Genomic DNA, 70,545 nt, shown 5'->3' on the forward strand with positions numbered 1-70,545 from the left:
GGTCACGAGTTCGAGGCCCGCTCGGAGCCTGTTTGTTTGTCTTTGTTCTATGTTAAAAGGCATTGAATGTTTGCCTATATGTGTCATGTGATCCGCCCTGAGTCCCCTTCGGGGTGAGAAGGAAGGGCGGAATATAAATGCTGTAAATGAATAATAAATATCAACAAATCACTCTGACCAGGAGGTCATGAGTTCAAGGCCAGCCCGGTAAAATGCTGTAAATAAATAAATAAATATTCGCTGGCCCATTTATGTTGGATGACTCTACTGTGTGTATATATATGTATATATATATAAAATTTAATATATAATTATAACATATTGCATATACATATAATGTTCATATTATATTGTAAAACGATATACTAATAATTAAATATAATATTAATTATGTATTACATTTTGCATGTAATACTACTAATAATATTACCATATATTCATATAGTACAATATAGTAATTTACTGCCGGTATTGTACTATGGTAATAATATAATATTGTATGTAAATTTAATTTGTAAGCCATTCACCTTGGGGGTGAGAAGGGCAGCATATACATCTAGCAAATAAATAAATAATGCAATATAATACTAACAATGATACAATATAATAATATGAATTACATATTATATATTAAATGTAATATTGCTAATAATATTTCTGTATAGTGGTATAATGCAATGTAGTATATAATGCTAATATTGTGCGATGCTAATGATACAGTGTATGTAATACACCTATCTGTATTTTATGATGTGTTTTATGAATACTGATGTAAGTTAATGATGATTTATATTGCACTGTATGGTTTTTATATATGCGTTTTATTGTTAAGCTGCCCTGAGTCCCCTTTAAGGGGAGAGAGGGCGGGATATAAATATTGTAATAAATAAATAAATATGTAAATATAACTTGTAAGCCGCTCTGAGTCCCCTTTAAGGGGAGAGACAGCGGGATATAAATATTGTAATAAATAAATAAATATGTAAATATAACTCGTAAGCCGCTCTGAGTCCCCTTTAAGGGGAGACAGCGGGATATAAATATTGTAATACATAAATAAATATGTAAATATAACTCGTAAGCCGCTCTGAGTCCCCTTTTAAGGGGAGAGAGGGCGGGATATAAATGTAATAAGTTAATAAATACAAAAATCTCCTTTTACCAGGCTTCAAATTCATCATATGGGGTCCCCCCATGCCTGGCTATGCAGAATAGGCTGTAGCCCATAGGCCTGCATTTAGGTTAAGATTCTGCCAGGCATCCTATTAAAAATAGAGGGTCCCTCACCTTGCGTGAACCAAAGGGGTTCCCACCTGCTAGGTTTGGCTTTAAACGCAGCGGGTCCCTCAGAAGCCTGGTTTTAAATTAATTGCAAACCTCCTTTAACGAGGGTTTGCCTTACAAATGGAGTTTTCCACGTGGAAAGGTTGGCATTAAAAGGGGGTCCACGTATACCTTGAATGGATTTGAACTGAACACACCTATCTGTATTTTATAATGTGTTTTATGAATACTGATGTAAGTTAATGATGATTTATATTGCACTGTATGGTTTTTTATATATGCGTCTTATTGTTAAGCCGCCCTGAGTCCCCTGTTGGGTGAGAAGGGCGGGATATAAATAGTGTAATAAATAAATATGTAAATATCTCATGTAAGCCGCTCTGAGTCCCCTTTTAAGGGGAGAGAGGGCCGGATATAAATATTGTAATAAATAAATATGCAAATATCTCTTGTAAGCCGCTCTGAGTCCCCTTTTAAGGGGAGAGAGGGCGGGATATAAATATTGTAATAAATAAATAAATAAATAAAAAATCTCCTTTTCCCAGGCTTCAAGTTAATAATCTGGGGTCCCCCCATGCCTGGCTATGCAGAATAGGCTGTAGCCCATAGGCCTGCATTTAGGTTAAGATTCTGCCAGGCATCTTATTAAATATGGAGGGTCCCTCGCCTTACGTTAACCAAAGGGGTTCCCACCTGCTAGGTTTGGCTTTAAACGCAGCGGGTCCCTCAGAAGCCTGGTTTTAAATTAATTGCAAACCTCCTTTAACAAGGGTTTGCCTTACAAATGGAGTTTTCCACGTGGAAAGGTTGGCATTAAAAGGGGGTCCACGTATACCTTGAATGGATTTGAACTGAACACACCTATCTGTATTTTATAATGTGTTTTATGAATACTGATGTAAGTTAATGATGATTTATATTGCACTGTATGGTTTTTTATACATGCGTCTTATTGTTAAGCCGCCCTGAGTCCCCTTTTAAAGGAGAGAGAGCGAGGGATATAAATATTGTAATAAATAAATAAATATGTAAATATCACTTGTAAGCCGCCCTGAGTCCCCTTTTAAGGGGAGAGAGGGCCGGATATAAATATTGTAATAAATAAATATGTAAATATCACTTGTAAACCGCTCTGAGTCCTCTTTTAAGGGGAGAGAGGGCGGGATATAAATATTGTAATAAATAAATATGTAAATATAACTTGTAAGCCACTCTGAGTCCCCTTTTAAGGGGAGAGGGCGGGATATAAATATTGTAATAAATAAATATGTAAATATAACTTGTAAGCCACTCTGAGTCCCCTTTAAGGGGAGACAGAGGGATATAAATATTGTAATAAATAAATATGTAAATATAACGTAAGCTGCTCTGAGTCCCCTTTTAAGGGGAGAGAGGGCGGGATATAAATATTGTAATAAATAAATACAAAAATCTCCTTTTCCCAGGCCTCAAGTTAATAATCTGGGGTCCCCCCATGCCTGGCTATGCAGAATAGGCTGTAGCCCATAGGCCTGCATTTAGGTTAAGATTCTGCCAGGCATCTTATTAAATATGGAGGGTCCCTCGCCTTACGTTAACCAAAGGGGTTCCCACCTGCTAGGTTGGCTTTAAACGCAGCGGGTACCTCAGAAGCCTGGTTTTAAATTAATTGCAAACCTCCTTTAACGAGGGTTTGCCTTACAAATGGAGTTTTCCACGTGCCAGGAATAAATACCACGTGCCAGGCCCTTTAAAAGGGGGTCCAACCTTGAATGGATTCTCTTTGCAAGCGCTTGGCCGGAAGCCCCAAACTGCAAGGCATTTACAATGGCCAATCGCCGGAGTGGGAGTCCCCGATCTATTGGGGAAGAGTCCCCGTGGGCACCAGCTGTACATGTGTATGTGTTTGTGTGTCATGTGTGTTTGTGTGTCTCATGTGTGTGTGTGTGTGTGTGTGTGTGTGTGCAAGGCAGCCGTGGAGGCTGGAAGGAGCGTCTCACCTGGCTTAAGGGCTCCGCTGTAGAATCTCCTTCCCGGAATCTTCTTTTTACCTGTGTTGCAGATCCTTCCCAGACAAGAAGGATCCCTCTCGGCCGATGGGAGACGGTGTCCGGCAGGAGCCCTCCGGGAGTCCAGGCACATGGAACGGGAGAGAAAACAGTGCGTCTATACCTGACTTTTCGTGAAAACAGCCTAAGATATCTCCCCATGGCTGGCCTTACGGGTTAAAAGAAACAAGGAAATCCCCACATCTGGCCTTAAAGATTAAAAAAACCTGGGATTTCCCCACGTTAGGGACTTAAAGGTTAAAAAAACCCAGGGATATCCCCACGTAAGGGATTTAACGGTTAAAAAAAACCAGGGATATCCCCACGTAAGGGATTTAACGGTTAAAAAAACCAGGGATCTCCATATTGCCTGGTATTACGTGAAATAGGAGATCTCTATAGGGCAGGCCGCCTTGGTTTAACAGATCTCTATAGGGCAGGCCGCGTTAGTTTCTGGATAGGCGATCTCTATACGCTTAACTTTAAGAATAGAGGATTCCCTTTAACCAGGCTTTAATTAGGAATAGTGGTCCCCTGGGTGTGTGGCCTTACATAAATAAAAGGGGGTCCTACATAATAACAACAATAACAATAATAATAATTTTATCTGCTTCCTGGTATTTCTTTTTCCTGGAATCAATAATAATCATAATCATAATAATAATAATTTTATCTGCTTCCTGGTATTTCTTTTTCCAGGTGCCTGTAATCAATAATAATAATAATAATTTTATCTGCTTCCTGGTATTTCTTTTTCCAGGTGCCTGTAATCAGTAATAATAATAATAATAATTTTATCTGCTTCCTGGTATTTCTTTTTCCAGGTGCCTGTAATCAATAATAATAATAATAATAATTTTATCTGCTTCCTGGTATTTCTTTTTCCAGGTGCCTCGAATCAATAATAATAATTTTATTTTTGTACCCTGCCACCGTCTCCCCAGAGGGACTCGGGGCGGCTCACTGATATAAAACCAGCCTACCATGCTATCAAATACAAACAATTAAATTTAAAAGGAATTAACAAAAATCACAATCATGATGCCTATGTTTGCAGTAAAAAAAAAGGTTCGCCACGTGCTAGGCGTTGGCATGAGGCACACGGCTCTGGTCTCCCCTTGAGTGTGGCCTCGAAGCTCCGCCCGGAGAGGGAGGGGGCGTCCGTTGGCCCTGGACGGATGATATACAAGCGGCAGGGTCCATGGGTTGGGGGAGAGCAAGGGGCCCAGACCTGGCTCCGTGGGGAACACACTAAGGACCAAGAGGCTGCTCTCAGGACACCTTAGGGGCCTTTTGCAATGTCCTTACATGGGGGCCCTTTTATGGGGGGCCAGGAGGCCCCCTCCCTTCCCAGTTTGGTTCTTGCCATCAGGCAGAACAGTCCTATTTAAAAGGCCAGGGTACCCTATTTAGAATGGTGTTAGTAGGATGTTAGTAAGTGAGTTAAGGTATTAATATTTTTATTTCTAAGTTGCAAGGACATCTTAAAATGCCCGTAACGTGTGCTGCCCCCCGCGATGCCAGGGCGGGCCCCCCCGCTGACCCCCAAGCTGTGACCCCTACGGCCCGTATAGGAAGACCCATCATCTGCCTAGAACAAAGGGAGGACCCGTCCGTTCCCGAGTGGGACTTCGATGCCACACGCGAGGGGAACCGTGTGCAAAGGTAACCCTTTTTTTAATGCAAAGATAGACATTAAATGCCTACCCTTACACCAATTACCCTGAAAACGACCTTTTTTGGGAGGCAGGCGGTGTCCTTGCGAGGGCGTCTTCAAGCATCTTCCGTCCTCTGTCTCTCAACCTTTTGTTTCTTTCTTCACGTTGACTTGAATTCAGCGCTGGGAGAAGAGTGAGTGGGAAGAAAGCATTCAGAAAAAAAACCAGGCATTATCTTCTATCTATTTTGCAAGGCCAGGAAGGCAGTTCCCATCTTGTCTCCTGTACCTGTAACATGCTATGCTAATAATATAATATGTATTATGTATATATAGTATAGCGTATATAATATACAATACAATAGACAATGATATATAATAATATATTGAATATACGTACAATATATTATATTATTATTATATTATATTATTATAATGATATTATATTATATTATTATTAATGTTATATTATATTATTATTAATATGTTATATTATTATATTATATTCAATATAATATATTGAATATACATACAATATAATACAATATATTTATTATGTATTACCTGTAATATTTCTAATAACATTACAGTATGATGGTATAGTACAATATAGTTATATATAATGCTATTATTGTGAATGCTAATACTTTCTATGTACATATAAAATTATATATAATATATAATCAATATTATGTGTTAGCATGTTATGGGTCTTAAGGCTGGAAATAAATCAGATTGGTAAAAAAATGCCATTATTATTCTACTCCTTTCCTCTAGAAAGCTGTCTGAATTTTCAAAAATGTTGCCATGTGTTGTCAAAGGCTTTCATGGGTTGTTGTGAGTTTCTGGGCTCAAAAAGCAGGGCCAGCTAACACCTCCAAACACAGGATTCCCCCAGGCAGGAAGCAGCCAGGCCTTGAAACTGCAGGCCATTCAATGCTAATCAAGGTGGCCAATAACAGCATTCACATTTGCCTGCAACAGACAAGGGTTCTTTCTCCCACCCTGGACATTTCGCAGATATATAAAAGCCTCATCACTCCCCTAGTTTCCTGCCATAGATGTGGGCGAAACGTCAGGAGAGAATGCTTCTGGGGCATAGCCATACCGCCCGTAAAACTCACAACCCAAAATTTTAGCCTTTTTCTTCTTCTCTGGAAAAGACCTTGTAATTATTTTTTTTTTTTTGGTTTGATATAATAAAATATTCACCTGGTCCCTTCAGAAAAAGCTGTGGAAATTTTCAAAAATTTTGCCTTTATTTCTTCCGTCCGTTTCACAAGGCTTTGCCATTTCTGAGGGAATAATAAGAAGAGATTAAGGAAAAGCCTATTAAACATTAAATTAGGTTATGATTTTACAAATTAAGCACCAAAACATCATGTTATACAACAAATTTGACAGAAAAAATAGTTCAATAGGCAGTAATACTATGTAGTAATTACTGTATTTAAGAATTTAGCACCAAAATATCACAATGCATTGAAAACATTGACTACAAAAATGCGTTGGATAATCCAGAACGTTGGATAAGCGAGTGTTGGATAAGTGAGACTCTACTGTATTTGTAAATATTTTTTCCGAATATTTTCCTTATTTTTGGCAAATATTTCCACAAATATTTGTATGATTTTTTGGGTGAATATTTTGAGAATATTTTATTTCAATGTTTGTGAATGTTTTCATGATTGTTTTTTTCTGAATGTATTTGTGAATATTTTTATGAATATTTTTTGTGAATATTTTTCCCCAAATACTTTGCTAATTTTTGGCAAATATTTCTGCAAATATTTTATTATTTCAATATTAATATTTTAATGATTTTGTAAATATTTCAGTGAACATTTTTTCCCCTGAATATTTTACGGTACAGTAGAGTCTCGCTTATCCAAGTTTCTGGATTATCCAACCCATTTTTGTTTTCAATATATCGTGATATTTTGGTGCTAAATTCGTAAATACAGTAATTACAACATAACATTACTGCATATTGAACTACTTTTTCTGTCAAATTTGTTGTAAAACATGATGTTTTGGTGCTTAATTGGTAAAATCATAACCTAATTTGATATTTAATAGGCTTTTCCTTAATCCCTCATTATCCAAGATATTCGCTTATCCAAGCTTTAGCTTGGAGAAATGAGACTCTACTGTATTTTCTATTTCAAGGCTTTGTGACTTGAGGCGATTTGAGGAAAAAAATAATGAAATATTAATAAATGAAATAGTTTTCTTTCTTTCTGTTTCACAAAGCCTTTATGCAACCTTATCTTGTGCTATTTGAGGCCATTTTTGATAAAATTAAGATAAGACTAATATATAAAATAGGCATTTTCCTCTTTGTATTTCAATTTTGAGGAGATTCCTGAGGTAAAGAATCCTCAAAATAACAAGGAAAGCAACATAAAATGAAGTGGGATTGGAAGAGAAGCCTTTCCTGAGGTAAAAGTGATTCCCAAAAGGAAAGGCGTCTCTTTAAACTCCAGATTAATTTCAAATGAACCAGGTGAGCCTGTAAAAAGGGGCCCTTATTCACCTGCTTCAGAAACGGAGCCTGTCTCTTCGGGCCTTCTAGCCGCGGCTGCCCTTTCTTTCTTTCTTCCGACCCAGGCCTTCAGAATGGCTCCCAGGCCAAGCTGCCTTCTCTCTCGGCGTCCCTAGATTGTCTGAGGCAAATTTTACAATTTACAGCCAAGAAGAAGCCCCGCCTCCAAAACGGCCGGTTTTTTTTTAGCCTTGGTCCCACCCCTTTGCCATCTGTCGCCGCCCGATTGGACGATTCTCCTGCTCGCCAATTTGGGCGCGAAAACAGGGCGCTGCTTGACGCATGCGCACTCCGTTGTCATTTAAAATATATGTTAGCCTCCCAATCCGGCCGCCTTTTTGGCCTTGGTCCCACCCCTTCGCCATATGTCGCCGCCCGATTGGACGATTCTCCTGCTCGCCAATTTGGGCGCGAAAACAGGGCGCTGCTTGACGCATGCGCACTCCGTTATGATTTAAAATATATGTTAGCCTCCCAATCCGGCCGCCTTTTTTGGCCTTGGTCCCACCCCTTCGCCATGTGTCGCCGCCCGATTGGACAATTCTCCCGCACGTCACAGGCTGAGACAGGTCAAATTGGGCGGGAAAGAAATAATAATTGGTTTTCCAGAAGCATTCTCTCCTGACGTTTCGCCCACATCTCTTATGCAACTTATCATTTAGCACTGGTATGTGACATAATACGAATAATATAACATGCTAGTGGTGTATTATAGATATTGTGGTATATGATTAACATAGTACAATGTAAGAAATAATAATTGGTTTCCAGAAGCATTCTCTCCTGACGTTTCGCCCACATCTCTTATGCAACTTATGATTTAGCACTGGTATGTGAGATAATACTAATAATATAACATACTAGGGGTGTATTATAGACATTGTGGTATATGATTAATATAGTACAATCTAAGAAATAATAATGGGTTTTCCAGAAGCATTCTCTCCTGACATTTCGCCCACATCTCTTATGCAACTTATCATTTAGCACTGGTATGTGACATAATACGAATAATATAACATGCTAGTGGTGTATTATAGATATTGTGGTATATGATTAATATAGTACAATCTAAGAAATAATAATTGGTTTTCCAGAAGCATTCTCTCCTGACATTTCGCCCACATCTCTGGCAGGCATCCTCAGAGGTTGTGAGGTCTGTTGGAAACTAGGCCAGTGGGGTTGATATAGCTGTGGAATAATGTCCAGAGTGTGAGAAAGAACTCTTCTCTGTTGGAGGCAGGTGTGAATTTTGCCATTGGTCACCTTGATTAGCATTGAATGGCCTCGCAGCTTCAAAGCCTGGCTGCTACCTGCCTGGGGGGGGGGGGAATCCTGTGTTGAGAGGTGTTCGCTGGAACTGATTGTTTCCAAGTAATTCCCTGTGTTCTGGGTGTCGCTCTTTATTTGCCGTCCTGATAGTAGAGATTGATTAGCACTGAATGGCCTTGCAGCTTCAAAGCCTGGCTGCTTCCTGCCTGGGGGGGGGGAATCCTGTGTTGAGAGGTGTTAGCTGGAACTGATTGTTTCCCAAGAAATTACCTGTGTTCTGGGTGTCGCTCTTTATTTGCCGTCCTGATAGTAGAGATTGATTAGCACTGAATGGCCTTGCAGTTTCAAAGCCTGGCTGCTTCCTGCCTGGGGGGGGGGGGAATCCTGTGTTGAGAGGCGTTAGCTGGAACTGATTGTTTCCCAAGAAATTACCTGTGTTCTGGGTGTCGCTCTTTATTTGCCGTCCTGATAGTAGAGATTGATTAGCACTGAATGGCCTTGCAGCTTCAAAGCCTGGCTGCTTCCTGCCTGGGGGGGGGGGAATCCTGTGTTGAGAGGCGTTAGCTGGAACTGATTGTTTCCCAAGAAATTACCTGTGTTCTGGGTGTCGCTCTTTATTTGCCGTCCTGATAGTAGAGATTGATTAGCACTGAATGGCCTTGCAGTTTCAAAGCCTGGCTGCTTCCTGCCTGGGGGGGGGGAATCCTGTGTTGAGAGGCGTTAGCTGGAACTGATTGTTTCCCAAGAAATTACCTGTGTTCTGGGTGTCGCTCTTTATTTGCCGTCCTGATAGTAGAGATTGATTAGCACTGAATGGCCTTGCAGCTTCAAAGCCTGGCTGCTTCCTGCCTGGGGGGGGGGGGGAATCCTGTGTTGAGAGGTGTTAGCTGGAACTGATTGTTTCCCAAGAAATTCCCTGTGTTCTGGGTGTCGCTCTTTATTTGCCGTCCTGATAGTAGAGATTGATTAGCACTGAATGGCCTTGCAGCTTCAAAGCCTGGCTACTTCCTGCCTGGGGGGGGGGGGGAATCCTGTGTTGAGAGGTGTTAGCTGGAACTGATTGTTTCCCAAGAAATTCCCTGTGTTCTGAGTGTCGCTCTTTATTTGCTGTCCTGAGATTAGAGATTGATTAGCATTGAATGGCCTTGCAGTTTCAAAGCCTGGCTGTTTCCTGCCTGGGGGGGGGGATCCTGTGTTGAGAGGTGTTAGCTGGAACGGATTGTTTCCCAAGAAATTCCCTGTGTTCTGGATGTCGCTCTTTATTTGCCGTCCTGATATTAGAGATTGATGAGAACTGAATGGCCTTGCAGCTTCAAAGCCTGGCTGCTTCCTGCCTGGGGGGGGGGGGAATCCTGTGTTGAGAGGTGTTCGCTGGAACTGATTGTTTCCAAGTAATTCCCTGTGTTCTGGGTGTCGCTCTTTATTTGCCGTCCTGATAGTAGAGATTGATTAGCACTGAATGGCCTTGCAGCTTCAAAGCCTGGCTGCTTCCTGCCTGGGGGGGGGGGGAATCCTGTGTTGAGAGGTGTTAGCTGGAACTGATTGTTTCCCAAGAAATTACCTGTGTTCTGGGTGTCGCTCTTTATTTGCCGTCCTGATAGTAGAGATTGATTAGCACTGAATGGCCTTGCAGTTTCAAAGCCTGGCTGCTTCCTCCCTGGGGGGGGGGAATCCTGTGTTGAGAGGCGTTAGCTGGAACTGATTGTTTCCCAAGAAATTACCTGTGTTCTGGGTGTCGCTCTTTATTTGCCGTCCTGATAGTAGAGATTGATTAGCACTGAATGGCCTTGCAGCTTCAAAGCCTGGCTGCTTCCTGCCTGGGGGGGGGGGGGGAATCCTGTGTTGAGAGGTGTTAGCTGGAACTGATTGTTTCCCAAGAAATTCCCTGTGTTCTGGGTGTCGCTCTTTATTTGCCGTCCTGATAGTAGAGATTGATTAGCACTGAATGGCCTTGCAGCTTCAAAGCCTGGCTGCTTCCTGCCTGGGGGGGGGGGGAATCCTGTGTTGAGAGGTGTTAGCTGGAACTGATTGTTTCCCAAGAAATTCCCTGTGTTCTGAGTGTCGCTCTTTATTTGCTGTCCTGAGATTAGAGATTGATTAGCATTGAATGGCCTTGCAGTTTCAAAGCCTGGCTGTTTCCTGCCTGGGGGGGGGGGATCCTGTGTTGAGAGGTGTTAGCTGGAACGGATTGTTTCCCAAGAAATTCCCTGTGTTCTGGATGTCGCTCTTTATTTGCCGTCCTGATATTAGAGATTGATTAGAACTGAATGGCCTTGCAGCTTCAAAGCCTGGCTGCTTCCTGCCTGGGGGGGGGGGGAATCCTGTGTTGAGAGGTGTTAGCTGGAACAGATTGTTTCCCAAGAAATTCCCTGTGTTCTGAGTGTCGCTCTTTATTTGCTGTCCTGAGATTAGAGATTGATTAGCATTGAATGGCTTTGCAGTTTCAAAGCCTGGCTGTTTCCTGCCTGGGGGGGGGGGATCCTGTGTTGAGAGGTGTTAGCTGGAACGGATTGTTTCCCAAGTCATTCCCTGTGTTCTGGGTGGCGCTCTTTATTTGCTGTCCTGAGATTAGAGATTGATTAGCATTGAATGGCCTTGCAGCTTCAAAGCCTGGCTGCTTCCTGCCCGGGGGGGGGGGGAATCCTGTGTTGAGAGGTGTTAGCTGGAACTGATTGTTTCCCAAGTAATTCCCTGTGTTCTGAGTGTCGCTCTTTATTTGCTGTCCTGAGATTAGAGATTGATTAGCATTGAATGGCCTTGCAGTTTCAAAGCCTGGCTGTTTCCTGCCTGGGGGGGGATCCTGTGTTGAGAGGTGTTAGCTGGAACGGATTGTTTCCCAAGTAATTCCCTGTGTTCTGGATGTCGCTCTTTATTTGCCGTCCTGATATTAGAGATTGATTAGAACTGAATGGCCTTGCAGCTTCAAAGCCTGGCTGCTTCCTGCCCGGGGGGGGGGAATCCTGTGTTGGGTGGGGTTTCTATACCTGTGGAATGATATCCAGGGTGGGAGAAAGGACTTTTGTCTGCTTGAGGCAAGTGTGAATGTTGGCAATTGGCTATCTTGATTAGCATTGAATGGCTTTGCAGCTTCACAGCCTGGCTGCTTCCTGCCGGGGGGATCAGGAAACATCAGGAGAGAATGCTTCTGGAACATGGCCATACAGCCTGGAAAACATACAACAGCCTTGTGATCCCGGCCATGAAAGCCTTCGAGAACACAATCTCATTAGAGATTGATTAGCATTGAGTAGCCTGGCAGCTTCAAGGCCTGGCTGCTTCCTGGCTGCAAAGTCAATCACTGAGGGTATCTGGAAATGTGACAAGTGGACTGTATACATGTCTCTGTCATGATGTCCAGGGAGGGAGAAAGGACTCTTGCCATTGGCCGCCTGGATTAGCATTGAATGGTCCTGCAGCTCCAAGGCCTGGCTGCTTCCTGCCTGGGTTGGGAATCCTTTATCAAGGACCACGAAAGGCCCTGCAGAGTAACTCAACTGGAGGAGTCGGCCATAGCAGATCATTGGATGAACTAGCCTGGACGCAGAACACAGGAGAGTCTCACTTATCCAACGTTCTGGATTATCCAACGCCGTCGGCCTTTTAGTAGTTGATGTTTCTGTAGTCAACGTTTTCCAGTACAATACAATATAAATATGATCAACTTTAGGCTCTAGCACAGTATACTATATAATACTAATAATCAAATATACTACGTAATAGCCATGTCCTAGTAGCACTCTCTCCTGACGTTTTGCCCACATCTGTGGCAGGCGAGCAGGGTGTGGAATAGGGTCCAGGGTGGGAGAAAGGACTCTCGCCTGTTGCGATTAGCATGGAGTGGCCTTGCAGCTTCAAAGACCGGTTGCTTCCTGCCTGGGGGAAATCCTTCGCTGGGGTGTGCTAGCTGGCCCTGATTGTTTCCTCTCTGGAATTCCCCTGTCTTCTGAGGAGCGTCTTATGTATTTATTTATTTACTTACTTACTGTCCTGATTTGAGAGTGGGGTGAGCTCCTGCTGTTAGCCCCAGCTTCTGCCAACCTAGCCGTTCTGAAACATGCCAATGCGAGTAGGTCAATAGGTACTGGAAATTAACGTGGATGTTCTGAGTTGGAGATCTTGCTTAATGGGCGTCGGAAAAAAACTTAGAAATACAATTCAGGACTAGTATAAAATATTAATATGAATAGAACAAGATTAAATATTGAAAAATATATTAAAATATTAAAATGACATGACAGGATTTAGAATAACATTGAAAAATATTACTTCAGTACTCTTATTTATGAAAACAATAACACGTAGTGTTGGAAATGACACTGAAAAAAAATCTAAAGATAATATGACGTACTTTGGGAAATGATTATTGAAATACTGTCATATTAAAAACAATGGAAATAATCTTATTAAAATAATACAGTAATGGAAATGATACTGAAAAATATCACTTAGGTAATATGAAAGAGTATTGAATATAAAATATGAAAATAATAAGTAAGTAATAAAATATTATAAAAAATATAAGCCATATTTAATTAATATTAATTAGTATTGAAAATAATATAAAAATATGACTGTATATACTCGAGTATAAGCCTAGTTTTTCAGCCCTTTTTTTAAGACTGAAAAATCCCCCCTCGGCTTATACTCAAGAATATATGGTACATTTATTATTTTTCTCTATTATTATTGGTATTATTACATTTGTTATTTTTCTCTCTTATTATTACATTTATTATTTTTCTCTATTATTGTTGCTACTATTATGTTTATTTTACTCTGTTTTATTATTATTATTATTATTATTATTATTATTAATACATTTATTATTTCACTCTGAACTTATTATTATTATTATTTTTATTACATTTATTATTCTACTCTGTTTATTATGACTTGTATTATTTTCCTGTAATTATTATTATTATTATTATTATATGTATTATTTTACTCTATTATTAATTAAAAGGATACATAAGCACATTGACATTGAAGAATATGAGAATAATGATTTAATCAGGGTTCGACAGTCTTATCTTAAATTACGGTTTTATGTACATATTCCAAAATATTTAACCTACGGATGCCTCAATTAATGTAATTTTTTGGTATCTATTTTTATTTCTGAAATTTCCCACCCTCGGCTTATACTGGAGTCAATGATTTCCCAGGTTTTTTTTGTGGTAAAATTAGGTGCCTCGGCTTATATTCGGGTCGGCTTATACTCGAGTATATACGGTAATGTAATTTTATTGGTATTTATTTTTATTTCTGAAATTTCCCACCCTCGGCTTATACTGAAGTCAATGATTTCCCAGTTTTTTTGTGGTAAAATTAGGTGCCTCGGCTTATATTCGGGTCGGCCTATACTCGAGTATATACGGTAATGTAATTTTATTGGTATCTATTTTTATTTCTGAAATTTCCCACCCTCGGCTTATACTGGAGTCAATGATTTCCCAGGTTTTTTTTGTGGTAAAATTAGGTGCCTCGGTTTATATTCGGGTCGGCTTATATTCGAGTATATAGGGTATCTGAAGAATATTCCATGGAGAGGCCTTCCTCCTCCTCATCCTCCGCTCGGACTCCTTCTCCCTCTCCATTGAGGGCAATGCGGGGAATTTTCCAGTCCGCCCGCAATGCGCACATTTCACCACTGGATGGAGACAAACACACACAGCGGCCTCTTCTCCATTCACTCTCTCTCCGCCCGCAATGCGCGCCCTTCGCCACCGGAGGGAGACAGAGAGCGGCGCCTCCTCCCTCCCCCTCCCTCTGAAAAGAAGGCGGGGCCACACACGGGAACCACAGACGTCTGAATGCTAGAACGTTTCCATAGGGCTGCTCTAGGAATATGTACCGGACCATAGATGCCGGAAACGAAAGACCGGAAGCTGAGCTTCCCCATGGCGCCTCTCTAGGAGTCTGTATAGATCATAGATGCCGGAAACGGAGGAGCGGAAGCTGAGCATCGCTATGCCCGCGCTCTATGATTATTCCGGACCATAGATGCCGGAAACGGAAGAGAGGAAGCTGAGCGTCCCCATGGCGCCGCTCTAGGAGTCTGTATGATCATAGATGCCGGAAACGGAGGAGCGGAGGCTGAGCATCCCTATGCCCGCGCTCTATGATTATTCCGGACCATAGATGACGGAAACGGAAGAGAGGAAGCTGAGCGTCCCCATGGTGCCGCTCTGGGAGTATGTACTGGCCATAGATGCCGTGCCGGTATTCCCAGTTGGCCGCGCGGGGGCAGTGCCGAGCCGAGCGTGGTCCAGGTCCGGCCTCAGCTCGGCTCGCTGCTCTCGGACGAGGGCGAACAGCTCCCGAAGCCAAGGCCAGTTCCCACAAACCTCAGTGGAAGGTTCAGGTGAGATATCTATCCCCATGAATGGCTAGTTTCCAACTGACCTCACCCCCTCTTTAGGTGCAGGCGAAACGTCAGGAGAGAGTGCTGCTCACCTCCCCCTCCCTCTAGTATCATATATTACTTACTACATTGTACCATATCACTACACTGCAGTATTATTACTCATATTGCATTTAATATATATAATTATTTTATTACTTTTGTGAATATTTTAGATTACTTTGATTATATATATTTTTGAATATATTTGCAAGTTTTAATTTTTGTGAATATTTCTGCTGATATTTTTTATATTCCCCCCCCCAAATATTTCTGAGAATATTTTTGATGATTTTTGTAATATATAATGATTATTTCCTATAAACATTTTAAGTTATAATTTTGGGAATATTTTAATATTATTTTGTGTATTTCTTAAAATATAATTTCATGAGTATTTTTTGCAAATATTTTCTGTGTGTGGTGTAAGGTGGCTTTGGGACACAGCTCGGTCTTTACACTGAAAATAGTGTTTGAATAGCAGGCTTTTCAGAGGTGGTTTCTAACCAATAACTGCTGCTTGAAAATAAACCTTACAAGATAACTGGACTCTGTTGGGTCATGAGGCTTTCCATCCGGCGGTCCAACAACGGACATTACACTGTGAATATTTTTGATTATTTTTGCAATTTTTCCGTGATTATTTTGATAATTTTCCACAAATATTTTCCTTATATTTTAATGAATATTTTGGGGGGGATATTTGTACGATTATTCTTGTGAATAGGACCCTGGACCCTGTTTGAATGGGACCCTGGAGGCCTTTGGGGAGTCTCCCCCTGCTCGCTTGTCTGCTTCTTTCTGCCAGCCAGGACAAGCACAATCCAAGCCCTCCGGACAGATGGCCACCCAGCCTCTGTTTATTGAACCATAGAATCCCAGCATTGGAAGGGACTCCCCCTTCAAAGACTATCCATTCCTTCCGCCAGGCAAGGAGAGACACCATCCGATCCCTCCCGACAGATGGCCGCCCAGCCTCAGTTTCAAATTCTCCCAGGCAGGCAGATGGTGGCGTCTTTATTATTTTATTGTACAGGCCTCGGAGATCTTTCACAACATACAGACGTCCTAAACTGACAGAACTGCACCTTGGGCCCCTGTCCTGGCTTGGGAGTAGGTGGGGCCTTGTTGCCTGCGTTGCTGCATGCGTGGTGTTTGCGTGTTGGTGCACAGACATGCTCAGGGCACCCCGGCCTTGCTAATTACACATACGGCGCTTTCAGTAAAGTCTGACTATCGGAAAACACCTCGTAGGCGCCTGGTCTGGGGCCGAGATGCAACAAAGCGAGGTTATCGGTCCTGTCTTGGACGCACGGAAGAGGCCGGCCCGGATGGAGCAACAGGCATGGTTGTGGTTATTGTTGTTAATATTATTATTATGACAGATTATTATGCCTGGGACAGGGATGCCCACGGAAACGCCGCCGTGCCCCCCGGAAGGTGCCTTAGCTCTCCCCTTTGTCCTCCTCCTCCTTCTCTTCGTCGTCGTCCTTCTCGCCCTTGAGCTTCTGCCGAGCGAATTCTTCGATCACAATGTCCTCCGCGCTGGAAAGGAAGAGGACACCAAACATTGCCTCTGAGAACGGGCAGAGTCCAGGGAGGAAAATGGGAGGGAGGAAGGAAGGAAGGAAAAGAGAGGAGGTGGAGAGAAGACACCAGGTAGAAGGGTTGTTGTGTGTTTTCCGGATTGTCTGGCCGTGTTCCGGAAGCATTCTCTCCTGACATTTCACCCACATTTATGGCAGGCATCCTCAGAGGTTGTGAGGTATACTTAGTAGAAGAATGCTGCATCCGGGCTGTGGCGCAGGCTGGAGAGCAGCTGCAATGAATCACTGCAATGAATCACTCTGACCAGGAGGTCATGAGTTCGAGGCCCGCTCGGAGCCTATGTTTGTCTTGTCTTTGTTCTGTTAAAAGACATTGAATGTTTGCCTATATGTGTAATGTGATCCGCCCTGAGTCCCCTTCGGGGTGAGAAAGAAGGGCGGAATATAAATGCTGTAAATAAATAAATAAATAAATAAATGCACTGCATGTGCCTCCCATGTGTCAACTTATGTCAACTTGATATAGACACAGCAGGGTCTATTCCCATCCCAATTTGCACTTCCAAGAATTTGCAGCACTTTATCAGTCACCTCGTGTTTACAATGGTGCACCTTACCCAATCTACTTTTACAACCAATCCATGTTTTTATTTCTTGTCATTTGTTTTTATTGGCTAATGTTTAAATTTTTATAATTGTGCATGTCTTTTGTCTTGGTCCCACCCCTTCGCTATGTGTCGCCGTCCGATTGGACGATTCTCCAGCTCGCCAATTTGGGCGCGAAAACAGGGCGCTGCTCGACGCATGCATACTCCGTTGTCATTTAAAATATATGTTAGCCTCCCAATCCGGCCGCCTTTTTGGCCTTGGTCCCACCCCTTTGCCATATGTCGCCGCCCGATTGGACGATTCTCCTGCTCGCCAATTTGGGCGGGAAAGAAATAATAATTGGTTTTCCAGAAGCATTCTCTCCTGACGTTTCGCCCACATCTCTTATGCAACTTATCATTTAGCACTGGTATGTGACATAATACGAATAATATAACATGCTAGTGGTGTATTATAGATATTGTGGTATATGATTAACATAGTACAATGTAAGAAATAATAATTGGTTTCCAGAAGCATTCTCTCCTGACGTTTCGCCCACATCTCTTATGCAACTTATGATTTAGCACTGGTATGTGAGATAATACTAATAATATAACATACTAGGGGTGTATTATAGACATTGTGGTATATGATTAATATAGTACAATCTAAGAAATAATAATGGGTTTTCCAGAAGCATTCTCTCCTGACATTTCGCCCACATCTCTTATGCAACTTATCATTTAGCACTGGTATGTGACATAATACGAATAATATAACATGCTAGTGGTGTATTATAGATATTGTGGTATATGATTAATATAGTACAATCTAATCTAATCTAATGTCTTTTGTCTATTGTTGTGTTTTATATTGCTATTGTTTTTATTCGGGCTTGGCCCCATGTAAGCCGCCCTGAGTCCCCTTTCGGGAGATAGAGGCGGGGTATAAAAATAAAGTTGTTGTTATTATTATTATTATTATTATTATTATTATTATTATTATTATTATTATGTGAAATACAGTTCTAATGCATGTGTGTTCACAGCACAGCCCACTGAAGGGTTAAGAAATGTAGAAATGTGATTCTAGAGAAATAGTGTTGTCATTTCCAATGTATAATAATGTATTATACATTTTATTATATATATATGTGTGTGTGTGTGTAATAAATGTATAAGTGTATTATTAATATTCTTATAAATAATAATAAATCTATAATAAAGTCATTTCCAATATAATAAATAATACCCATATTGTGCTATGCTTAATTTTATTTTGTGTCAAATAAAAATAAGTATAGCATAATATGGGTATTATTTATTATATTGGAAATGACTTTATTATACTAATAATATAATTATGTTGTATATACATATAATATTGATAGTAATATTATAATGTAATACAATAAAATAATACACTATTATAATTGCATATTTATATTATATGTAATATTACTAATAATATTGCAATATAGTGGTATAGTACAATTTCTATATATATAAATGAGTGATGGCATCACGGTGACCCACAAAACAACAAAACTACAGGCCCCCCAACCTCGAAATTTGACAACACAACCCATCATCCATGCCTCTAGGTTGATACAACAAAAAGAAAAGAAAAAAAAGTCCTACTTAGAGGGAGAGCAATTGGTTTTTATCCAATTGCTGCCACTTAGAAGGCTAAGCTCCGCCCACTTGGTCTCCTAACAACCCACTCAGCCCAGTGTTAATAAAAGAATAAAAAATAAAATAAATAGAAATAATACAATAAAAATAATTAAAAACACTAAAAAATTAATACAATAAAATACTATAACAAAATAACTAAAATAATACAACAAAATAATAAAATATAATAAATAAAAAGATAAGTTACAATAAAATTAATTAAAAAAAATACAAATAACGTCAAATAAAAATTCCACAACAACTTTTAACCAATACCACCACCACTTTGCCTCAGCAACGCGTGGCTGGGCACAGCTAGTAGCAATATATAATGCTTGTATTGTGCTATACTAATAATATTATATATTATATGTATATATAACTTGTAAGCCGCCCTGAGTCCCCTTCGGGGTGATAAGGGCGGGATATAAATGTCGCAAATAAATAAATACGTTTCCTTCCTGGAGGGCAGGTTGGGATAGCTTGTATGTTCACCTCCGCTTTGCCATCTTTGATACCTTGCCATGATCTCTCTGCATCTGTAATCCATCACCATCCTCATCGTGCAAGAGTCTTGCTATGGTTGTATCTTTGTATACTGATAGCAGACCTGTAAATAGTTGTATGCGGCAATGACGGAAGCATAACAAGCCTCCAGAGCTCAAGGGTGCATGCATATTCACGGTCAGAGGCTGTGCTGTTAAATCTCTGCAAACAGTGACCAAGACTCTGCAGTGTTTTGGGGATCGTAACAAATTTGGAGACATTGTGTGAGAGGAGGAATTCTCATGCCTGCCTCGCAGGGGTGTTGTGTGTGTGTTTAAAAAAGCAAAAGGGATAGAAGAACTGTGTGGTTACCTCCTGGACAGGAGAGCAAAGGCCAAGGACACAAAGGTGCAGGAAGGAAAGAGAGAGAGAGAAAGGGAGGGAGAGAACGGTGAGCCAAACAGTCCAGTACTCGGTGTGTAAACACAACCCACAACACAACAAGACACACCGCCCTGTTTACCTTGGTGTATCTGTGAGTCAGGAAGGCATCCCACGGAGCAGACGCAGGAAGGAAAGAAGGAAGGAAGGAAGGAAAAGACAGGCGCTGGTTAGGAAAAGGTTGCTGAATATTTTTCTGAATATTTCTGCCAATATTTTAATGATTATTTTTGGGAATATTTTTGTGAATGTTTTTACAATTATTTTTTTTTCTGTGACTATAATTATTTTTGGGAATATTTCTGCCAATATTTTTACAATTACTTTCCCCTGAATATTTTCCTGTCTATTTCTGCAAATATTATTATGATTATTTCTGCGAATATGTTTATTTTATATTATTTTCTGCAAAAAAAGTGTTAATGACTATTTTCTGCAAATATTTCTGTGATTATTTATCGCAAATATTTTTGCGATTTTTTTCCCCTGAATATTTTTCTGAAGATCTCTGCAATTATTATTATTATTATTATTATTGTGAATACAGTAGAGTCTCACTTATCCAACACTCACTTATCCAACGTTCCAATGCATTTTTGTAGTCAATGGTGTTTTCAATATATCATGTTATTTTGGTGATAAATTCGTAAATACAGTAATTACTACATAGCATTAATGTCTAATGAACTTGTTGTATAACATGATGTTTTGGTGCTTAATTTGTAAAATGATAACCTATTTTGCTGTTGAATAGGCTTTTTCTTAATCTCTTATTATCCAACATATTCGCTTATCCAACATTCTGCCGGCCCGTTTTTGTTGGATAAGTGAGACTCTGGGAGCCCCGGTGATGAAGTGTGTTAAATCACTGAGCTGCTGAACTTGTGGACCGAAAGGTCCCAGGTTCAAATCCCGGGAGCGGAATGAGCACCTGCTGTTAGCCCCAGCTCCTGCCAACCTAGCAATTCGAAAACATGCAAATGTGAGTAGATCAATAGGTACCGCTCCGGTGGGAAGATAACGGGCCCGGGCTGTGGCGCAGGCGGGAGAGCAAGCTAGTTGCAATTAACTGCAATGAATCAATCTGACCAGGAGGTCATGAGTTTGAGGCCCGCTCGGAGCCTATGTTTGTCTTGTCTTTGTTCTGTGTTAAAAGGCATTGAATGTTTGCCTATATGTGTAATGTGATCCGCCCTGAGTCCCCTTCGGGGTGAGAAAGAAGGGCGGAATATAAATGCTGTAAATAATAAATAAATAATAATGGTGCCCCATGCAGTCATGCCGGCCACATGACCTGGAGATGTCTATGGACAACGCCGGCTCTTTGGCTTAGAAATGGAGATGAGCACCAACCCCCAGAGTCAGTCACGACTGGACTTAACGTCAGGGGAAAACCTTTACCTTTACCTTTACGTTAAGTGAGACTCTACTGTATTTTTAGTGAACTTTGCATTCTTGTACCGGTTTGCACTTTTTACCTTTGTCAACTTGATATAGACACAGCAGGGTCTACTCCCATCCCAATTTGCACTTCCAAGAATTTGCAGCACTTTATCAGTCACCTCGTGTTTACAATATTTATAGGGTGCACCTTACACAGTCTACTTTTACAACCTCTTAGTTTTAATCCATGTTTTTATTAGTTCTTGTCATTTGTTTTTACTGGCTAATGTTTACATTTTAATAATTGTGCATGTCTTTTTTCTATGGTTGTGTTTTATATTGCTATTGTTTTTATTCGGGCTTGGCCCCATGTAAGCCGCCCTGAGTCCCCTTTGGGGAGATAGAGGCGGGGTATAAAAATAAAGTTGTTGTTATTATTATTATTATTATTATTATTATTAACTGTTTTGTTTCTAGACGCCCCCTAGTGCCTGTTTTTGGCATTGGCACGACTCTCTTGTTTATAACGGTTTCTAGACAAGATGCTTCATCGAAAGCAAAACCCTGACGGCTGGGTGAGCCTGGCTCCTCCTGACTTGTTCCTCTTGGCCAGAGTTTGATTTCTTCTCCCTCTTTTATGTGCCGATTACTCACTGTCGGTTGGCTTCGGGTGCATCAGGATGACGGGCACCTCCACTCCAACGTCACTGAAAGAGGAAACGGGCGGCAATGACGCGGGAAGGAGGGGAGCCCAGGAAGGCAGCCGGGAAGCCCCGAGTCGGGGGCCGCGAAAGGGATGGCACCCCCCCCCCCCGCCCCCCGATTCGGCACAAGTGGAAGGAAAGAGCAGAGCGGCAGGGATGGGTCCAGGCTCACCTGGATGTGAGATCTCCGAGGATGCTGCAGGGAAGAGAAGAGCACATTCAGACTGGGAAGCCACAACCAAGGAGCAACACAAATGCTCTCCCCGTTGGCGTCAAATAGGCCACCCAAGGACTGGACAGAGAGAGAGAGAGAGAGAGAGACATATAGAGATAGATAGAGAGATAGATAGATAGAGAGATAGAGAGAGATAGAGATAGATAGAGAGAAATATATATATATATATATATATATATAGAGAGAGAGAGAGAGAGAGAGAGAGAGAGAGAGAGGGAAATAGATAGAGAGAGAGAGAGAGAGAGAGAGAGAGATAGAGATAGATAGATAGACAGATATAGAGATAGAGAAATATATATATATATATAGAGAGAGAGAGAGAGAGAGGGGGGGGGGAGAGGCTGCCACTCACCCGCCTCTGGAGACCATCAGGTTGACCTTCACTTTGTAGGAAACCAGGATCCCCAGAACTTCTTTGTCCATCCCAGGTCTCAGGCTAAAGGCAAGAAGGGAGGATAAATTAGGTTTCAGATATACAATAGAGCAGGGGTCCCCAAAATAAGGCCCGGGGGCCGGATGCGGCCCATCGAAGCCATTTACCCGGCCCCAATGGCACAAGGGCAGAAGGGGGTCTCTTCTTCTCTTGCAACCCTTGTTGTTGTTGTTGTTGATGTTGTTGTTGTTGTTATTATTATTATTATTATTATTATTAACATTGAGGCTGGGTGGCCATCTGTCAGGGGTGCTTTGCTTGTGCTTTTGGTGCAGAGAGGCAGAAGGGGGTTGGACTCAATAGCCCAAGGGGTCTCTTCCAATCTTCTTTATTATTATTATTATTATTATTATTATTATTATTATTATTATTATTATTACAGTAGAGTCTCACTAATCCAACACTCACTTATCCAACGTTCTGGATTATCCAACGCATTTTTGTACTCAATGTTTTCAATATATCGTGATATTTTGGTGCTAAATTCGTAAATACAGTAATGACTACATAGCATTATTGTGAATTGAACTACTTTTTTTGTCAAATTTGTTGTATAACATGATGTTTGGGTGCTTAATTTGTAAAATCATAACCTAATTTGATGTGTGATAGGTTTTTCCTTAATGCCTCCTTATTATCCAAGATATTCGCTTATCCAACGTTCTCTCGGCCTGTTTATGTTGGATAAGTGAGACTCTACTGTAGTAATATTATATGTTGAATGTTGCATGTGGTGCTGCTGGTAGTGTTGCGGTGTGGTGATGTGGTGCGGTGTGGTGATGTGTAGTGCTGGTGTTTTGCTGTGCTGGTAATATGACTTAGTGTATGCACATGTTATTTGTAAGCCGCTCTGAGTCCCCTTTGGGGTGAGAAGGGCGGGACATCAATGTAGCAAATAAATATAATAATAATAATAATAATAATAATAATAATAATAATAATAATAATAACAACTTTATTTTTATACCCCGCCCCATCTCCCCAGTGGGGACTCGGAGCGGCTTACATGGGGACCAAGCCTGAAGCATACAACAATAATTTATTTATTTATTTATTTACAGTATTTATATTCCTCCCTTCTTTCTCACCCCGAAGGGGACTCAGGGCGGATCACATTACATATATAAGGCAAACATTCAATGCCTTAACAATAGAACAGAGACAGACAAACACAGGCTCCGAGCTGGCCTCGAACTCTTGACCTCTTGGTCAGAGTGGTTTGTTGCAGCTGGCTGCTCACCAGCCTGCGCCACAGCCTGGCCTGGATAAAACAATTATTCCAACAGTAAAACATCAATATCAATAAATAAATGGAACGCTGTTACCTTCCCACTGGAGCAGTGCCTATTGATCTACTCATATTTGCATGTTTTTGAACTGCTAGTTTGGCAGAAGCTGGGGCTAACTGCAGGAGCTCACCCCGCTCCCCGGATTCGAACCGCCAGCAACAAAAATATTGGCAGAAAATAATCATTAAAAAAATGGTGATGAATATTCTTTCCTTACACGGTGGTGGAGGCCAGGTTGGTGTCCTCATGCTTGAGCTTCCCGTCGAGGGCCAGGCCCCGCTTCTCGCGGTTGTTGCTCAGAAGGGGGGTGACGGTGTAGCTCTTGGAGAAGGTGGAGTTGGCCGCCACGTTCTCGCTGTGGGAAAGGCAAGGCGAGAGGGAGGAGGGGTCCCCAAAGGCCATCCAGACCGGCCCTCCTCACTGACCTCCTCCCGCCCGCCCTCCCGGCCTCTGTCCCCCACTTACAGGAACTCCTCCGAACACACCGACTTGGTGTACTTGTCCAGGGAATAGAGGACCACGTCGGTGATTTGCTCGACTGGAGAGAAAGACCGAGAGGAATCGTCAGGATACATACCCTGTTTCCCCGAAAATAAGACATCCCCAAAAAATAAGACCTAGCAGAGGTTTTGCTGAATTGCTAAATATAAGGCCTCCCCCGAAAGTAAGACCCAGCAAAGTTTTTGTTTGGAAGCATGCCCGGCACTCACCAAACAAAACACCAGAACTTGCAGGATCGGTAAATGTACACACCAGTTGTACATGGAAATAATGGTAATAATATATTAAAATGTTATATTATTTATATTTAGACAGTAGTAACAAGACATTCTTGACAGAAGTCATAGTTTGTCTGGTTTGGTTATGTTGGTTTGTGATGACAACTACTGTACAGTATATAATAAATGTTCATTTTTTTTTGTTCAACAATAAATGTGAATTCTTCTTCATGGAAAAATAAGACATCCCCTGAAAATAAGACCTAGCACATCTTTGGGAGCAAAAATTAATATAAGACACTGTCTTATATTCGGGGAAACATGGTATGTTACCTCATTTTGTATGGTCACTATGTGTTTTATCGTATGCTGTGTTTTAATTGTTTGTTTTATGTGATTGTTGTGATCATTGTTTCTTAGTTATTGATATTGGTTTTAATCTTGCTATACTTTGTTTCTGTTTTGGGCTTGTTCCCAAGTTATCCGCCCCGGGTCCCTTCGGGGAGATGGTGACGGGATAGAAAAATAAAGAAGTATTATTATTATTATTATTATTATTATTATTATTATTATTATTATTATTATTACTAGCTGTGCCCGGCCACGCGTTGCTGTGGTGAAGTCTGGTGGTATGGGAAATAAAGTATTGAGGAATTGGTGGTAGTTAAGGTAAAGGGTAAAGGTTTTCCCCTGACGTTAAGTCCAGTCATGTCTGAATCTGGGGGTTGGTGCTCATCTCCATTTCTAAGCCGAAGAGCCGGCGTTGTCCGTAGACACCTCCAAGGTCATGTGACCAGCATGACTGCATTATATGGCAGTATGGAGTCAAGATAATCCAGTTCAAAGCAGATAATATAAGATTCTAAATGGGTTATATAGATGTGGAAGGGCCTTGAGTCTACACTGCCATATAATCCAGTGCAAATTAGATAATCTGTGGAACAGGCCAAGGCCTAAGTCTGCCTGTCCCCTGGGCTGAGTCGGTTGCTAGGAGACCAAGTGGGCGGAGCTTAGCCTTCTAACTGGCAGCAATTGGATAAAAACAATTATTCCTCTCCCTCTAATTAGGACTTTATTTTTCTTTTCTTTTTTGTTGTATCAACCTAGAGCCGTGGATGATGGGTTGTGTTGTCAAATTTCGAGGTTGGGAGGCCTGTAGTTTTGTTGTTTTGTCCACTGCCCTGATGCCATCACTCTTTTGTATATATAGATTATTATATTGTTGAAGACAGGAAATGCAAAGCGGATTGCACAAGAAGGAAATTATGATGGTGGGTTGAGGAGAAGGGCAATGGATTTGGGTGAGAGGTAACGAGAGAGAGAGAGAGAGAGAGAGAGAGAGATCCAGTTGACTTCACTGAGATGGATGGAAGGAAGGAAGTTTGATTGTGTGCGTGCATACTTGTTTACGTCAAATCTGCATTAGTTTCGTGGTGTAGATGCCTCCTCAGGAGACACTTGGTTAAAATACATTGCTCATACTGTAGACTCTCGCTTATCCAACGTTCTGGATTATCCAACGCAGCCTGCTTCCCGCCTGGATCCACAGCTGTTTCTCTAGGCAGCAAGAACTGAACTTTTTATGGATTTAACTTCTGACAATGTTGCTACTGTAAGTTCATTTTATGCAGTTCTATCTTTATTGGTAGTCAATTTGTTAGTAGCCAGTGTTTTCAATATACTGCAATGTTTTGATGATAAATTCATAAATAGCGTAATTACTACACAACGTCACAGTCTTTTGGACTGCTTTTTCAGTCAATTTGTTGTAAAACATGATTCATTGGTGCTTGATTTGTAAAATCAAAACGTTATTTGACGTTTAATAGGCTTTTCCTTAATCTTTCCTTATTATCCAATATTTTAGCTTATCCAGTGTTCTGCTGGCCCGTTTATGTTGGATAAGTGAGACTCTACTGTATATCATAAGGCTCATGTATTAATTATATGGCTTTTTAAAAAATAGTCCCAGTTGGATATTCCGTTGTTGCAAACTTTGCACCTTATCCACGTTCTTCCCTTGTTGATTTTGATCTTTAAACGAGACCTTCCTCTCTTCCTTGATTGCCTATATTTTACCCCAAGGCTTTCCTGGAGTCTGTATAATTTTGCCTCTATATATTTCGCGCTATGCTCAGACTCAGATGACTGGATATGTTTATGTTTTATGCTGTTCATATGGTTTTATTGTTTATATTGGTTTTAATTTATGATTGTGTTGATGTATGTGGATCTCGGGCTTGTCCCCATGAGTCCCCCTGGGGGAGATGGGGGCGGGATATAAAAATATAATAATAATAGTAATAATAATAATAATAATAATAATAATAATTGGTTCTTTTGCAAGATGAAGGCCATTACCTGAGATTTTGATCTTCTTCACGATCTTGTTGGTGGTGTTGTTGATGCTGACGTTGACCCCGATGGGATCCCCGTGGTAATACACCTGGAACGACATGGGGTGTGTGTGTGAATCTGGCCCCTTCCAGGCCGTTTCCGGTCCGCCCTCTCTTCGTTCACCCCCTTTCTTATTGGAGTACTAATACAGGCAGGGGAAGGGGTCTTGCCCACCTCTTTGTCCAGAGAGGCCTCCAAGTGCAAGGGCTTGTCCGACATCATGAACTGCCGGGTCGTCTCCGCCTTCGGGGCCGGGCCGGTGCTGACCGGGGCAAACTGGATCTTCCGGATCACCAGCCGCACCGAATTCCTGGAGGAGGAGAAGAAGCGGGAGGCCTTGTGTACGGGGGGCGCCTGGAGGGGCTCACGTTTCCCCTTCGCGTGCCCTTCGGGCCCGGGCGCCCCGTTCCCTTCCAGACGGAAATGCCCACGGAAGCCCGTTTACCTCTTGTGAATCTTCTCCTCCAGGTTCTCGGCACAGAAGCCCTTGACCTCAAAGTCCACGCCGCAAGACTGCAGGGAAGGGGCAAAAGCGGGAGAGCTGTTTTCGGGAGGACACAACCCGACCCCTCCCAACGGATGGCCACCCAGCCTCTCCAATTGAGAGAAATTGAGCTATGGAATCACAGACTCCTAGGGTTGGAAAGTGGCCTTAAAATAAACCAAAAGAAATTGAATTGCATGGAGGACCAGGGCCCTAACTCCTCCTGGGGTCTGACTTACAAACGAATACTAAAGGAACTGATAGGAACGGAGAATGTAAATGATCTTCTCTGGAGATCTTCCTTCCGGCCTGTTTTGGTGTCCTTGCCTGGCTTTGCCTTCTGTTATCCTCTCGGTAAAGTCTTTTTTTAAATGCAGACTTGTCTCTTTAATACTTAATGCTTGTTTTTCCAAGCTCAGAGCTTCTTTCTAAGTCTTTGCTTTCCTACACATTGACTGAGTTTCCTGAACCATAGACTTGAACCTTTGACTGAGTTTCCTCAACTTTAGCCTTAGAGGTGGAAGGTGTTGCAGCCCGTGGGGCTCCTCGGCACCCTGGGACCGACTCACTGGCTGCAAAGGAGGAATTCATAGAATCATAGAATAGTCAAACATTAGCACAGTCGATTTCCGGTGGAGCATCGGGAGGAGCAGCGTCAGCCAAGCTCAAGGGCAAGTTCTGAAGCTGTTATCTTATTGCTTTTATATTATCTTAAACTCTCAATTTTAATTGAAGACTGTTGCCCTTGAACTCCTTACTTTTACTAAAGACTGTTTATATGAAGCTAATGCAGTTTTAAAGATTTTATTGGCAACTGTTTGGAAAACACCTAAGCCTAAGCCTCCCTGAAGGAGGGAAGGTAAGAAGAGGATCACATTGCTGAATCTCAGCTTGCCTCAAACTGTTTTCTTCCCGGTTGGCTGGAAGGCTTGCAGTGCTCCAGGTTTCCAAAGAATCATAGAATAGTAGAGTTGGAAGAGACCTCATGGGCCATCCAGTCCAACCCCCTGCTAAGAAGCAGGAAATCGTATTCAAAGCACCCCCGACAGATGGCCATCCAGCCTCTGCTTCAAAGCCTCCAAAGAAGTCCGGCGCAGAGAGTTCCACTGCTGAACAGCCCTCACAGTGAGGAAGTTCTTCCTGATGTTCAGGCGGAATCTCCTTCCTTTCCTGTAGTTTGAAGCCATTGTTCCGTGTCCTAGTCTTCAGGGCAGCAGAAAACAAGCTTCCTCCCTCCTCCCTATGACTTCCCTTCACGTATTTGTACATGGCTATCATGTCTCCTCTCAGCCTTCTCTTCTGCAGGCTAAACATGCCCAGCTCTTTAAGCCGCTCCTCATAGGGCTTGTTCTCCAGACCCTTAATCATTTTAGTCGCCCTCCTCTGGACGCTTTCCAGCTTGTCAACATCTCCCTTCAACTGCGGTGCCCAGAATTGGACACAGTGTGATTCCAGGAGTTGCTGAAGAGGTGGGGGTTTCTTAAAGGGTCAGGTTCCAATTAAGGTTCCCTCTCAATAATAACAATAACAATAATAATATAGGAAAAGGCACAGTTGAGGCTTAACAAAGAAAACAGCAAAGGCCCCACGGATGTCATGGTGAGGAACGGGTGCGGACGCACCTTCCCGACGTCGTCCGGTCCGGGCTGCAGGGTGACGGAACAGGGCAGGTTGGTGGCCATCTGCAGAAGGGGGGAAGGGGGCAAAGGTCAGGGGAGGCCTGCTTGGGAGGGGGGGGGGGAGGGGGGGGAGGGGGCCGCCTTGCTCCGCACCTCGAAGGTGAAGGCGTAGGCGTTCTCGCCCAGCTTCTTCAGCAGCTTATCCTGCAGCGGCGTCAGGGTCTTGGGGGTCTGGTCGGGCACCGGGGGGAAGATCTGGGTCACCAGGACGTAGAGGTCCTTCCGGAAGGTCAGGCCGATGACGTCCAGGTCGTCCCGGCCGTAGCGGAAGGCGCCCGTGAGGGTCACGTAGACTGTGCCCATCGGGAAGGGGGGGAAAGAGGGGCGCCGGCCGGTTAGTCATCCCTGGAAGGCGGCCAAGGGAGCCTGTGCACCTGACCCCCGAGCAGGGCCTCACCTTTCCTGTCCTTCAGGTACTCCGGGTCGATCAGGACCACGCCGTCTGCAAACCAAGGGGGAGAGAGGAGGGTCCGGACTCAGGAAGCCACCACGGAGAGGGTCCCGGGCGGGTCAGCGTTTGGGACCAACAAGGGGGCCCCCATTTGTCACCCCCCCCCCCAATTCACTCACCAACAGGATCCACGCAGTCCACATGATCCACGAAATCCCGCTTCCCCAGGTAGATGGATAACTGATGGGCAGGAGAGAAGCTCCTCAACTCAGGGCAAGGCCTCCGGGACCCATACCCTGCCCCCTCCCCCCCCCCCAAATGCATATCCATGAAGATGAATATTGCACTTTGTGGGAAGACCCTTCCCCACCGCTGTCCGCTTACCTTCCCGTTGGGGCTGGTCTTCTTGAACACCCTGCCAAGGAAACACAAGGAGCGGGATGGGGGGGAGCCTTGCTTTGAATGAATAGGCCCAAGAGAGCTGCCATCATAAAATCATAGAGTTGGAAGAGACCTCATGGGCCATCCAGTCCAACCCCATTCTGCCAAGAAGCAGGAAATCGCATTCAAAGCATCAGAATACTTCTTTATGTTTATAAAACCGTACGGCACTTCATCACTGTTACTCATTTCCATGACACAGCCCTTTACGAAACCTGTCCCCGCTGGTTTGCTTTTAATTACTCTAATTTTATCTGCTTGGATTTTAATGTATTGCCCATTATTTTATTTTGTGTATCGTTGGATTGTTTTAAGTTTTCGTCAAATATGTTGTGTCATTGTTTCGGGCTTGTCTCTGTTGTGAGCCGCCCCGAGTCCCTTTGGGGAGATGGGGCGGGATATAAAAATAAAGTTTATTATTATTATTTTATTATGACACAGCAAACAAGATAGACATGCTGGATTTCGTATCACAAAATCACAAGTCTAACACTTCCCAAGTGTCTAGGACTGTGTGATGTATTATTATTATTATTATTATTATTATTATTATTATTATTATTATTGTATGACACAGCAAACAAGTCAGATATGCTGGATTTCGTATCACAAAATCACAAATCAAACACTTCCCAAGTGTCTAGGACTGTGTAATTATTATTATTATTATTATTATTATTATTATTATTATTATTATTATTATATTTTATTATGACACAGCAAACAAGATAGATCTGCTGGATTTCGTATCACAAAATCACAAGTCGAACACTTCCCAAGTGTCTAGGACTGTGTAATTATTATTATTAATATTATTATTATTATTATTATTATTATTATTATTATTATATTATGACACAGTAAACAAGATAGATATGCTGGATTTCGTTTCACAAAATCACAAGTCGAACACTTCCCAAGTGTCTAGGACTGTGTGATGTATTTTCGGATGATGTGTGCAGATCCCAGTAGGGTGGCCTTTTGCAGTTGGCAGATCGTAATTTTGTCAATGTCTGTTGTTTCCAAATTCCGGCTGAGATCTTTTGGCACGGCACCCAATGTGCCCATCACCACCGGGACCACCTGCACTGGTTTCTGCCAGAGTCTATTATTATTATTATTATTATTATTATTATTATTATTATTATTGTATGGCACATCAAACAAGATAGATATGCTGGATTTTGTATCACAAAATTATTATTATTATTATTATTATTATTATTATTATTATTATTATTATTATTGTATGGCACATCAAACAAGATAGATATGCTGGATTTCGTATCACAAAATTATTATTATTATTATTATTATTATTATTATTATTATTATTATTATTATTGCTTAGAGGCCGCTCCTGGTCCTGGTCTCGTGTGCCTCCTTCAACGGGGCAGCCAGCCATGGGTCCCGGGGGCAAACAAGGCCACCACCCCGGGACCAGGAAGGCCACACTTGACCAGCCCAGGCGGCCGTCGCGCAGAATATATTTTCAGAAATATCCACCAAAAGTCTCGCAAAAATATTCATTAAAATATCTGCAGAAATATTTATTATAATATCCGCAGAATAATCACTAAAATATCCTCAAGAATAATCATTAAAATATTCCCAGGGATAGTCATTGATATATTTGCAGGGACTGAATATTTGCCTCATGGGGGAGATAAGGCGGGATATAAATAAAGATGATGATGTTGATTACTATATACATTAAAATATCTGATATCCTGAGGCAGAGGGGTGAGGAGAAGCCCACCCGGGAGGAAGGGCGGCCTGGGACCCCGAAATAAAGGGGGGCAAAAGGGGGGCAAGAACCTACTTGGATCCGTCGGCCATGGTCCCGGGTCACGAGGCAGAGGCGGAAGGTCCTGCAAGGAAGGAAGGAAGGAAGGAAAGAAGAAGGGTGAGAGGAGGAGGAAGAGGGGGACACAGACCCCACCCCAACATTAGGGAGAACTTATAGCTGTCTCTGGATGGCCATCTGTTGGGAGGGCTTGGGTTGGGCCTGACTGATAGAAAAGGGTGGGACTGGATGGCCTTTGCAGGTCCCTTCCAAATCTAGGATACTATATCTGCTGCAATAAATCACTCTGACCATGAGGTCATGAGTTCGAGGCCAGCCCGTGGAGGGGTAAGCACCCCTCAATTAAAAAATTAAAAAAATAGCCCCTGCTCGTTGCTGACCTAGCAACCCAAAAGATAGTTGCATCTATCAAGTAGGAAATAAGGTACCACTTATAAAGTGGGGAGGCAAATTTAACTAATTTACGATGTTGGAATGATGAAGTGCCGTCACAGTGGATGATGAAGCTGCTCCCCCCGTGGCCAGAATCAAGCATCCCCCTAGGAGAAGGTTAAATTGCCTCTGCGTCTGTCTGTCTCTGTCTCGGTTCTATGTGCATATGGGCCTTGAATGTTTGCCCTATACGTATACAGTAGAGTCTCACTTATCCAACGTAAACTGGCCGGAAGAATGTTGGATAAGCGAATATGTTGGATAATAAGGAGGCATTAAGGAAAAGCCTATTAAACATCAAATCAGGTTATGATTTTACAAATGAAGCACCAAAACATCATGTTAGACAACAAATTTGGCAGAAAAAGTAGTTCAATAGGCAGTAATGCTATGTAGTAATTACTGTATTTACGAATTCAGCACCAGAATATCACAATATATTGAAAACATTGACTACAAAAATGGCTTGGATAATCCAGAACGTTGGATAAGCGAGTGTTGGATAAGTGAGACTCTACTGTATAATGTGATCCGCCCTGAGTCCCCTTTGGGGTGAAAAGGGTGGAATATAAATACTGCAAATAAATAATACATATACATGTATATGTATGTGTATATCATATCTCTCCGTCTACCTCTCACAGCTATGGCTGGATGCTCATCTGTTGGGAGGGCTTGGATTGTGTCTTCCGGTCTGGCAAAAAGGAGTGGGTTTGGATGGCCTTTAGGGATCCCTTAAAATATAGGATACTATAAAAACACACATATATCTCATTCATACCTATGTATCACAGCTATGGCTGGATGGCCACCTGTTGGGATGGTTCGGGTTGTGTCGTCCTGCCTGGCGGAAATAAGGGGGTGGACCGGGTGACCTTTGGGGGTCCCTTACACATATTATCCATCTATTATAGCTAGGACTGGATGGCCTTTAGGGGTCCCTTCCAAATATAGAATATTACATTCACATACAGTACAGTCTCGCTTATCCAACCTTTGCTTATCCAACGTTCTGTATTATCCAACGCAGTCTGCCTCAGTGTTTTTGTAGTCAATGTTTTCAATACATGGTGATGTTTTGGTGCTAAATTTGTAAATACGGTAACTGCTACATAATGATACTTACTGTGTATGGCACTTCTTTTTCTGTCAATTTGTTGCAAAACATGATGTTGAGGTGCTTAATTTGTAAAATCATAACGTAGTTTAATAGGCTTCTCCTTAATTCCCTCCTTGTTATCCAACATTTTTGCTTACCCAACATTCTGCCGGCCCGTTTATGTTGGATAAGTGAGACTCTACTGCAGGGGTCCCCAAATTAAGGCCCGGGGGCCGGATGCGGCCCATCGAAGCCATTTATCCGGCCCCCACGGCACAAGGGCAGAAGGGGGTTGGGCTAAATGGCCCAAGGGGTCTCTTCTTCTCTTGCAACCCTTGTTGTTGTTGTTGTTGTTGTTGTTGTTAACATTGAGGCTGGGTGGCCACCTGTCAGGGGTGCTTTGCTTGTGCTTTTGGTGCAGAGAGGCAGAAGGGGGTTGGACTAAATGACCCAAAGGGTCTCTTCCAACCCTCTTTATTATTATTATTATTATTATTATTATTATTATTATTATTATTATTATTACAGTAGAGTCTCATTTATCCAACACTTGCTTATCCAATGTTCTGGATTATCCAAGGCATTTTTGTAGTCAATGTTTTCAATACATCATATTTTGGAGAGACAGCGATTGGATGACCAGCCTCATTATAGTTCTATTCTGAATGTTATTAGGTGCCTTTCATCGGAATGATTTTATCTTATATTGCTGCTATAATCCTCCCCACCTTTGAAGTTGATTGAATTGCAATGGTGGTTGTTTGATATTATTACTGTTGTATAAACCTTTGCTTTATCTTCTGTTTTATCATCTTCTTGTGTTTTAAACTGTGTATATTGTTAATGTATTTGCGCTGTTACTTTTGTAACATTGTGAGCCGCCCCGAGTCCCCACGGGGAGATGGTGGCGGGGTATAAATAAAGTATTATTATTATTATTATTATTGGTGCTAAATTCATAAATACAGTAATTACTACATAGCATTACTGTGTATTGAACTACAGTAGAGTCTCACTTATCCAAGCCTCGCTTAGCCAAGCTTCTGGATTATCTAAGCCATTTTTGTAGTCAATGTTTTCAATATATCGTGATATTTTGGTGCTAAATTCGTAAATACAGTAATTATTACATAGCATTACTGCGTATTGAACGACGTTTTCTGTCAAATTTGTTGTATAACATGATCTTTTGGTGCTTAATTTGTAAGATCATAACCTAATTTGATGTTTAATAGGCTTTTCCTTAATCCCTCCTTATTATCAAAGATATTCACTTATCCAAGGTTCTGCCGGCCCGTTTAGCTTGGATAAGTGACACTTTACTGTACTTTTTCTGTCAAATTTGTTGTATAACATGATATATATAGTTTTACCTTATAAGATAGTGTAAATAACATGATGTATAACATGATGTTTTGATGCTTAATTTGTAAAATCATAACCTAATTTAATATTGAATAGGCTTTTCCTTAATCTCTCCTTATTATCCAACATATTCGCTTATCCAACGTTCTGCTGGCCCGTTTACATTGGATAAGTGAGACTCTACTGTATTAACATTGAGGCTGGGTGGCCATCTGTCAGGGGTGCTTTGCTTGTGCTTTTCGGTGCACAAAGGCAGAAGGGGATTGGACTCAATGGCCCAAGGGGTCTCTTCCAACCCTCTTTTTTATTGTTGTTGTTGTTGTTGTTGTTGTTAGTATTAATTATTATTGCTCGGTGGCCAACTATAGTCCGGCCCTCCAGCGGTCCGAAGGATCGTCAACTGGCCCCCTGTTTAAAAAGTTTGGGGACCCCTGCTCTACGGTAGATGTGTGTCAATCATACCTCTATCGCAGCTCTCTAGATATCAATCTGCCTGGCAGAAAGAAGGGTGGGCTGGATGGCCTCTGGGGCCCCCGGGGCTCTGCAGCCCCCCTCCCTCCCTGGGGCTAATCGGGCGGCTTAGAAGGGATGAGAGCGGCTCAGCGGGCTCTTAAGCCAAGGCCGAGGCTCCTCCACCTCCGGCCTCACCTGGGGAGACCTCCCTCACCTGCCGCTAAGCCTGTCTATCAGGTATCAGTCAGATACACGTAGACATCAACAGGATACATCGTGGTGGCATCCGAGGGTTTGAAAGGACCCCAAAGGATATCCAGTCCAGCCCCTTCCACAGATAGATGGTGGCAGGTAATCCTGTCTATCAGGTATCAATCACATACATATACATACCGTATATACTCAAGTATAAGCCGACCTGAATATAAGCCCAGGCACCTAATTTTACCAGAAAAAAAACTGGCAAAACATTGACTCCAGTATAAGCGGAGGGTGGTCATTTTCAGAAATAAAAATAGATACCAATAAAATTACATTAATCGAGGCATCCGTAGGTTAAATGTTTTTGAATATTTACATCAAGCTCTAATTTAAGATAAGTCTGTCCAACTCTGATCAAATCATTATTCCCATCTTCTTCCATGTAAAAGTGCTTATGTATCCTTTTAATAATAATAGAGTAAAATAATACATGTAATAATAATAATAATGACAGGAAAATAATAAAAGTAATAATAAATAGAGTAAAATAATAAATGCAATAATAAGATCAGAGTGAAATAATAAATGTATTTTTAATAATAATAAAAATAGAGTAAAATAAATGTAATAGTAGCAACAATAATACAGAAAAATAATAAATGTACCATATATTCTCGAGTATAAGCTGACCCAAATATAAGCCAACCAGGACCCTCACCCGAGTATAATCTGAGGGGGGCTTTTTCAGTCTTAAAAAAAGGGCTGAAAAACTAGGCTTATACTCAAGTATATACAGTATTTATAAATAGATATCGATATATCATGGAACCCTAGAGTTCGAGGGCAGCCCCAAAGGAGATCCAGTCCAGCCCCTTTCAGCCAGGCAGGAGGACACAATCCAAGCCCTCCCAGCAGACAGCCTTGCCGTCACAGGTAATGGCAATAGATATGATGGAGAGAGAGATACAGATTCATAGATATTGTTACGATAGCCATATCATGGAATCCTAGAGTTGGAAGGGCCCCAAAGGATATCCAGTCCAACCCCCTCCTTACTGCCAGGCAGTAAAAGCACAATCCAAGCCCTCCTGACAGATGGTCATGCCGTCACAGATAAATGGCGATAGATGCGATTGATTGGGGGAGATATATATAGATACAGATATATCACAGAATGCCAGAGATGGAAGGGACCCGCAAAGGCCATCTAGTCCAACCCCTTTCTTTCTGTCTGGCAGCAAAAGCACAATCAAAGCCCCCCCGACAGATGGCCACCCCCCTCCACTGGACTCCAAGGCAAAAGAGTTTACCTGCAGAAGAGAGAGAGAGAGAGAGAGAGCGAGAGGACGAGAGGTGCGGACGGACGGCCTCTCCCTCACCTGGTTCTGTCCGCAGGTGCCCCGGACCCTGATCCGGCCCTCTTATACCCCCGCGGCCCCTCCCTGGTGGTTGTGTAAAGGGCCCCGGTGTGAGTGTGCGCGCGCGAGAGAGAGAGCGAGTGTGTGCTTGATCTCTGCTTATGGGAGATAGAGTTATATTTGAGGCGGAATCCTATTAGCCTCTTAGGTTGAGTAACGGGCCGCCCGCCCGGCCTTTCTGCGGGAGAAAGACGATTAGGCAGGCGGACAAAAGGGCTCAGCAATTAGCCGCTCTTTCTGGCGGGGTAGGGTGGCCACTGGGTTGGGGGTGGGTGGCCAAACGGGACCCAGCGTGGCTGCTGCATATAACCAATCACTTTTGTCAGTACAGGAATTAGGTTGCGTCTTGCCATGGAAGGCATGCGGCATTTATAAAAGGAGCACATAGACAGGTCTGTTCAACAGGGGAACTCTGTGCCTCAGAGTCCTGTAGAAACACCGAGGCAGAGAGTTGGATGGCCATCTGTCAGGGTGCTTTGATTATGCTTCTCCTGCATGGAAGGACTGGATGGCCCATGCCGTCACTTCCAACTCCAGGGCTCTATAATAATAATAATAATAATAATAATAATAATAATAATAATAATAATAATAATAATAATAATAATAACAACAACAACAACAACAACAACAACAACAACAACAACAACAGTAATCATAAGCAGACACTGGATGGTCATCTGTCAGGGTGCTTTGATTATGCTTTCCCTGCATGGAAGGATTGGATGGCCCATGCGGTCACTTCCAACTCTAGGGCTCTATAATAATAACCATAATAACAGTAACAATAAGTAGACACTGGATGGCCATCTGTCTGGGGTGCTTTGATTGTACTTTTACAGAACGAAGGCAGAAGGGCGCTGGACTAGATGGCCCTTGAGGTTGCTTCAAACTTTAGGGTTCTACAACAACAACAGTAATAATAATGATAATAATAATAATATTGTGAAGCAGAGGTTGGATTGCCACCTGTCGGGAAGGCTTTGATTGTGCTTTTCCTGCATAGAAGGACTAGATCACCCATGCGGTCTCCCAACTTGGTTTCTGTAATAATAATAATAATAATAATAATAATAAATAGTAATAATAACAATAATGACTATTATTGTGAAGCAGAGGTTGGATGGCCACCTGTCAGGAAGGCTTTGATTGTGCTTTTCCTGCATAGAAGGACTAGATGTTTGATGTTTTTATAGTTTTAATGGATTTAATCTACAGTTGTATGTATTTTATTTAAATATGTTATATATTTTTATGTATTTGTAAGGCATTGAATTTTGCCATTTATTATATTGTAAACCGCTTTGAGTCCCCCCAGGGGTGAGAAAAGCGGTATAGAAATGCAAATAATAATAATAATAATAATAATAATAATAATAATAATAATAGATCATCCATGCGGTCTCCCAACTTGGTTTCTGTAGTAATAATAATAATAATAATAATAATAATAATAATAATAATAATATCATCTCCTCAACTGCTGTAAGAAAATTGCACAGACAGACTACAAACAGAGGCACAACTATGTGGCCCAAATGATCCATTGGAACTTATGCCTCAAGTACCACCTCCCAGCAGCAAAGAACTGGTGGGATCACAAACCGGCAAAAGTATTGGAAAATGAGCACGCAAAGATACTGTGGGACTTCCGAATCCAGACTGACAAAGTTCTGGAACACAACACACCAGACATCACAGTTGTGGAAAAGAAAAAGGTTTGGATCATTGATGTTGCCATCCCAGGTGACAGTCGCATTGACGAAAAACAACAGGAAAAACTCAGCCGCGATCAGGACCCCAAGACTGAACTTCAAAGACTCTGGCAGAAACAAGTGCAGGTGGTCCCGGTGGTGATGGGCACACTGGGTGCCGTGCCAAAAGATCTCAGCCGGCATTTGGAAACAATAGACATTGACAAAATTACGATTTGCCAACTGCAAAAGGCCACCCTGCTGGGATCTGCAGCATCATCCCCAAATACATCACACAGTCCTAGACACTTGGGAAGTGTTTGAATTGTGATTTTGTGATATGAAATCCAGCATGTCTATCTTGTTTGCTGTGTCATAATAAAATAATAATAATAATAATAATAATAATAATAATAATAACAACTACTACTACTATTATGAAGCAGAAGTTGGATGGCCATCTGTCGGAGGTACTTAGATTGTGCTTTTGCTTCATGGCAGGAAGAAGAGTGTTGGATTAGATGGCCCATGCAGTCTCTTCCAGCTCCAGGATTCCGTAATAATCATAATAACAACAGCTATTATGATTAAACAGAGGCTGGATGACCATCTGTTGGGAGGGTTTGGATTGTGCTTTTCCTGCATGGAAGAAGGGGGTCTTTGTCCCATGCAGTTTTACAGGGAAGATCCGGTCGGTCACGAGTCATTGGCATGGGGAGTGCATAATGCACCCTGACCCGTGGAACATGTGGCGGCCGGGCACGGTGCTGCCGTCTCCGTTGGCATGATCCTTGCCGCTTGCTTGCCTGCCCGTTTGGCACAAGACAGGGAGGGGGGGGAGCACACGTTGCGGCCGGGGTGGGGGCCCGTGACCCCCTAATTGCCGATGCCAGAGCCGCTTAGCCGGCACCGCGAGATTAGCGGGCGGCTATTTCCATCAGGTCGAGGGAGCAATGACCTTTGCAGCGGGCGGGGGAGAAAGATCCAGCCAAAGGCTACGGCAGGGCTTGGCAGGGGGGCCGGCGGGCGGGCAGGCGGGTGGGCAACCAACGGACAGACGGACGGACGGACGAGCCAAAGGAAGACTCCGCCGCGTATATGCTGAGCAAGAGCGATTCGAATGCGCAAGGATGGACGCTTTGATTTTGCCATCCTACATACATACCCTGTTTCCCCTAAAATAAGACATCCCCAGAAAATAAGACCTAGCAGAGGTTTTGCTGAATTGCTAAATATAAGGCCTCCCCTGAAAGTAAGACCTAGCAAAGTTTTTGTTTGGAAGCATTTCCGCCGAACAGAACACTAGAGCATGCAGGATCGGTAAATGTACGTACCATAGAGTGTTGTACATGGAAATATTAGTAGTAACAGGATAGGATTCAGTTTGTCTGGCTATGCTGGTTTGTGATGTATATATAAAATGTCATTTTTTTGTTCAATAATAAATGTGAATTCTTCTTCATGGAAAAATAAGACATCCCCTGAAAATAAGACCTAGTTCATTTTTGGGAGCAAAAATTAATATAAGACACTGTCTTATTTTTGAGGAAACACGGTAATGCATACAGGGGTGGCATTTAATTCCATTTTACAACACACAATGACAATAATAATAATAATAATAATAATAATAATAATAATAATAATAATAATACCAAAAACTCAGCCGCGATCAGGACCTCAAGATTGAACTTCAAAGACTCTGGCAGAAACCAGTGCAGGTGGTCCCGGTGGTGATGGGCACATTGGGTGCCGTGCCAAAAGATCTCAGCCGGCATTTGGAAACAATAGACATTGACAAAATCACGATCTGCCAACTGCAAAAGGCCACCCTACTGGGATCTGCACGCATCATCCGAAAATACATCACACAGTCCTAGACATTTGGGAAGTGTTCAATTGTGATTTTGTGATATGAAATCCAGCATATCTATCTTGTTTGCTGTGTCATAATAAAATAAAATAAAATAAAAATAATAATCATCACACAGTCCTAGACACTTGGGAAGTGTTTGACTTGTGATTTTGTGATACGAAATCCAGCATGTCTATCTTGTTTGCTGAGTCAGACTAGGTTGTTGTGTCAATTAATAATAATACTTTATATTCTGCCATATTCTGTTATTCTATTCTCTCTCTCTACCTACCTGCCTATTTACCTCTCCATTTCTTTGTCTTCCTCTGTCATCTACTTATTGATCCACCCCTCCATTCATTAATCAATACGTTTCTTTTGCCATCTGTTCACCTGTATCTTTCTCTATCCATCCATCCATCCGACTGTCTATCTTTCTGTCCATTCATCAATATATTTCTCTATCTGTTCACCTGTTTCTTTCTCCCATCTCCCTCCCTCCCTATCTATCGATCCATCCATCCATCTATATTTCTGTCCATTCATCAATGTATTTCTCTTTGTTCACCTGTGTCTTTCTCTGTCCGTCCGTCTGTCCATCCACTAATACATTTCTCTTTATTCACCCATCCTCCTCTACCCACCACCTACCTACCAATCCATCCATCCGTTCATCAATACACTTCTCTCCTTCTCTATCTGTTCACCTGTGTCTTTCTCTATTTATTTATTGATTTATTTATTTATCTACTAGCTGTGCCCGGCCACACGTTGTTGTGGCAAAGTGGTGGTGGTATTGGTTAAAAATTGTTGTGTAATTTTTATTTGACGTTATTTGCATTTTTTAAATTAATTTTTTTGTAAGTTATATTATTATTTATTATATTTTATTATTTTCTTGTATTATTTTTAGTTATTTTCTGTTATTATAGTATTTTATTGTATTAATTTTTTAGTGTTTATTATTATTTTTTATTGGGTTGCTAGGAGACCAAGTTGGAGGAGCTTAGCCTTCTAACTGGCAGCAATTGGATAAAAGCAATTATTCCTCTCTCTCTAATTAGGACTTTATTTTTCTTTTCTTTGTGTTGTATCAACCTAGAGGCGTGGATGATGGGTTGTGTTGTCATATTTCGAGGTTGGGGGCCCTGTAGTTTTGTTGTTTTGTGGGTCGCCATGATGCCATCACTCTTTTATATATATAGATGCATCCATCCTCCAATACATTTCCCCCCTTTCTCTCTCTCTCTCTCTTCATCTGTGTCTTTCTCTACCCACCCACCCACCCACCCACCAATATCTCTCTCTGTTTATTCACCGGTGTTCATTCACAAATACATCGGAATTAATAGGGGATGTGCAATAGCGATTAGAACAGGGGTCCCCAAACTAAGGCCCGGGGGCCGGATACGGCCCATTGAAGCCATTTATCCGGCCCCCATGGCACAAGGGCAGAAGGGGGTTAGACTAAATGACCCAAGGGGTCTCTTCTTCTCTTACAACCATTATTGTAATTTATTATTATTATTATTATTATATTTTATGACACAGCAAACAAGATAGATATGCTGGATTTCGTATCACAAAATCACATAATAATAATAATAATAATAATTATTATTATTATTAATATTGAGGCTAGGTGATCATCTGTCAGGGGTGCTTTGCTAGTGCTTTTGATGCACAAAGGCATAAGGGGATTGGACTCAATGGCCCAAAAGGGTCTCTTCCAACCCTCTTTATTATTATTTTATTATTATTATTATTATTATTATTAATAAAAATTGAGGCTGGGTGGCCATCTGTCAGGGGTGCTTTGCTTGTGCTTTCGGTGCACAAAGACAGAAGGGGAATGGACTCAACAGCCCAAAGGGTCTCTTCCAACCCTCTTTTTATTGTTGTTGTTGTTATTATTTTATGGTCGTGTTACTGATATTGTTTTATCGGGCTAGGCCCCATGTAAGCTGCCCCGAGTCCCTTCGGGGAGATGGGGCGGGGTATAAAAATAAAGTTATTATTGTTATTATTATTATTATTTTATTGTATGACACAGCAAACAAGATAGATATGCTGGAATTATTATTATTATTGCTCGGTGGCCAACTATAGTCCGGCCCTCCAACGGTCCGAAGGATCATGAACTGGCCCCCTGTTTAAAAAGTTTGGGGACCCTTGGATTAGAATGTGATTAGAAGGACGGGTGCTTTGCTTTTGCATTCCTACACACATAATAATGTGTATTGGGGTGTCACTGAATTCCGTGGTCCGATGGCAATGAAGTTCTCCTCTCCCGCGGGGAGGCCTGTGGCGGCTGTGCCTCTGATGGGCCACTGGCTTCCTCCCTCCCGTCCGTCCGTCCTTCCTTCCGGCCGCCCCCCGCCCCCCAAATCCCCGGTGACAGATGGCACCGCTCATCTGTAATTAATTGAGCCCGTCACCTTAATACGCCCCTAATTGGCTTTCCCTGGGAACCCTGATTGCGGACCGTTGGCCGCGCTTAGCCTCTGTTTCCACGCACACGAGGAGCCCCGCTTTACGTAAGGAGGGAGCACGCGTGTGCGTACATACGCCTTTGCCGGCGGGAGGAAAACAACCCTCCCCGTGGCCTCTTACACCGTGGCCCTCGGCTTTTGACGGCGTCCGTCATTGATGAAAACGAATGACAGATGGATTCTTAGGCATGTCGCCTGGAGCTAGAAAATATAAAGAGGGAATTTTATTATCGATAGAATTATGCCCGCAGTACGATGAAAGCCAACAAGCGAGAGAGTGTATAGATTCTTATTTTAAATAGAAATACATAGGTATATTCCGAGAATCTTTACAATGTTTATGTGTTTTAATAATGCTGTCACCCGTCCCGAGACACAAGGAGAGGAGGTAGGTAAGAAATAACACTATTATTATTATTATTATTATTATTATTATTATTAGTCATGAGGAGTGGCAGGTAAGAAATATTATTATTATTATATGGATAGTATTATTATTATTAGCTATGAGGAGAGGCAGGTAAGAATTACTATTGTTGTTGTTGTTATTATTATTACCATTAGCCATGAGGACTGGCAGGTAAGAATAATAATAATAATTATTATTATTATTATTATATGGATAGTATTATTGTTATTAGCTATGAGGAGAGGCGGGTAAGAATTACTACTGTTGTTGTTGTTATTATTATTAGCCATGAGGACTGGCAAGTAATAATAAAATTATTATTATTATTATAACATGGATAGTATTACTATTATTAGCTATGAGGAGAGGCAGGTAAGAATTATTGTTGTTATTATTATTATATGGATAGTATTATTATTATTTGCTATGAGGAGAGGCAGGTAAGAGTTGTTATTCTTCTTATTATTATATGGATAGTATTATTATAATTATTTGCTATGAGGAGAGACGAGTAAGAGTTGTTGTTGTTATTATTATTAGCCATGAGGAGTGGCAGGTAAGAATTATTGTTGTTACTGTTGTTGTTCTCTTCTTATTATCATATGGATAGTATTATTATTATTAGACATGAGGAGAGGTGGGTAAGAATTATTTTTGTTCTTATTATTATTATATGGATAGTATTATTATTATTAGATACAAGGAGAGGTGGGTAAGAATTGTTGTTGTTCTTCTTATTATTATATGGATAGTATTATTATTATTAGATATGAGGAGAGAATTATTGGGGAGGAATCTCAGGGTGAGAGCAGTGCCTGGAGAATCCTGTGTGTCTCGATGCCTCTTTCAGGTGCGTTTCTTGCCCGAGGATGCAGATGCGGAGCCCTCCTTGCACTTCGGGACCCTGCCAGGCCCACTCACCGCCAGGGCTTCTGGGGAGGGGGCTGCCTCCCTGCACACAAGGCAGCAAGGAGCCCCCCTTCCTTCGGGCCCAGGGCCGCGGACCGGCTTCCATCTCTGCCTTTCACACCGGGAGGCCCTGCTGCCCGGGTCCTGGAGCTTTCTTCCCCACCTCAAGAATGAATCAATGCGCTGCTTAAGGTCTTGTTACACAAAAGTTTTAACAACAGTATGCAAAGCACTTGGTGAACGGGAGCAGTCCGAGGCACACACGCACGTGTCCGGAAAGCGCTCTGCTTGGACTCCTTCTGGCCGATGGACGGGTGTTCCCGAAAGGGTCCGGGGCCTCCTCTGAGCTTCCGGGGAGAGGAGTGGGGGCCCGGCGGGGTCAGAGGATGCGGAGGGCGTGCCCCGCGGGGAGGCCGAAGCGCCCCTTGTGCTCCTCGAAGAGCCCGCGCAGAGCCTCCACGTACAGGGCGTGGAAGCGGTCCACCGTCTCCCGCGGAGGCTGCGCCATCCTGGGCACCGGCAGGGGCTTCCCCACTGGAACGGCAACGCAGAGAGACTTCGGTGCCCACCCACATAATAATCATAACGTATTTCCTCACACCCCCCCCCCCCGCTCCCCAGAATGAGTCTTTAAAAATGGGGCAGGGCTTGCTAGAATCGCAGGTGTATCTTAAGGTAAATATGGCAATGCCAATGCTGCATTTCTCCCTTTCTAACAGGCACCTTCCCACTATATCAGGGGTTCTCACACATTTTCAGCAAACGTTTTCTTGCGGAGCCCCAAGAAACGTAACATGATTTCAATGGAAGACTCCAGGGGCCATCCACTCCAACCCCCTTCTGCCTTCATGCAGGAAAAGCACAATCAAAGCACCCCCAACAGATGGCCACCCAGCCTCTGTAACAACAACAACAACAACAACAACAACAACAGTTGGAGCAATCTAAGGCCACCCAATCCAATCTCCTTCTTCCATGCAGGAAAAGCACAAGCAAAGAACCCACAACAGGTCGCCACCCAGCCATAATAATAATAATAATAATAATAATAATAATAATAATAATAATAATGGGTCCATGCAGTGCAACCCGCTTCTGCCTTCATGCAGGAAAAGCACAGTCAAAGCACCCCCAACAGATGGCCGCCCAGCTTCTGTAACAACAACAGTTGGAGCAATCTAAGGGCCACCCAATCCAATCTCCTTCTTCTGTGCAGGAAAAGCACAATCAAAGCACCCCAACAGATGGCCACCAGCCATAATAATAATAATAATAATAATAATAATAATAATAATAATAATAATAATAATAATAATACAGGGTCCATGCAGTGTAACCCGCTTCTGCCTTTATGCAGGAAAAGCACCATCAAAGAACCCACAACAGGTTGCCACCCAGCCGTAATAATAACAATAATGATGATGATGATGATGATGATGATGATGGGTCCATGCAATGCAACCCGCTTCTGCCTTCATGCAGGAAAAGCACCATCAAAGAACCCACAACAGGTTGCCACCCAGCCATAATAATAATGATAATGATAATAATAATAATAATAATAATAATAATAATAATACAGGGTCCATGTAGTGTAACCCGCTTCTGCCTTCATGCTGGAAAAGCACAGTCAAAGCACCCCCAACAGATGGCCGCCCAGCCTCTGTAACAACAACAGCAACAGCAACAACAACAGTTGGAGCAATCTAAAGGCCACCCAATCCAATCTCCTTCTTCCGTGCAGGAAAAGCACAATCAAAGCACCCCCAACAGATGGCACCTCGCTTCTGCCTTCATGCAGGAAAAGCACAGTCAAAGCACTCTCTGAGGGAGGGAAACAGGGTTTTGGAAGCAAGCAAAGCAAAGAGAAGGGGAAAAGCAAAGCGAGGGCTCCGTGGAGCACACTTGGAGACCCCCCCCCCCCCCCCTATATGATCATAGCTCAAAACGGGGCATGTACTGAAGTGAGGGTGGGCCTTACCATTGATGGAAGGAATATGGCAATACTGACCACCCTGAGGTCCCGGGAGAGCTGCCTGCCCCGTGTTAGGTCGTGATATTCACTTTTTGGGGAGGGGTCCCAGGTGCGGGAAGGCGGCGATACTCACCGACGGTGGCGACAGGGAAGGGCAGGGGGAGGAGGCCCCTCCCGTGGAAGAGGCAGGGGGCGAACCCCAGGGCCCTCCGGCAGCGATCCTGCAGGCTGCGCGCCCAGCCGCCCTCCGCAAAGCAGACCTGCCGGAAGAGCGCCTCCTCCCCGAAGGAGAAGGCCGGCACCAGGTGCGCCCTGCGGGAGAGACAGACAGGAAGGAAGGAAGGAAGGAAGGAAGGAAGGAAGGAAGGAAGGAAGGAAGGAAGGAAGGAAGGAAGGAAGGAAGCCAATGGAGGGAGTGAGAGGACTCCTGCCCTCCTCCCTGCCCTCACTCACGCCCTCCCTCCCTCACTCACCCATGTTGGAGGGCCAGGCGGACGAAGCCCTTCCTGCGCCGCAGGACGAGGGTGGTCTCTCCAGGGCGGGAGGCGGAGAGGGACTCGGCTGCGCCGCCCACCACCAGCACCACCGCGTTCCCGGTCCCGCTCCGAGAGAGGAGGTGCGCGATGGCCCTCGGCGTCACCGGGAAGAGGCCTGCGAGGGTGAGACGGGAGAAGGAAGCGCGCCTTAGGATCGCAGGGTTACCAATGGGGTCCGCACTCACTCACTCACTCGGTCTTGCACTCACTCACTCACCTCCGCTCATGAGATACTCCCGGATGCCCGGGAGGCGGAAGTTCCCGGCCAGGGTGCCGAGGGCGGGCCGGATGCCGGGGAACTTCTCCGCGAAGCCCGTGGCGCCCGTCACAAAGTTGGCGAAGGCGCCCACGCAGAGCAGGCCGTGCGGGTGGACGCCCACCATGTAGTTGTGCCCCGGGGAGAGGGGGTGGGTCTTCACCAGCTGAAGGAAGCGGGCAAAGAGAAGGGTCACGGGGGTCCCCACGTAGTCGTGCCCTCCCCCGGCCCCTGCCATGTCTGTTACTTTGATCTCAGGGTGCTTTGATTGTGCCTGTGCTGCTTGGGGGCAGAAGGGGTGGGGCGGGTGGGGGGCCCATGCGGCCTCTTCCGGCTCTCGTTCTGTGTTACCTGGATGGGGAAGTAGTCCCGGAAGTAGCTCCAGATGGGCCAGGAACGGACCCAGGAGGAGCTCCTGCCGCCTGCAGACAAAATAAAAGAAGAAGGAGGGGGATCGTATTACTATTATTGATGAAGCCTTAGATAGTTGCAGTGATCACAAGGCAGTGGAATTTGGAGGACTCACATTATTATTATAATACAGTAGAGTCTCACTTATCCAAGCTAAACGGGCCGGTAGAAGCTTGGATAAGTGAATATCTTGGATAATACGGAAGGATTAAGGAAAAGCCTATTAAACATCAAATTAGGATATGATTTTACAAACTAAGCACCAAAACATCATGTTATACAACAAATTTAACAGAAAAAGCAGTTCAATATGCAGTAATGTTATGTTGCAATTACTGTATTTACGAATTTAGCACCAAAATATCATGATATATTGAAAACATTGATTACAAAAATGGCTTGGATAATCCAGAAACTTGGATAAGCGAGGCTTGGATAAGTGAGACTCTACTGTATGATTATATTTAAGATTATTGCATTTTATTATTTATAATGTATTGCTTTTATTATTATTTATTTTATTGTAAAATTATAATTTATTATTCTATAATATTTTATTAATAAAATGTTATTTTTATTATTGTTATTATATTATTATTATATTTTATCATCATATTGCACCCCCGGTGGTGGAGTGGGTTAAATCCTTGTGCTGGCAGGACTGCTGACTGACAAGTTGGTGGTTCGTATCCGGGGAGAGCAGGTGAGCTCCCTCTGTCAGCTCCAGCTCCCCATGCGAGAAGCCTCCTGCAAGGATGTTTAAAACATAACATCCAGGCAATGTCCCCTGGGCATGTCCTATTCTCTCACACCAGAAGTGACTTGTAGTTTCTCAAGCCACTCTTGACATGAAAAGAAAATCATATTTTATTATTACCATATATACTCGAGTATAAGCCGACCCGAATATAAGCCGAGGGACCTAATTTTACCATAATAAACTGGGAAAACATTAACTCCATAAGCCGAGGGTGGTAAATTTCAGAAATAAAATTAGATACCAATAAAATTACATTAATTGAGGCATCAGTAGGTTAAATGTTTTTGAATATTTTCATAAAGCTCAAATTTAAGATAAGACTATCCAACTCTGATCAAATCATTATTCTTATCTTCTTCAGTGTAAATGTGCTTATGTATCCTTTTAATAATAATACATGTAATAATAATAATAATAAATACAAAAAATAATACAAGTAATAATAAATAGAGTAAAATAATAAATGCAATAATAATAAGATCAGAGTGAAATAATAAATGTATTAATAATAATAATAATAATAAAAATAGAGTAAAATAAATGTAATAGTAGTAACAATAATAGAGAAAAATAATAAATGTACCATATATTCTCGAGTATTTTTTTTTTCGTGTCAGGAGCAACCAGAGTTGCTTCTGGAGTGAGAGAATTGGCCGTCTGCAAGGACGTTGCCCAGGGGACGCCCGGATGTTTTGATGTTTTACCATCCTTGTGGGAGGCTTCTCTCATGTCCCCACATGGAGCTGGAGCTGATAAAGGGAGCTCATCCACGCTCTTCTCGAGTATAAGCTGACCCAAATATAAGCCAACCAGGACCCTCACCCGAGTATAAGCCGAGGGGGGCTTTTTCAGTCTTAAAAAAGGGCTGAAAAACTAGGCTTATGCTCGAGTATATACAGTAATATGTATTAGGACTATTATTACTATTGGCATTGCTTATATTCTGCTCTGTGGAAAGAGAAGGCAGTGTGTAAACAAACATCACCATAATAATTCTCTCTGTATTAATAATTCACCCGCCCTTTGGTCCTCACCTCTCTCGGGGGTCTCCCAGTCGAGGAGGAGCCAGGCCAGGTAGAGGGCGGAGACCGGCCAGAAGGGAGTGAAGGCCAGGTAGACCAGGAGCAGCAGCAGCAGCAGCCCTGGAAACAGTGGGGGGGGGGGGGGAGGAGAGAAGGGGGCCGTCAGAGCCACCACCAGCCCTGACCCCTTGGGGGGGCCCTCCCAACCCCGCCCCCCCTCGCGGACTCACCCATCAGGAGGAAGCTGAGCATCCACTGGGCGACGGCCAGGAGCTGGACCCAGGCCCGGAGGTCCCCGCGGGAGGGCCAGCGCGGGAGGGACACCAGCGCCAGCAGCGGGCGCAGCGCCTCCCGCAGGAGGGACCGGCTCCCTGCAGGAAGGAAGGGGTGGAGTGGCCAGAGAGGCGAGCCAGCCCCAGGACAAGCCATTCAAGAACCTTGACCTCCTGCTTATCTGACCGGCTCAGGCGCATGAATCATTAACCGCCCCACCGGCCACACGTGTCATTGGCCGGCACACACGCAGGCCCTCCAATGCCAGCCCTGTCTCTGGGTCTCTCTGACCGGCCCATTTCCAAAACGGCATTGCCCCCCCCCCCCCCCCTCCGCCGGCACTACTTGGTGAGAGGCAGGACCTGTCATCGGAAACCAGGATAACCCCATCGAAGGTCCCTCCTACACTGCCCTTCTATCCTACCGTAGGATCTGATCCCAGATTACCTGTCTATCCCAGATTATATAGCAGTGGAGACTCATTATCATCCAGTTCAAAGCTGATAACCTGGGATCAGACCCTGGGATAGAAGGACAGTGTAAACGGTCTGGAATTCTCCTGTTTCTCACTAGTGTTCTTTCTTCGCTGTCTTGTTACCACTCGGAATCAGGAGTAAGTAAGTAAGTAAGTAAAAGTTTATTTGTATACTGCCCTCGCTCCCAAAAGGGACTCAGGGCGGTTTCCAATATAAAATCAGCATAAAACATTGTACAATAAAACACTGAAAACACTATAAAACGCTATAAGAATTAAAAACAAAAACAAAACATAACGATTGACTAAAACAATCACATAAGCAGAAGGAATATAATCACTCAAGTAACATATGAAGAGAACTCAAGTAACATATGAAGGAGAACTCCAGACAATGAGCAATCAAATCCCAGTCAACACCTCCCAAACAGAGGGTGCCTCCAGGCAACAAAGGCCAGGCCACCTCTATGCAGAGACCCTCCCTGATTGACTTTGTAAACTTCATGGCCACTCAAATGCTAATTCAAGCTTGCTAATTGCAACAAAGGGTTTTTTTTTCTCCCACCCTGGACACCATTTCACAGGTATTTATACACTCCACTTGATTCACTGCCAACAAAATCTCTGAAGATGACATTAGGCACAAATGTAGGCAAAACACCAGGAGAGCATGTTGCTGGAACATGGCCACATAGCCCGGAAAACTCACAAGAAGCCAGTGGATGAGAACACTTTGTAAATAAAGAATAAAGGACTACAAAGACAAGAAACACTGGGCGGCCCCCATAGGTGTCTCTCTTCATGAATCGCAGGAGAAACCATAAGACCCCCCCCCCCCAATTACAATATGGGGGTGGGCACAACTGAATGACATGGGGGTCTGCTTGGCACTGTTCCATAGACTTGGTGCAGACTTTGCAATAGTTAGGACCCCGTCTGGCTTGCAAATGGGTGGCCCATAGAGCCTCTTGGGCCCCCAAGGGATCAATTCCAAGGGCCGGAGAGACCCCTCCCACCAAACAATAGGGCTCCTTCCCTCCCTCCCTCCCTTCCGATGCTAGGATCCCTCACTCAGACCTTCTCCGGGTATCTGGAGCCCCAAGATATCACGAGAGCCCACCAAAGCGCCCCTCTTACCGCTCTGGTTCTGGGAATAGGCCGCAATGATGGTCTTCATGGCTGGTCCTCTCTCCCTCCTCCTCCTCCTCCTCCTCCTCTACTGCTGCTGCTTCAATGGTGGAGGAAGAAGACTTTGCTCTTGCCCTTTTGACCGGAGGGGGAGGCCTGCTGACCGACAGGACAGCGCATGCAATGCATGTGTTCCCGTGTATTTGTTTACTGGCGGAGGAAGAGGAGACCCAGGAAGAAAGAAGCCAAACCCATGAAAGTAGAGGGATGCATTACGGGGATCTTAAAGCCCCTTTAGGCGAAGTACACCTAATAATAATAATAATAATAATAATAATAATAATAATAATAATAATAACAACAACAACAACACCAGACATCACAGTTGTGGAAAAGAAAAAGGTTTGGATCATTGATGTCGCCATCCCAGGTGACAGTCGCATTGACAAAACAACAGGAAAAACTCAGCCGCGATCAGGACCTCAAGATTGAACTTCAAAGACTCTGGCAGAAACCAGTGCAGGTGGTCCCGGTGGTGATGGGCACACTGGGTGCCGTGCCAAAAGATCTCAGCCGGCATTTGGAAACAATAGACATTGACAAAATTACGATCTGCCAACTGCAAAAGGCCACCTGACTGGGATCTGCGCACATCATCCGAAAATACATCACACAGTCCTAGACACTTGGGAAGTGTTCGACTTGTGATTTTGTGATATGAAATCCAGCATATCTATCTTGTTTGCTGTGTCATAATAAAATAATAATAATAATAATAAATTCTATTTATCTATCTTTGAGCTGCTTTGTGGAGAGAAAAGCAGGGTATAAATATAATAATAACAACAACAACAACAACAATATCTATTTGTCTTTGAGTCTATTGTTAAGCTGCTTTGAGTCTCCTTGTATAAATAATTATTTACCTATCTTTGACCCGCTTTGAGTCTCCTTGTGGAGAGAAAAATGGGTTATAAATAAACATAATAATAACAACAACAAGCAACCACAGGAGAAACAACTATAGGAGCTGAGGCCTCCCCGCACTGCCATTGGTTTTTGCGGCTGAGAGAGATGTGACAGGAAGAGACCACAGCCGGCCCTACAAACAGAGCAAGGCATTTTATTTGGCTCCTTAAATAACAAAACGGCAAGCGACAACAGCTTCCCAAGGAGAAGGCAATGGGGAAGAGAGCCCCCCCCCCCAGCTCGTCCGTGTCCCCTTTGAGGGCTCCTCCTCAGCCCATGTTCTTCCGGTTGCCGTAGCCCCGCGGGTGCGAGTCCTTCCAGTCGTCCCACTGCCGGGCCTTCCGCAGGGCCTCCTCCTCCTCTTCCTCCCCTTCCTCTTCCTCCTCCTTCTCTTCCTCTTCCTGCTGCGGATCCTCTTCCGGAACGACTGCAAGCGGAAACCAAGAGCGAGCGGGTCTCGGGCACTTGTGTGGGGCACACGCGCTCCGTCCCCATTCGCGGAGGAGGAAAAGGAAGAGGAGGAGGAGGCGGCAGCCGTGGGCAACCTGCACAACTAGCGCTGGGCGTCCCTCCCTCCCGGCCCTGGTTACCTGAGGGCCTCTGCTTGCGGCCCTGATCCGGCAAGACCCCGTGCCTCTGGTGCTGTTCGTACCAGTCGTCCACCGTCATGGTGGCCAGGCTTGGGTAGCCAGCCCCGAAGACCCTGCGCGGGGAGGAGAAAGAAAAGGTGAAGGCGAGGACGGAGGAGGGGAAGAGGAAGGACAAGGAAGAGGAGGAGGAAGAGAAGAGGGACAAGAGGAAGAAGGAGGAGAAGAAGGAAGACAAAGGAAGAAAAGAGATGGAAAAAGGAAGAGACGGAGTTGGCGCCCAGTCCAGGCTCTTTTCCAGCTCTATTAATATTCTGATTCTGCGATACTTTAACAATCAGCAAAAGATGCTGCAGGCCCTTGGGGAGGACGGGGGGGCCGGCTGGTTGCAGGTGGAATTATTATTATTAGTAGCAGTATTATTATTATCATTGTTATTATATTTTATATGGATGCACAAACATTTAATTGTGTGTGTTCTATCCTTCCGCGATGCCCGCCCCCCACTCTGCCATTGGACCTACTTTGCCTGGGCCGCATCCCGGGTGAGGATGAAGGGCTTCATGGCGGGGGGCCTCTGGTGGCGACCGGGGGGCTCTGGGGACGGACCCTGCAGGGCAAATGGGAGGGGGGCACATAAACAAACAAACAACCAAAGGGAGGGGGCCTACTTCCCCCTCAATCCCCCCCCCCCCCCCCGGTGTGCCGGCTTCCTACCTGCTTGAGGCCCCCCCTCCTATCCAGGAGGGCCTTCTCCCGGTCGATGGCCTCCACTTCCTCCAGGCTGATGGCCACCCACCGCTGGATCTGGAGCAGGTAGAAGTGCCGCACCTGCTCCTCTTCCGCCCGGCCCTCCTCCACCGCCGGCCGCAGCACCTCCAGCTGCGCCTCCAGGTCCTTCTTGGCCTTGTACCTGAGGCGCAGAGACAGGGTCAGCAGGTCTTGGACCCCGACGGGCTGCTTTTGCATGTGGTTCCCCCTCTTTCTCCCCTGCACGGACCCCATTGCAACTAGTCTCTTCCATTTCCCAAACCAGGACTAGAAACGAGGAGATTAAAATGTGCAATATTTTAATTCTGCAGAAGAAACAATAAGGGGTGGTGGTTCCCAAATTAGCCCCCTTGACATTGTGCATCGTGGGATTTATAGTCTCCAACTGACAAATACACAACATCTTGCTTGCTCATTGCAGCATCCACACTTGCTTCAAACAGACAATAATAATAATAATAATAATAATAATAATAATAATAAAACTTTTTTTATACCCCGCCACCATCTCCCCATGGGGACTAGGGGTGGCTCACATGGGGCAAGGCCCGACCAGCACAATTTACAAAAACAACAGCATAAATACATTGAATAATATACAAAAAAAATATAAAACACAGTAAGACAATAAAACAAGAGTTAATACAGCAGCAATGATATCAATCAACTACCAAGTACAATTCAGTCGACTTCATTGGTGGGGGGGGACTGCAGCAGCAATATAAAAATAACATCATCAGTTAAAATACCAGAATAAAAGGGACCTAATAAAATTCAGGATAGAGTTATAAAGCCAACTGAGGCTGGTCATCCAGTGACTGTCTCACCAAAGGCCAACCTAAACATCCAGGTCTTCAGTTGTTTCTTGAAGGATAGAGAGGGAGCCAACCTAAGGGTTCTTTCTCCCACCCTGGACATTATTCCACAGTATATATACATTCCAGTTGTCTCACTTCCAACAGAACCTCTGAAGTTGCCATTAGCCACAGAGGCAGGTGAAACGGCAGGAGAGAATGCTGCTGGAACATGGCTAGACAGCCCTGAAAAGTCGCAGCAACCTTCTTGCTTTGCATTTCCTGGGCCAAAGAGCCTTTTAACCCGTCTGGCTTTTGAATTGTTGGGGATGGTTCTCTCCCTTTGTCTCCCTTGACTCACCGGTCAATCTTCTCCCTCCGGAGGGTGGCCATGTCCAGGAGGGTGGCCTGGTCCGAGGCGGAGGAGGAGGAGGGCCTGCCGTGCTCCCCTTCCCCTTCCTCCTGCTCCTCCGCTTCCCCTTCTCCTTCTTCACGGGGGAGGCGCTGCCGGGGCCCCAGGAGCCCGTAGGCCTTGCACTGGCGCAGGAAGCGGAGGAAGAGGGCCCGGGCGCGCCCCAGCTGCTCCAGGCGGGCCTTCGAGGGGCTCTGCTTCAGCACCAGCGAGCCCAGCAGCGCCGGGACCAGCAGGAAGCGCAGGTCCAGCGAGGCCACCTCCTCCAGCTCCTCATTCCCGCTGCAGAGACAGGGGCAGAAAGAAGGATAATAACAGAGAGGGAGAGAAGAGAACAGCCTTGCTGCCGTTGTCCGTCCTGCAAGGAAATGCCCTCCCCAGGACACTTGATGTAAACAAAGCCTGGGAAGAGGATGCCACAAGGAAAGGGCTGCCTCGGAGTCCTGGGTTCAAATGGGAGAAAGAAGGAAGGAAGGGCTTCCTAACAGTACGAGGATTATCTATCATACCTATCTGGGTGTAAATATACATACAAACATATCTCAAAGGTATGTCTGGATGGCCATTTATGGGGAGGGGTCTGATTGTACCTTTATGGCAGGAGGGTGGGACTGGATGGCCTTTAGGGGTCCCCTCCCTGCTCTACAATACTATCATACGTATACATGTGCATTATTTATCTATCACAGCTATGGCTGGATGGCCATCTGTTGGGAGGATCTGCTTGTGCAGGAGGGGGCGTGTTTCCCCTCCCTCCCTCCCTCTGCGCATGCGCAGCTGACCTGAAGAGCTCGAGCGCCTCGACGCCGCGCTGGGCCTGCTCGAGGGCGGCGATCCCGGCCTGGACCTTGCGCTGGAGCTCCGCCGGGCCGCCCGCGCCCTCCGCCCCGCCCTCCGCCTCCTCCAGCAGCCGCCAGCCCCGCTCCAGCAGCTCCGGGAGGCGCAGCGGCTCCGGGTCCTCCTCCGGCGCCGCCATCTTGGAAGCCGGCCCGAGGCAGGGCGGAAGGCGGAAGCGCCGCGGGCGCCATCTTGGGAGAGGGCAAGGTGGTGAGCCAATGGCAGGGCGTGAAGAGGCGGAAGAGGTGGGGCGAGCTCTGCCTCCCTCCCTCCCTCCCTCCCTCCCTCCCTCCCTCCCTCCCTCCCGCCGCTTAGACATGGAGAAATCAAGGGAGCCATGAAAGCCTCAGGCCCGAGAAAGAGGGCCATCCCGTCCAACCCGTAGGTGTGTGTATGCATGTGTGTGTGTGTGTATATATATATACATATATATATATATGCACTTTTACTATGTATACTAATATACTATATATGACGTATCCGTATACACTTTACTTATGTCTATCTATTCCGTATCCGGGGCGCCAGGAGCGTCAGGACCCTGGACGGCTCCCAGAGGCGTCAGGAGGGAACTCAGGAAGGCGGGGCTTCCGTCGAGCGAGAGCGCGAGCCCTCTTTTGCGGCAAGCCCCGCCCCCGCCCCGCCCCCTTCTGGCTTGGCTCCTCCCCCAGCGACTCCCTGCTGGAGAAGAGGCCTCCCTCCTTCGCTTGACCCCGCCCCCTCGAGGCCCGGCCACGCCCCCGGGGCTCCCTCCTGCCGCCGAGAGGCTTCCAAGCCAGAAGGCAGGCAGGCAGGCACGCCGGGAGGAAGGCGGGCGGGCGGGCGGGAGGAGGATGCGGCGGGCCTGGTAGCGCGATGGGCTCGGAGCCCCCTCCCCTCCCTCCTCCCCCCCCCTCCCCCTCCCCTGTCGGCCGTGTGGCGCGCCCTCGGGGCCTTCTTCGCGCTCTCGCTCTCGCTCCACCTCCTCACCCTCGGGTGCTACCTCGAGCTGCGCGCTGAGCTGCGCCGCCGGGACAGGCCGGCAGGGGGCGCCGCCCGGGAGATCCACCAGCCCGCCGCCGCCGCCGCGCTCCAGGCCGAGGCGGGGAGGCCACGCCCCCTCGAAGACACGCCCACCGCCCCGCAGAGGGAGCAGGTAAGGGGAGGGGGCGGGGCCGGAGGGGCACGTGACCCCTCCCCTTGGTCATCACTCGGGGCTGCACCTGTTAGGGCGGAGCATCAGTCATGGTTCACGGAAATATATTACATATTAATATAATAATAATAATAATAATAATAATAATAATAATGGGAGGAGGGGAGCTGCCATAATATATAATGAATCATATCAATATATAATAAATGGTAATACAGTAGAGTCTCACTTATCCAACATAAACTTTGCACTTTGGCCCAGATCCTTGCTTTACTCTCCTGCTTTTAATATTTTACGCTATATGTTGATTACTATGATGGTTTTATTGATATTGATGTTTTATTGTTGGTATAATTGTTTTATCATTTTATTGTTGTATGTTTTCGGGCTTGGTCCCCATGTAAGCCGCTCCGAGTCCCCATTGGGGAGATGGGGTGGGGTATAAAAATAAAGTTATTATTATTATTATTATTATTATTATTATTATTATTAAATGGGCCGGCAGAATGTTGGATAAGCGAATATGTTGGATAATAAGGAGGGATTAAGGAAAAGCCTGTTAAATGTCAAATTAGGTTATGATTTTACAAATAAACACCAAAACATCATGTTATACAACAAATTTGACAGAAAAAGTAGTTCAATATGCAGTAATGCTATGTAGTAATTATTGTATTTACGAATTTATCACCAAAATATCACGATGTATTGAAAACATTGACTACAGAAATGCCTTGGATAATCCAGAATGTTGGATAAGTGAGACTCTACTGCATATAATAATAGTAATCATAATAATAAATAGTTGCCATGATGACAGGAGAGGGAGCTGCCATGACATATAATGCATCTTATTAGGTAAAGGAAAAGGTTTCCCCCTTGGTGTTAAGCATCCTCAAGTCCGACTCTGGGGGTTGGGGCTCCTCTCCATTTCTAAGCTGAAGAGCCGGCGTTGTCCGCAGACGCCTCCAAGGTCATGTCTGTTACCTTCCTGCCCGAGCGGGTACCTATTGATCTGCTCACATTTGCATGCTTCCGAACTGCTAGCTTGGCAGAAGCTGGGGCTAACAGCGGGAGCTCGCCCCACTCCCCGGATTAATATGAATCATATTATATTAATATATAATAGCTGATCAATTCCATGAATGCACCTATTAAGGCGTACACTTACTAAAGTGCAGAAGGCCCTTGTCCCACCTGGCAGGGTCGTCGCGCCCTTTGCAGGCGGGCAGGCGTCTCTTCCCAGGGGAGGAAGGATGGAAGAGAGGCCAGGCCGGGCCTGGATGAAGGGAGGGAGGGAGGAGTGGAGGCGAGAAGTTCAGCGCTTCCTTCCTCCTTCCTTCCTTCCTGCCTTCTTTCTCCTTGGCAGGCAGGCAGGCCCTAACTGGGGCCGTGGCCGCCATCCAGGGAATCAGCTCTGGGATCAGGCTGACTTCTTGCCAGCTGTTTTGTGTTTCCACATCGTCTATAAACAATGCGGAGAGGAAAAACAACGGCCCCGAGCGGGGCCCAACCTGGCGGAGGCAGAACGAGACAAGTGTGTGTTTTTCCATCCCTCTGACTCAGGGCCGCTTGTGTCGCTTCCGTGCGAGGAAGGCCCTTGCGCTTGGCCGGACCGGAAGCCACGCCGGTTGGAGCCTGGGCTTGCCCGTCAGGGACCGTGGACGGAAGGCCTGGAGGGCTCCCAGTACTGTTCTATAAGAGCGATGGCCATCTGTTTGGATGCTTTCATGGTGCCCTTCCTGGCAGAAGGGGGTTGGGCTGGGTGGCCTCTGGCGGTCCCTTCCAAAATTATGATTCTATGACCATCTGCTGGGAGGGCTTCAATGGTGTCCTTCCTGACCAAAGGGGTTGAGCTGGATGCCTTCAGCGTCCCTTCCAACATTATCCTATGATTCTATGACAGACTGGATGGCCATCTGTCGGGAGAGCTTGAGTTGTGTCCTCCCGCGTGACAAGAAGGGGATGGGACTGGATCTCCCTTCTGTAGTCCCTTCGAAGTATAGGAATCTAATACTGATAATAATCAATAATACAGTAGCGTCTCACTTATCCAACGTAAACGGGCCGGCAGAACGTTGGATAAGCGAATATGTTGGATAATAAGGAGAGATTAAGTAAAAGCCTATTAAACATCAAATTAGGTTAGGATTTTACAAATTAAGCACCAAAACATTATGTTAGACAACAAATTTGGCAGAAAAAGTAGTTCAATATGCAGTAATGCTATGTAGTAATTACTGTATTTATGAATTTAGCAGCAAAATATCACGATGTATTGAAAACATTGACTACAAAAATGCGTTGGATAATCCAGAACGTTGGATAAGTGAGTGTTGGATAAGTGAGACTCTACAGTAATAGCAATTCCACCTTCTTGCCTGACAGAAGGGGATTGGACTGGACGGCCTCTGGAGGTCCCTTCCAATATTGTTCTATGGCAGACTGGATGGCCATCTGCTGGGAGTGTTTGATGGTGTCTTTCCTGGCGGAATGGGGGGTGGGCTGGATGGCCTTTAGGAGTCCCTTCCACCCCTGGGGTCCTGTGATGGCTTGACCTGAGGGACAAAGGTGTCTTTGAGACCAGAGAGAGAGTCCTGGTTGCAAAAGGCAGGACGGGGTTCTAGGTGTGAGTGTGAGTGTGTGTGTGTGTGTCAGGGAGACATGGATTTTAATAAATTAATTATGCTTGACAGTTTGATTGACTGGGTTACTACATACAGCCTCCAGTCTCTCCCGTCTGTCAGCCAGCCTCTTAATTTCTTGTCTTCTCCCCTCTTTTTTTGGCTCCTGGTGAGGTAATCCCGAGTGAGCAGCCCCGATATGCATATTGTGTGCATCTTGCGAGCAAGCGAGTGGAGTGCCTCTCTCTCTCTCTCTCTCTCTCTCTCTCAGGCCTTGGACGGGCTCGTGCACACCTGCGCAGGAGTCGCGGCCCCTGCCAACACCTGAGCCGGATCCAGGAGGAATGACTTACCTTTCTCTTAGGAAAGCAGACTGTTGGGAATCTATAATAATAATAATAAAACTTTATTTATACCCCACCACCATCTCCCCAACAGGGACTTGGGGCGGCTTACATGGGGCCATGCCCAGGACAATACAATATAGCAAAATATAAAAACAACATATCATAATACAATTAAACAATACAATAAATCATAACGTACAGTACAACACAAAGTCAAAAAAGCAATATAATCTATGAGCGGTTAGACTCAAAAACAACCCTCTTTCTGAGGGAGATTCCCTAAAACATAGGATTCCCTAAAACAGAGTGGCCGAAGCACTTCACAAGCAGCAGAAACGTACGTGAGGTGAGTTTAGGGAAGCCTTCCTTTCTTAGGATGGCAAAGGATTGCAAAGTCTCCTTAAAAATTCAAAAAGCATTTATTGAGGTAAAAGGAAATCCATTGTGGATAGAAAAGGTTTGGGAGCTAACTAGCTGTCTAAACTAGCACTGAGGAAGGTAAGCAGGTGAAAAATAACAAAGAATATCTAAATAGCTACATTTTGCCTAGGAGAGTGGCAAAGGGTGTCCTTCTTGGTGGGAGGACAAAGAAGAGAGATATGGCTACGGCCGCATGGCCCGAGCCTTCTTTGGGGCAGTTAACATTCCAGTCTAGATAGAGGAAGTTGCCTCATCCCTGAAGGATCACGTTGCTAAAACAACAAGGTGAAGGGCTGGATGTAGACAGGACACAAGAGAGAAACCAGCAAAGGACTATCTAGGCATGCGTGGGATGTAGAGAGGCTTCCCTGAGTCTTCTCTGTCCACTACGTATCTAATAGATGAGACTTGTGTAGTCCAGGATGCTGTCTGATCCCTCCCGACAGATGGCCATCCAGCCTCATAGACATTGGCAGGTTAATGGAGAAACAGGGCTAGAGGAGCCTAGAATCAAAGGCTTTGAAGGGACCCCAAAGAGGGCCATCTAAGCCCAACCCCCCTTCTTCCAGGAAGGACACCATCCGATCCCTCCTGACAGATGGCCGTCTGGTCTCATAGACATTAGTGGATTAATGGAGAAATAGGGCTGTAGAATCCTATGGTTGGAAGGGACCCCAAAAAGGGCCATCTAAGCCCAACCCCCTTCTTCCAGGAAGGATACTATCTGATCCCTCCCAACAGATGGCCATCTGACCCCTGCATCATGATAATAATAATAATAATATCCCCAAAGAGAGCCATCAAAGTCCAAAGCCCTTCTTTCTACCAGGAAGGACACCATCCAAGTCTTACTGACAGATGGCCATCCAGCTTTTGCTTCATGATAATAATAATAATAATAATAATAATATCCTAAACTTAATGGAGAAATAGGGCTGTAGATTCCTAGAGTTGGAAGGGGCCCCAAGGAGGGCCATCAAAGCCCAACCCCCTTCTACTAGGACGGACACCATCCAAGCCTTCCCGACAGATGGCCAGGCAACCTCTGCTTCATAATAATATAATATAATAATAAATATCCTAGAGATGATGGAGAAATAGGGCTGTAGATTCCTAGAGTTGGAAGGGGCCCCAAGGAGGGCCATCAAAGCCCAACCCCCTTCTGCCAGGCAGGGAAATCAGACTTGGAGCCCTCCTGCCAGATGGCCTTCCAGCCTCATAGACATTCGTGGGGTGATGGAGAGACAGGGCTGTGGGATCCTGGGCTGGGAGTCCTCGCCGGCCTCTGCCTCCGCTTTGAGCGGAGATCCCTGGCAGGCAGCGCTTTGGCGCATGCAACGGGCTCCTGCTTCTCATTAGGCGCATGAGGCAGGAATGATGCAAACGTTGTTTTCGGTGCGAAGTTCAGGCTCTTTGAGGTTGGGTTGAAAAAAACTCCAGCATAAACCACAAAAAAGCCAGTGGGCGCATAGCTGAACAGGTGGAACAAATTTGTTCAGTCTGTGTTACGAGAGGCAGAGAGAGAGAGGGAGGGAGGGAAGAACGGCAACCCGCTCTCTCTCGGAGTCATAAATCATTCCGCGGCTCATTGTTCTTTGGTTGCAGAAAGGACCGCTGTGGGGAGGAGGAGGAGGAGGAAGGCCTGCCTGCAAAGCCCGTCTGCGGCCCAGTCGGGGTGAGGGCACATGGGCAGGCCCTGGCATCACCTCCAGCTGCAAATAATAATAATCATAATGATACTGATAGTGATAATAATAATAATAATAACAGTAATAATAATTGTATATCGCACTACAAACTAGAGCTGACAGCTGGCACAACAAAACCTTGCATGGAAAGTTCCTTGACAAAATTGAAGGAAAAGCTGATAAGGAGAAGACCTGGCTCTTGCTCACGAATGGGATCCTGAAGAAGGAGACAGAAGGCCTGATCCTTGCAGCCCAGGAGCAACACATCAGGACAAAGGCCATTCAGGCCAAGATCGAAAAATCAGCTGATGACCCAAAATGCAGACTGTGCAAGGAAACCGACGAAACCATTGATCATATCCTCAACTGCTGTAAGAAAATCGCACAGACAGACTACAAACAGAGGCACAACTATGTGGCCCAAATGATTCATTGGAACTTATGCCTCAAGTACCACCTTCCAGCAGCAAAGAACTGGTGGGATCACAAACCTGCAAAAGTATTGGAAAATGAGCACGCAAAGATACTGTGGGACTTCCGGATCCAGACTGACAAAGTTCTGGAACACAACACACCAGACATCACAGTTGTGGAAAAGAAAAACGTTTGGATCATTGATGGCCTCCAGGGAAGCAGGCTCCCAACTCTATGCAGCAGGGGGTCCCCCAGTTTCCCTGCAGCCAGTGGTTGGGACCGTCTGGTGGGTCTCAAGAGCCCCCTCCGTCCCTCCGTCTGTCTGCAGAAAGGCTTGCTTGCTTGCTCTGGGAGGGGAGGGCAGGGACCGGGTCCCGGTTGCACAAGGCGGTGAGTGAGTCAGGCCGGGAGGAATGTGTCAAGCAACCAACCGTCAGGTGATGGAAAACAAGGCCCGGAGGGAGGAGACGTTGTGTTGTTGGGACACGTTGCCGCTGGGGATCCTGCCTCTGCAAGGCCCGAGGAGGAGGAGGAGGAGGAGGAGGAGCGCTCCTTTGTCCCTGCAGCACAAACTCATAGGAGGGTTGGGAGGGGCCTCCAAAGGGCATCTAGTCCTACCCCCCTCTTCCACGGAGGAAGGCACCATCAAAGCACCTCCAACAGATGGCCATCCAGGCTCTGCTCAATAATAAATGCCAAGGGGGCCTCCCTGTGCAGCTGCGCCGTTTGCCTCTCTTTGGGGTTTGGAAGAGGGGCTCAGGTCCAAAACCAGTAGCAGCCGCCTCGACTCTAATGGGTTTTTTCATTTTATCACAAACCAAGTTTTTACTGGCAATGGCAATGTGACTTGAAGGTTGGGTTGCTGACCTGAAGGCTTGGATTTTAATGTATTTGTCCATTATTTTATTTTGTGTATTGTTGGAGTGTTTTAAGTTTATGTTAAATATGTTGTTGTTGTTCGGGCTTGTCCCTTTGTGAGCCGCCCCGAGTCCCTTCGGGGAGATGGGGCGGGATATAAAAATTAAGTTTATTATTATTATTTTATTATTAAGGCTGCCAGGTTCGAATCCCACCTGGGGAGAGCACGGATGAGCTCCCTCTCTCAGCTCCAGCTCCATGCGGGGACATGAGAGAAGCCTCCCACAAGGATGGTAAAAACATCAAAACATCCGGGCAGTGTCCCCTGGGCAACGTCCTCGCAGACGGCCAATTCTCTCACACCAGAAGCGACTTGCAGTTTCTCAAGTCGCTCCTGACACGGAAAAAAAAAACCAAACAAACTGGCAATGGTTTTCTCTCCCCCCCCCCCAAATTGGCTTGTTGTGATGCAAAATTGCCCCTGAACGAGGACAGCTGTGGCCCAGCTGGGCTGCACAGAGGGAGGGGGGGAGGGAGGCATCCGGCCCGAAATGGGAACCCAAGAAAGGAGGGATAGGAAGAAAGGTACAAGCAACAACAACAACAATAATAACAGTCAAAGAATCATAAAAACATTTGCAGAAATATTCACAAAAATATTCAAAAATATTTGCAGGAAGCAATCATAAAATATTTGCAAAAATCAACATTAAAATACTCCTAAAATATTCCAAAATATATTCATTAAAATATTGACAAACATATTATCCTCAGCAAACTGCAAATCCCAGTATAGCATAGCATTGAATGCTATGGCCACTGAATGAGAGGTGAGGTCCCCAAATAGGCGCAATAAGTGTTTCTATGAAGCTTGTGCCCCTTGACAGGAGCTCCGGGGCTCCTTTATCGGGGCAGAACCGGGGTCCCCGCTTTATGGCAAAGGCTTCCTTCTCTCCGGCTGCAGGAGGAGGAGGGCGAACCTGGGGTGGAGTGGCCTCCCGGGGGGGATCGCGCATTCCTCGGCGCTGAGGTATCCCTGCTTGAAACCTTAGCCTCGCTTCAGCACCTGCAGCCGTGGGTCGGTCTCGAGACTGCGCTGCTGTAATCCAATGCACCAAGTCGTAATCCCTGTGATCCCAAATAAAAGGCCGTTGCCAAACGGCTGCGTTCAGTTGGGGTTGCTTTAATTCTTTCCAACTGGAGCGTCGCCAGGCCTTTGGAATGGAAGCGGGGAGCCCCAAAGCGCTATTTGGCGACCCTGAAGGGACCCATGGAGGGGAGGCCAAGAATGGACGGGAGCCAAGGAGGGCGCCTAACAATATAGTATTATTATATTTATTATTGTGCTTATTTGCACCCCAACTTTCTCTCCACAAGGAGACAAGCCTCTGAAGGGGACCCCAAGAGGAGTCCCCAGCCCTGGCTCTCTGTTAAGAATAATAATAATGACCCAAAATGCAGACTGTGCAAGGAAACCGACAAAACCATTGATCACATCCTCAGCTGCTGTAAGAAAATTGCACAGACTGACTACAAACAGAGGCACAACTATGTGGCCCAAATGATTCATTGGAACTTATGCCTCAAGTACCACCTCCCAGCAGCAAAGAACTGCTGCAAACCTGCAAAAGTATTGGAAAATGAGCACGCAAAGATACTGTGGGACTTCCGAATCCAGACTGACAAATTTCTGGAACACAACACACCAGACATCACAGTTGTGGGAAAGAAAAAGGTTTGGATCATTGATGTTGCCATCCCAGGTGACAGTCGCATTGATGAAAAACAACAGGAAAAACTCAGCCACTATCAGGACCTCAAGATTGAACTTCAAAGACTCTGGCAGAAACCAGTGCAGGTGGTCCCAGTGGTGATGGGCACACTGGGTGCCGTGCCAAAAGATCTCAGCCGGCCTTTGGAAACAATAGACATTGACAAAATTACGATCTGCCAGCTGCAAAAGGCCACCTAACTGGGATCTGCACGCATCATCCAAAAATACATCACACAGTCCTAGACACTTGGGAAGTGTTCGACTGGTGATGTTGTGAAACGAAATCCAGCATATCTATCTTGTTTGCTGTGTCATACAATATAATAATAATAATAATAATAATAATAATAATAATAATAATAATAACAACTTTATTCTTATATCCCGCCACCATCTCCCCGAAAGGACTCTTTCTGACCCGCAGCCTTGAGGCCCCAAAGGGATGCTGGTTGGGAGGGGGGTCCGTGCTCTCCATCAGCCCCTCAAGGATCCTGGCACAGAATCTGTCAATCCAGCTACTCACCGTTTCATAGTCATAGACAGTCCATAGTCATATACAGCAATCAGTCCGACAAGGGCAAAGCATACAGATAGTCCAGGGTTCTTTCCAAGGGTCAGAGCCAAGCAATCTCTTAGGGTCCTTTGCTTCAACTGTGTTGCTATAGGTTTAGTCTTCTCTTGAAAGAATATGCCCAGATGCACAGGGGCTGAAGATACCAGACATCTCTATTTTTCGGAATACAAGAGTCTCGCACTACTGCCCATCTATATAGGGCCTAGCTGCAATGTCATCAGTCACCCCAAACCTCTGCTGCCTGGTGTCTGCCCTTTCCCACATACCAGAACCCACCCTCTACCACAGCAAGGCCATTGACTTTTATGGCCAGTTCATGTGTCCTTGCAGCATCCTGTCCTCCCTTTCGGCCATCGGCCATGTGCTCTATGTCAGGACCAGGGAGCTAATAGTTGCATGGCATGAGTGATCATGACACAATCTCACCAATTCCCGTTGTAGTCCAAGAGTTCACCGACAAAGATTTGGGCTGTAGCAGTTTCATGACGTTGCTTCCAGCAACTGCCACCTCCAGCTATTTATGCCACTCTCCCAATGGCTCTTACCTATTGGCCATCCTCTGAGTGAACCGATTAGACGTTCTCTGTTGGGCGGCATCAGCCCTTAATTGCAGCCTTAATCGCTGGAAGGCTTAACTCCACACTACTGAGAGGGACCTGCGCAGGTGTGGCTTACCTGTGGGTCACCTCTGAGGGGGGTCCTTCCTTCCTTCCTTCCTTCCTTCCTTCCTTCCTTCCTTCCTTCCTTCCTTCCTTCCTTCTGTGGTCCGGCTGCCCATCCGTCCCCTCTCTCTGTCTCTCTTCAGGTGGCCCTGCGCAGCCTGCTCTTCCCGGAGGATCCCGCGCTGCCCGTTTCCCGAGAGGAGAGCAGCATCCGCCTCCACCACCGCGTCCGGAGGAACAAGCGGAGCAAAGCCAGCGAAGGGGCCGAGGGTGAGTCCCGTGCAGCCCTTGCCTTCCTATTTCTTCCTCCCATTGTCATTATTGATACAGTTGTCATTTCCAAGAGACTTTTGAAGATACGAAAGGCCACGATGTCTGGTTTGCTGCTGCTGTTGTTGTTGTTGCTGCGTGTATTCGAGTTGTCAACATATGGTGACGATAAGGCAACCCTATCATGGGGTTCACTTGGCCAGATTGGTGTGTGTATATACATATATGTGTGTGTGTGTGTATATATATATATATATATATATATATACAGTAGAGTCTCACTTATCCAAGCTAAATGGGCCGGCAGAAGCTTGGATAAGCGAATATGTTGGATAATAAGGAGGGATTAAGGAAAAGCATATTAAACATCAAATTAGGTTATGATTTTACAAATTAAGCACCAAAACGTCATGTTATACAACAAATTTGACAGAAAAAGTAGTTCAATACACAGTAATGTTATGTTTTAGTTATTGTATTTACGAATTTAGCAGCAAAATATCACGATATATTGAAAACATTGACTACAAAAATGGCTTGGATAATCCAGAGGCTTGGATAAGCGAGGCTTGGATAAGTAAGAATCTACTGTATTATTATTATTATTATTATTATTATTATTATTATTATTAAACAGAGGCTGTATGGCTATCTGTCAGGAGGGATTGGGTTGTGCTGTTCCTGGCTTTGGGGTCTCTTCCAACTCTGAGAACCAGTGACTCTATAAACAGGATGGCCACTGGTTGGGAGTGCTTGGATGGTGTCCTTCCTGGCCAAAGTGGGTTGGACTGGATGGCCTTTGGGGCCCCTCCCAGCCTGAGGATCCTGATGGCAGTGAGCGGCAAAGTCAGGAGGGCTTTCTTCCGAACCCGACTCCATCCCAGTGGGAACGCAGCTGCCTGTTCCAGTGTGTGCGCGCGTGTGCATGTGTGTGTTTGAGAGCAACAGGGAGCTGAGCTGCTTAAAAATAAACTCTGCCGTCGCAGCCAAGACGCCTCTGGGTGTTTGGTTTGAACCTATTAGTCTGCATATGTTAAAGCTGCGGCAACGTCTGTCAGCTCCGTCAGAAACACAGATTGTTGCCTGGATTGCCGTTCCTCGCCCCCGGGGCCAGAAGCGAGCTCGGGGTGGAGGCATGGCAGGCCTCTCCTCCTTTGTTAGTATTATTGTTGTTGTTGTTATTATGATAGGGATGCAGGTCCACGCCAAGCTGCCACGCATTGTGATGGCGTTCTGGCATCCCATCCGGTGCCTGGTTGTGCTGCCGCGATGCTGCCTGTCGCTTGCACATGTTTGTTTACTCACTCGTCGACTCCGGTCGCTTGCAAACCCTCATTGTCTTTTGGCTCCCAGCAAACAAACCCTTCTCTCTCTCCTTTTTTTTTTGCCCCATCTCCAATGACTAATACTTCTGTCAGCAGCTTTTTAACTTCATATTTCGCTCGTTACTCAGAGGTGAAGAAAGAGGAGCTGCCGGAGCAGCAACTGCTGAGAGAAATGAGCCCTTTGCACTTGCAAGCTGCAACCTGTCGCAAAGGAACGGGACGGGATGGGACGTCCCTCGGTCGGTCGGTCGGTCCCTTGGTGGAGGAAGTGGAGGCAAAGGAGGAGCCCAGTGAGGCAGACGCCTCGTCCCGGGACAGACAGGGAGAGGAAGGGTCAGGAGAAGTAATAGAAATAGTATAAGAAGAAGAAAAAGTAATAGAAGTAGAAGTAGTAGTAGTAGAAAAGGACAAAGAAGAGCTAGAAGGAGAAGAAGAAGAAGAAGAAGAGATAGAAGAAGAGGGAGATGTAGAAGAGGGAGAAGAAGGAGAAGAAGTAATAGAAATAGTATAAGAAGATGATAATGAAGAAATAGAGATCGAAGAAGTAGAAGGAGAAGAAGAGGAAGAAGAAGAGATAGAATAAGAGGGCGATGTAGAAGGAAGAAGAAGGGGAAGAAGAAGGAGAGGCAGTAACAGAAATAGTATAAGAAGAAGAAAAAGTAATAGAAGTAGAAGTGGTAGTAGAAGAGGACAAAGAAGAGATAGAAGGAGAAGAAGAAGAAGATGATGATGAAGTAGAAATCAAAGAAGTAGAAGTAATAGTGGAAGAGGAAGAGGTAGGAGAAGAAGTAATGGAAATAGTAGAAGGAGATGATGAAGGAGAAGAGGACGAAGAAGAGGACAAAGAAGTAGAAGGAGAGGGAAAAGGAGAAAAGGAAGCAGAAGAAGAAGTACTAGAAGAAGAAGGAAGAGGAAGTAGAAGAGGAAGAGGAAAAAGTAGAAGTTGAAGAAATAGAAGATGAAGAGGTAGAAGGAGAAGCGGAAGAAGTAGAAATAGAATAAATGGTAGGAGAGCTTGTAGAAGAAGAGGGAGAAGTGGAAGAAATAATAGGAATAGCATAAGAAAAAGAAGAAGGAGAGGAAATAGAAGGCGTCAGGAGAGAATGCTTCTGGAACATGGCCAGGCAGCCCGGAAAACTCACAGCCACCCAATGCTATGGATAACATTGCGCACCATGTTCAACCCAAGGTCCTAAACGCCTGCAAAGGGCTTGGCCTGGAAATCGGGTTAGGAGACCAACCAGAGCCGATAGGCCGCTGTCCCTTGCCAAGTGGAGATGCCGCATTCGTGGCATCTACGTTATGCTCCTAAAAGGGGAAAAGCCTCATGTATGCGCCTCTCCCTCCTCTCCCCCCCCCTCTCTCTCTCTCTCTCTCTCTCTCGGCCGCTCTGCGTGCCGCTGCTCCTTTCACCTGAAAGTGTTGCTCAACCGCCGCCCGCCGCTGCCAAGTGTCAGGCAAGTTCAGGCCGAGGCGGACAAGTATTTGAGTAATTTTGTAATTAGTTGCACGTCTGAGGTTTTCCTCCTGCCTTTTTCTTCTTCTTTTTCTCCTCCCTCCCTCCTGCTCCACTTGTCACTTCTACACGTTTAGGGACCCGGTTGCAGAGGTTGCTCTCCTGAAGCTGGGAGAAGCGCACGTCTGGAATAGGAGAAATACATGTTCATAATGGTTATGGGGAAGATTGTGGCTATAATGGTATTTGCCCTTTCTGCCGCAGCGTCACAGTTGAAGCTCATGTCTGGAATATGAGGAATATTGTTATAATGGTATTTGCCCTTTCTGCCGCAGCGTCACAGTTGAAGCTCATGTCTGGAATATGAGGAATATTGTTATAATGGTATTTGCCCTTTCTGCCACAGCATCACAATTGAAGTTCATGTCCAGAACATGAGAAATATTGCTGCATAATAGTATTTGCCCTTTCTGCTGCAGTGTCACAATTGAAGCTCATGTCCGGAATATGAGAAATATTTCTGCATAATAGTATTTGCCCTTTCTGCAGCAGTATCACAATTGAAGCTCATGTCTGGAATATGAGGAATATTGTTGTATAATGGTTATGAGAATATTACCATATACAGTAGAGTCTCACTTATCCAACGTAAATGGGCCAGCAGAACGTTGGATAAGCGAATATGTTGGATAATAAGGAGAGATTAAGGAAAAGCCTATTAAACTTCAAATTAGGTTATGATTTTACAAATTAAGCACCAAAACATCATGTTATACAACAAATTTGACAGAAAAAGTAGTTCAATACATAATAATGCTATGTAGTAATTACTGTATTTACGAATTTAGCACCAAAATATCACGATGTATTGAAAATATTGACTACAAAAATGCGTTGGATAATCCAGAACGTTGGATAAGCGAGTGTTGGATAAGTGAGACTCTACTGTAATGATATTCGCCCTTTCTGCAGCAGTATCACAATTGAAACTCATGTCTGGAATATGAGGAATATTGTTGTATAATGGTTATGAGAATATTACCGTATAATGGTATTCGTCCTTTCCGCCGCAGCATCACAATTGAAGCTCATGTCCGGAACATGAGAAATATTGCTGCATAATAGTATTTGCCCTTTCTGCTGCAGTGTCACAATTGAAGCTCATGTCCAGAAGATGAGAAATATTTCTGCATAATAGTATTTGCCCTTTCTGCTGCAGTATCACAATTGAAGTTCATGTCTGGGATAGGAGGAATATTGATTGCAGCTCTTTGGCACGCAGGCGCCCATCCTGGCCAGCCGTCATTGCTTCCAAGTCCCAAAAGGCCTGGAGGGTTAGGCTTCTTCCTCCTCGTCTTGCATTGAGGAAGGCAGGCAGGCAGGCAGGCAGGCAGGCAGGCCGGATGTGTCTGGGGGTGATGGCAGGTTTCGAAACCCTGACAGATGTATCATTCAGGAAGGGCAATTAGGAGGAGGAGGAGGAGCGGCAGGCAGGCAGGCAGGCAGTGGCAGCCGTGGTGGTGGTGGTGGCTGGCATCCTCCTCCTCTGCCAGGAGCTGAGCTGCTGAACT

The 70,545-nt window shown here is 44.7% G+C and overlaps 4 protein-coding genes and 1 long non-coding RNA gene across 11 annotated transcripts in view; 1 reads left to right on the forward strand and 4 right to left on the reverse strand.

The window, feature by feature from the left end:
* Positions 1-7,656, reverse strand: part of LOC103283019 (uncharacterized) — a 14,979-nt gene extending 7,323 nt beyond the window's left edge. For both annotated transcript variants that reach the window (XR_010001012.1, XR_010001013.1), the window contains exons 1-3: positions 7,505-7,656; positions 6,181-6,263; positions 1-5,151 (exon numbers count right to left, since the gene is read on the reverse strand). The exon at positions 1-5,151 is cut by the window's left edge and continues 2,522 nt beyond it. This is a non-coding gene — a long non-coding RNA (uncharacterized LOC103283019). The remainder of the gene's footprint in view (positions 5,152-6,180; positions 6,264-7,504) is intronic.
* Positions 7,657-16,195: 8,539 nt separating this feature from the next.
* On the reverse strand, positions 16,196-36,848 carry arr3 (arrestin 3). Of its 3 annotated transcripts, XM_062963901.1 has the most exons (17): positions 36,755-36,848; positions 31,910-31,958; positions 30,031-30,061; positions 29,826-29,886; positions 29,653-29,697; positions 29,349-29,548; positions 29,199-29,258; positions 27,538-27,605; positions 27,267-27,402; positions 27,057-27,141; positions 24,442-24,514; positions 24,194-24,331; positions 22,607-22,690; positions 22,192-22,215; positions 21,966-22,022; positions 17,595-17,603; positions 16,196-16,736 (listed from the first exon to the last, which is right to left on the reverse strand). In XM_062963901.1, exons 2-17 carry the CDS (start codon positions 31,924-31,926, stop codon positions 16,637-16,639), a joined length of 1,188 nt encoding a protein of 395 aa, XP_062819971.1. In that variant the 5' UTR covers positions 31,927-31,958; positions 36,755-36,848; the 3' UTR covers positions 16,196-16,636. The 3 variants fall into 3 exon arrangements, with proteins under 3 accessions (XP_062819971.1, XP_062819969.1, XP_062819970.1); XM_062963900.1 differs by lacking the exons at positions 16,196-16,736; positions 17,595-17,603 and having other exon boundaries at positions 21,898-22,022; positions 36,755-36,846; XM_062963899.1 differs by lacking the exons at positions 16,196-16,736; positions 17,595-17,603 and having other exon boundaries at positions 21,827-22,022; positions 29,826-30,061.
* A 6,257-nt stretch (positions 36,849-43,105) lies between these two features.
* LOC100555636 (diacylglycerol O-acyltransferase 2) lies at positions 43,106-51,195 on the reverse strand. 4 transcript variants are annotated; one of them, XM_062963896.1, is made up of 8 exons: positions 51,067-51,195; positions 49,412-49,552; positions 49,194-49,301; positions 47,340-47,410; positions 46,950-47,154; positions 46,670-46,847; positions 46,330-46,508; positions 43,106-44,777 (listed from the first exon to the last, which is right to left on the reverse strand). In XM_062963896.1, exons 1-8 carry the CDS (start codon positions 51,104-51,106, stop codon positions 44,386-44,388), a joined length of 1,314 nt encoding a protein of 437 aa, XP_062819966.1. In that variant the 5' UTR covers positions 51,107-51,195; the 3' UTR covers positions 43,106-44,385. The 4 variants fall into 4 exon arrangements, with proteins under 4 accessions (XP_062819966.1, XP_062819965.1, XP_062819968.1 ...); XM_062963898.1 differs by having other exon boundaries at positions 44,415-44,755; XM_062963895.1 differs by lacking the exon at positions 51,067-51,195 and having other exon boundaries at positions 49,412-50,965.
* A 965-nt stretch (positions 51,196-52,160) lies between these two features.
* On the reverse strand, positions 52,161-55,581 carry igbp1 (immunoglobulin binding protein 1). The gene is made up of 6 exons (XM_008123820.3): positions 55,373-55,581; positions 54,540-54,872; positions 53,331-53,526; positions 53,138-53,223; positions 52,617-52,729; positions 52,161-52,453 (listed from the first exon to the last, which is right to left on the reverse strand). Exons 1-6 carry the CDS (start codon positions 55,564-55,566, stop codon positions 52,296-52,298), a joined length of 1,080 nt encoding a protein of 359 aa, XP_008122027.1. The 5' UTR covers positions 55,567-55,581; the 3' UTR covers positions 52,161-52,295.
* A 183-nt stretch (positions 55,582-55,764) lies between these two features.
* The window catches only part of eda (ectodysplasin A), a 19,993-nt gene continuing 5,212 nt past the window's right edge, over positions 55,765-70,545 (forward strand). The window contains exons 1-3 of the mRNA XM_062964008.1: positions 55,765-55,808; positions 55,956-56,562; positions 66,067-66,193. Of these exons, the coding sequence (XP_062820078.1) occupies positions 55,765-55,808; positions 55,956-56,562; positions 66,067-66,193 (778 nt within the window). The remainder of the gene's footprint in view (positions 55,809-55,955; positions 56,563-66,066; positions 66,194-70,545) is intronic.

The sequence above is a fragment of the Anolis carolinensis genome, unplaced genomic scaffold, assembly GCF_035594765.1.
Source record: "Anolis carolinensis isolate JA03-04 unplaced genomic scaffold, rAnoCar3.1.pri scaffold_12, whole genome shotgun sequence".
NCBI classification, from domain to species: domain Eukaryota; kingdom Metazoa; phylum Chordata; class Lepidosauria; order Squamata; family Dactyloidae; genus Anolis; species Anolis carolinensis.

Coding starts and splice junctions, on each gene's coding strand:
- arr3 (XM_062963899.1), bottom strand. Junction 29,259..29,348: donor CCTACGCCTTCACCTTCGAG/GTGCGGAGCAAG, acceptor CCCCTTCTGCAG/ATGGCCACCAACCTGCCCTG. Junction 24,332..24,441: donor GTGTGTTCGGAGGAGTTCCT/GTAAGTGGGGGA, acceptor CCTTTCCCACAG/CGAGAACGTGGCGGCCAACT.
- LOC100555636 (XM_062963895.1), bottom strand. CDS start 49,610: ATGGCTTGTCCTGGGGCTGGCTCGCCTCTCTGGCCACTCCACCCCTTC. Junction 46,848..46,949: donor GGAGTATCTCATGAGCGGAG/GTGAGTGAGTGA, acceptor TCACCCTCGCAG/GCCTCTTCCCGGTGACGCCG. Junction 44,778..46,329: donor CTTCCCTGTCGCCACCGTCG/GTGAGTATCGCC, acceptor TGGGCACCGAAG/TCTCTCTGCGTTGCCGTTCC.
- igbp1 (XM_008123820.3), bottom strand. CDS start 55,566: ATGGCGGCGCCGGAGGAGGACCCGGAGCCGCTGCGCCTCCCGGAGCTG. Junction 54,873..55,372: donor GAGGCGCTCGAGCTCTTCAG/GTCAGCTGCGCA, acceptor CTGTCTCTGCAG/CGGGAATGAGGAGCTGGAGG. Junction 53,527..54,539: donor CGGAGGGAGAAGATTGACCG/GTGAGTCAAGGG, acceptor TCTGCGCCTCAG/GTACAAGGCCAAGAAGGACC.